The sequence below is a fragment of the Colius striatus genome, chromosome 3, assembly GCF_028858725.1.
Source record: "Colius striatus isolate bColStr4 chromosome 3, bColStr4.1.hap1, whole genome shotgun sequence".
NCBI classification, from domain to species: Eukaryota; Metazoa; Chordata; class Aves; order Coliiformes; family Coliidae; genus Colius; species Colius striatus.
Window position 1 is genome coordinate 27,449,958 of NC_084761.1, and position 72,089 is coordinate 27,522,046.

Sequence of the window (72,089 nt, forward strand, 5' to 3'; positions counted from 1 at the left end):
CCAAAGCCAGAGTACATTTGATTTCATACATACAAGAGCAGAAACTGGAAAGCTATTATGAAATGTATGCTTTTCATGTTTAAATGCTGCAGTATGTTTCTCAAAATATTTAAACAAGTAGAGAAATCAATCTCTCAAGTGGAAAGTTAATAAACATTCACATATGCATTTTGCTCATCTCTGGTGGTAGTTTAGTAATTCCCTTATTTATGCAGTGGGACAAAGACCAGGAAAGATCATCAGTGAAAACTATTTGGCTGTCTGTTAACTTTCTTTACTCCTGGTTGTTTAACATTTATTTTTAAAGTTATAACAAATGGTTCTTTTCTGTTTGGTAGGAAAGTAGAATGACAGATTGTAGGAAGGAAAGTGTGAGCTGTATGGAAAGAAAACAAGAAATGTAGAGTGACTAACTCAACAAATCTGTTAATAGCGAGTGGAGAGTAGAAAACGAAAAAAGGCCTTTCCTGGCCCACTCCACTATCTCATAGTAGTGGAGTCCTATGTAGAATTTCATTCCTAGAAAGTATGACAACAGCAGTGACTCTTCCCACTGCAGGAGAGAAGGTGAATTTGTAACAAATTGTTACAACAAATTGTAACATTCATACAACACAAACGTCCAAGATTAATCTGGAAGGAGAAGTAAACTACCTTTCCAGTCCAAGACATGGGAGCTATGATGCTAGAAATGGAATGAAAGTCACTGGTACCAACTGTAAACTGAGCCATTTAAGGAAAATTTATTTTTAAAAAAATAAATAAATCAGTAAGCTGAGAGTTGGCCATATGGAAAGAGAGGAAGAATTTACCTGGCTGCAGTTAGGGTAGGTCACAGAGAAAGTAAAAGGATGGTTTAAGATCCTGTAGTTCTGCAGATGTAAGAAAGCCAAAATTAAGATGACTATATGGCAGTCATGACAGTGGCTCCCAAATGATATTGGAAAAGATATCTTCAAAGAAAACATTTGATCCTAATAAGTCACCACAGTGTTTTACAATCACTAAAAAGACAAAAGGAAACTGCCAAAAAAAAAAAAAATCAAATAAGTGGTCGACAAGCCTTCACCAAAGATGAGAGATGATGCAGTCACCATAATTAATGACAGACACCTTTATTCTCTCCTTTCACAATTTGGTTTCCTCATAAGCAGCTTACAGTTTGTTATCCTTTAAAATTTAATAAAGCCAGACATTAAAGAGCTTGAAGGTCAGGATAGGAAACAGTTCCTGCATTATACCCAACTATTTCTGCAATGCTACTGAGGTCACCTCATGCTAGGATCGGTGTCTATGTCACTTCCATCATTGCACATAACACTTTCTCCCTACCAAGACTACTGTAGTGAAATTAAAATGTGCTTACCTAGTAAAGGGATCACAGTACTTTCTTTCCCTGCAACTAAAATTAAATGTCTTTTTCCCCACTTGAAGTTCTTGACTCCCAGATTCCATTTATCTCTCAGTGCTTAAAAATGACTGGCGTGGTTTTTAGATTAGATACCCAGTACTATCCATGTTAAGCCAAATCCTGTCCTGATTTAAACCCTAGGAACTCTAAATGAAAAAATACACTGAGTCTCTTTAAAATGCCTCAAAGACATACCTTGCTATATGGCTAGCAGTCCTTGTCCCAGAATCTGAAGTATACTTGGAATGTCCCCAGAGTACACTATACTATCCTCTGGTTTTCTCCCATAAGCCTAGTTTCTTCAGAGAATATTTGCTCTCACCCATTGTACACCACCATCTGATACCACATTCTCTATTTTACTGTTCTGCAATTTTCGTTTGATCTGAAAGGAGAAGAGGTGAAACATTTGCTATTAAAAGATTTCACTTGGAGTAAAATTACGTTTCCCCTTGTTGCTCATATTCATATATGGTGCATTAAAATTGAGTCTCCTAAGTCTTGATTATTCGGGCATTTAATCATATGGAAAATGTGGTAATTTAATTAATGCAAGCAACATAGGTTAGATATCCCAAGGGATATAGACAGAGGAAAAATTATCTAATTCATTGAGTTTCCATTTTGCAAACATATTAATATTAGACCACAAGACCACAGAAAGAAAATAAATAAAAAAGAAGCCCAATTCTCCCAAAAAACTCCACTGCACACTTGCAAAGCAATAATCCAATGCTGAAATGATTTCACTTAGGAAGCCAAAACTTACACTGCTCTGTCTCATGTCTGGAGCAAGAAAGTGTTTGTCAGAACACAATACAATCAGTAATTACTTGCTGTACTGCAGCAAAGCCTGGATGTCTTTTATGAGACAAAGAAAGTGTAAAAAGTGGTTAGTTTAGACATCACCACTAAAGATGGCACCTGTCATAGGTTCAAGAAAGGCTTTCAGTCTTCCTTGCTGTTAAGTGCAAAACTTATGTCATGTACCTGGCACTTGACTTCAAAATGATTTATCAGCCCGGTATTGGGAGGAGGGAGATCAGGGTGGGGTGTGCAGATTCATACACACAGAGGGTTGCTGTTCTCTCTAAAGTCCACGATACACCCACTAAGGCAACCTTTTGTTTCCACATATATAGTGGAATAATAGTAGCTTTCTCTGACTGAACACTCTTTCCCTTTCCCTACTTCTCACATAACCCTTAGACCACAACCCTAAATCCAAAACCTTTATTAATAAAATTTGTCAAAAATACCCTTCAGGAAAACTTCCATCAGATATCAGAACTCTGCAAGGTCTCAGATATCTACATGAAGAAGAACTATTAGGTCTCTTGCCCTGATTTACCTTGTATAACTAAAGTGGTTAGTACATGCACTGTTGACACTACTTATGGCAGCTATGTAGCCACTTTCTCATCCATAATTCTGAACTTTTTCTTATGGGCTTGATCCTACATTTTCTCTCTCACCAAAACTTCTACAGAAATTAGCAAATGATACAAGCCTGTGCAATATAGAGGGTGAGTTCAGTAAGAGTTGCATTTTTCTACACATGATAGAAAAGACAAGTATAGGCATGCTACTCAGCTGGCCTATGTCTGCATAGTTTCAGTGACGTCCCATAGCTTATATGTGGTGTTGTAAAATACATCAACAGACCATATACAAAAATACTCAGCTTCCCACACATTTTCTATAAACATTAAGCAATAATTTATCCCTGTTTTAAATGTCTTTTCAATGCTTTGCATCCCTTCCTTTCCAGCATGTTCATATTTTCCAATCTCTTCAGTTTGTGCAGAACATTAGAAGGAAATTACAAGATAGATATCAAAGAGATTTCATACTAAGTTCTGCATTTAAAAAAAAAAAAAAAAAAGCATTACAGAATGTCCTTTACCCTGGTGCTGCTGCTCTTTTTACTCATAGTGCAATCATCAATAATTGCTTCCTCTGTTAACACAAGATTGCTCATTTCAGTTTGCTGAGAAAATATATATAAGGAGACGGACACATAGAGCACCAGGAGATTCAAAGTCCTGCAATAGCCCACACGGGAACTCAAAATGTCTGAATAGATCCAAGTAGAAAGTTAGATATGCTAAGCCAGTCTGTACACCTGAAGCTTGTCAGGCAGTTGGGTTTTAAAGGACTCCTTCAGCTTCAATTTAAACATAATAAGGAAGGTTGGAAACATTACTAAAATGCAATTGCACTTTATGCTTTTCTTTTAACAGTCTTCATATCTTTTACATGAGGATAAACAGCTAATGAACAACAAACATATACAAGCAACATCAAACTTGCTGGTACCTAGCACATCCAATACTGAAAAAAAAATCTAAAAAGAAGCATTATATCCCCACATTCCTTCTTTAGGGGGAAAAAGCATCTTTTGTTATTCATTACTCATGGCTACATAAAAAGCTAGATCAAAATAGCACTTCGCATCTAATTCTACTCAAGTGAGACTGATTTGTCTTATTCTGTCCAACTCTGTTCAAGTGAGACTCCACTTGCAGAAAAATCCCCAACTCCAGCTCCCACACATTTCCCTCTGCATTTTGCACTGGGAGAACCCAGCTAAGGCTGCAGGATAATAGGTTGCAAGCAGCCTATTCACAATGACATGTGTTTATTTTTTCAGAGAATTTATCATCCAACATTTATCACTAGACAGACGTGTTTTGCCTACCAGTAATCTCATTTTTTAATTTAACATAGTATGAATTATTTTGGCAAGTATCCAATCCATCAAGATAGCAATCATTCATCAGTTGGCCACAAGAGAGGAATTTACCTGACCTGGTGGTCAGGACTTAGAGGAACATTACATGGTATAAATGACCATGTAACACAAGCTAGCACTTATTTATGTGGAAGGACTGGTGCAGAATTTTGCCAAGTTTAACTTATATAAGTTTGAGCTATGTAAGACACCCCTCTGCTTATTTGGATTTGTTATTACTTCTGGTTTAGGATTTCTTTTCCTCTTCAGGTCTTCAGAATTTATGAAACAGAACATGTTATCCTATTTATATACTCTGTTGTATTGCAAAATTCCCAATCAATTGATCATCAGAGAGCTGTTACTCATAACTGACAACTCATACAATTGGTTCCCCATGATTTGTTTTAAAGGTATGCTAAGCTTGCTGTGTGTTCATCTGGAACAATTTTTAAGATAATAAACACAGATAAAGTCTCACTTTTTTCATCTAGAAAATAGCACGTTTTGCCCAAGACAAACTGCTACTCAAGTGTTCAGCCAGAGAGGACTACACATCATAAAAGTTTTAAGTCCTGAAAACTGCTCATGCTCAAGAGTGTTGAAGATGCAGAGAAAGAGGTAAATAATACCACAAATAGTAACACATAATTTAAAGCATCTCATTGCCCAAAATTATCAAACTCTATTAAGCTGATCTATCAACAGGTATTTTTTTAATCTGCTAAATCACAGATATCACAACTATTATATTTATAAAACCATCTGGTTTCACAATAAAGCTCTTTAAGGATGGTGTCTGTGGAAGGAAACCATCTAGCTTTTCCAAAAGGTTCTCATTTTCATTAATTGCTCACATTCCAGCAAGCCTTTTGCATGAAGCTTCAGACACAAATGAGAAGGCAACACCTAAGCAAGCAAACTCCTACAACAAAAAGACAATATAGCAACATACTATTTAACTACACTGCAAAATAATAGCACAAGATCACTTGTACAGTAATCACTGTAGAATTTGCATTCTATGGTTATATGATCCACTTTCTGTCATTCTTACCACCACTTCAGCAGTCACTTCACACACCTGTGTTACACTGAACTGCAGTTACCACACAACTGGGTAGGGAAAATCATTTCAGAGCCTAGCCTACAATGTTTTACAGGCCAAGTTCAAAATATTTCAAGTGGAGGCAGGTAATAAAAGTTGAAAATTTTCAAGGGGAAACAAAAATGTATTTTCTTAGCATCTGAGAATTTTTCATTCTTCGGTATTGGCAGAATCAAAACTGACAGCAGTATGGCCCTCTTTTTCCAGATGACAAAAGAAAAAAAGAAAAAAAAAGAGAAAATAAATAAGAAAGGGAAAGGTAATGTGGCATAACGCAGGGGCAGAGACTAATAAAGGGGTTAAGCAAACATCAAAGTTATGATGCAGCAATCAATCAGAAAACACTTCAGAAATGCAGAATGTTTTTGAAAGAATTGCATTGTCATTGGAATATATCAAGTGTACAATAAAAACATTTCCAAAGAAAAATTATCACACGTTGTGTCACAAAAATATCAATGACAAAAAGCAACCAATAGTCAGAAGTTCCCTCCCTCCTCCTCTCTTGAATACACACACATATGGAACACACACAGTGTCTTTAAAGCTCTGATTCCCTTCCTTTCTGGAAGGTCTTATTTGTCAAGAAGTCCTCTTTCTTCCCTGGAATTCCTGCTCTGAGGTGGGCAAACTCTCAGTTGAGTTCACCAGTGCAGGGCAGTTGAGAATCTGGCCCATGCTCTCTTTCTTTGCCATTCCTCACCACACGCCTCCGGACCTTTTGCTTAGTTCTCCCTCACATTTCCATGCAATGCACACACCATATATAGAGAAGGAAGAAAGCTTCACTATAATCACAAAAACACTGTTTATATCATTGAATGACCACTGCTATCAGGTTCTGCTGAGCATTCCTCCACTCTGCCGTATCACTTTATGTGAAGTGGAAAACTTGCATTTAAAGCCATTTTTTCAAATAATCTCATCTATGTCTTCCAGACCTGGGAGTGTCTTGATCTTTATTGGAAGCACTTCTAAAATGTCACAAGGAAATTTTCTTCCTGGAAGGGGGTTATTTTCTATTTTGTTTAGCATCAAGCTGTTTTGCAAGGGAACTCATGGATCTAAAAAATGCTGCAAAGTTAGAGGTTGTAAGTGTAAAATTGCAGCATGCTTTCATGTAACTAATGTAACAGTTGTAAGACAAAATTCTAATGTATTCTTAAGATGCCATGAAATCTAAAATAAGCAAAAACTTTGCTTCAGAACATGAGGTTGAAATAAAAATTCCCATTTTCAAATTGATCACTTTTCAAAATTCTTCAACACCAAAGAATTCTTGCTGAAGTCCAGCATGCTGCTTGATGTGTGAAGTTATTTAACTTCAGCATAATGGTGCCAATTGAGGTACTGTGCATCCATTTTCATCCCATCATTAATCTTTTTACTGCAATTAAAAAAAAAAAATCAATCCTTTGCAATGCTCTTCCTCACTGAAAGTGTTCTTAGAAAAACAAAAGAGCATTCAGTCATGAGTTATAACTGTGGAAAACATAGACATGATACTAGTTAAATGAGAGAGAAACAAGTTACCTTTAGCTGCTCTAACAAGTGCATTTCAAAGGTAACTTGTAGAACTAGTAAGGAATACAGGATCTATATTTTGCACTTGCAACTTCCTCTAGCAGTTCTTATCAAATTCTAGACCTGATAACACAAAATCAACTTCCACAGCTCTTTGAGCTTTTAATACTGACTGTGACACCACTTTCTACATACATCTATTCATAGTAGAATGTAATATCAGAATGTGTATGATTTCATAGCTGTAGTATCATTCATCCAAAATCTGTAAAGCAAGGCAAAGAAAAGGCAAGTGAGTAGTTCTCCAGGGCAACAAAAGAAATACAGATCTTTAAAGTTTCTCTTAAAACTTATCCAAGTGAATTCAAACTTTTGGTGTCCATTATTTGGTACACTTAAAAATACTCAAAGATATTCATGAAGACTAACAGGAGAAAGCAAGCTTTTGAAAACCCAGACCATTAGTGCATGACTAGGTATCAAGACATGCTGAGATCAGCCAAAATGGAAGCTTTTTAAAACAAATTTCACCATGAGAGAGTCATTCAAAGACAAATAGCAAGGTGAGAGCATTACCAGGACAGATATATCAGATGCTCTATGCACTTCATTACTGGTAGGACTGAAGGTCCAAAAATAATAGGCGGTTTATGCAGTGATATCAAAAAAGATTGATATTTTTTGTAATGGAATTTTGCATTATCTATTTTACAAGTGTGTTTATTCTAGGTATACTGGCAAAGCATCTAATTTATTTTTTAAAATAAGAAAAGGAGGTAGGTCTCCAAACAGCAGCTATCTGCATGTACAGAGTTCCTCCACAAGAACCATTTTCCAATTAGCCCTTGAATACTGCATACCTCCTACTGTTCACTGTCTTTCTATACGGAATTATAGATCTTTTGACTCCAGATTTCTGCAAAATAGATTTGTGTGCCTCTCTAGTGTACAGTACAAAGCTCAAAGCACTTTCGTTTTTCAACAGGAAAAAAATGACTACTGCTTGCAAGTAGTTTAACACTCTATTTTATCTTGCACATCTGAAACAGATCACCCTTTTGTTTCAGAGACATAAACACATTTGTGCTTATACTCTTCTCTTAGACAAAACTGCACCTGGAATGTGTTTGGTGACCTCCTGCGCTTGGAATACTGCTGGGATCTTCTTAACAGAAGAATCAAAAAGGTCAGTATTAAATGATAACATACATATGTGCACACCCACATGCATGAGCTATACAAAGTATGAGATATAATTTTAATAATCAATTATGTAATATATTCAACATATATGTGTAATAAGATATATAGCATGAAAACAAACTTTTTGGAACTGCAAGCTTTATGGTTACTGGAATTTTCTTTTGATGTGATTTATAAGTCACTAAATTGACACTTCTTTTATCTGATTATTCCAACGGAGATAGAAAGCTGTAGTAACCCATAAGAGTAAATCAAACAGGCCTCCTGATATGAGTTATTATGTTATGCATGATATACATAGATAATTTCACAATTGCTATTTGTGGGTCCTGCATCTTTTCATTCCTTCTCACTTTCTGAAGTTGTTGTCTTTCCAATAAAATTTGCATATTGAAATCATTATGGATGTCAAGTTTAAAAAAAATAACAGTAAAAAGACTCTTGTTTATCCATATCATGAAAAATCATACCCTATAAGAAGGTTTCATTCTACCAAGTCTGTCCAACACAGACATTGAAGAAAATAGCATTAAATAATTCTCTGGTACTCAGTACTTTGTTGTGAATGAAGACTCATTATATCTATTCTACCCCTAGTTAGAGCAATTGTCCATATTAGGACACCCTAATGAAACCTGTTATTAGCATGCTGAGCCACTTCAGTAGTTTAGCACTCTTTTTTGTTTTCATTTTGTTATTTGGCATGTAATTTGCATTTCTATAAACCTCTCGGAGCTAAGCCTGCTGAGCTGGCCAGGCTCTGCTCTGTTCCCGGGGCAAACTCCTTGGTATACTGCAGCTCACACTGTCATCTTTCAGATTAGATACTCCAAACAAATATTTAAGTTATTCACATTTATGAGAAGTGATACAAGCAAAAAGTTTATCTTTGAATACCAGTAGTTAAGAAAACAGATTTTCAAGACAAGTTTAGCAGTTTTGGGGGAACGTAAGTCTTGCTGACCAAATCACTTCATTCTAAATTCTTAAGGAACATTCACTTTTCTCATGATTCACCTCAAATGAGCCTCACACAAATGATTTTATATATTGTGCATGGCCATTTCAGTAATGTCACACTAGTGCTACAGAAGAAAAAAATTACAAAGCCTCCTGGATTTTTTAGATAATCTTTTCCAATGGCTGTTTTAAAGCATTTGCTTCAGGGTCACAAAACCATGGCAGGATGATTTTTGTTTTACACTGAGATTTCTGCATATGATACATGTCACCTTCCACCCGCACACACTTTTCCCACGGACCTCAGCACACAGTATTATGTCTGGACAAATGAATGCAACAGAGAGGACCTTTCCACTCCGAAGAAAGAAATGCCAATATTCAGATCACTTCTGGGACTCATCTAAAGGATTGCACCTACATCTTAAAGGGTGTGTGTGGCCAAATTTGTCCCCTCCTCAGTAAAAGAGCATTGTGTTCCAGTTCTGGTTTTATTCTATGCCTAGACAGTATTGTGTGTCCCACTTCTTAGTATTTCCCTCTCTAGTAAGGTTAAAAAAGCCAATATAATACTTTTTAAAATAATTTTCTTCCTACAGAAGGGCACAGAACTTAGACTTTTTTGGCATCTTGAAGCAGAAAACTGTCCTTTAAACAGAATTAAGCAACCAATCAGCTCAGAATAGATCTAAAAAAGACAATGTTTAATGTACACCTTACCACAAAATACTTTCTAAACTTTACCTCCCCAGCTGCTATCATCTATTCAACATGGCTATGGGAGAGAAGAAAATGTTAAAGAACATCAAGAAGTGATCAGAGAATGACACTGATATTTTGAGATGCAATCACTTTTTTTTGCTGAAACCACTTGAATGACAGCTCCGAGTTCACATGGACTTCCATGATTACAAATTCATCTAAAATGTAGTCCTGTTAATCTAGCTAAAATGTTCCAACATATCCTGTGAACTGCCAGCTGGGCTTGTTTAACTTGTATTTTATTAAGAGTTGCTGAACACACTGAAATGACACTTGAAGGACACTATACTCTTGATTCTGGATTTAAAAACCAAGAAGAGCAAGTTAAGAATATGTTAAAGCAAATGTGTTCATGAACTAACTGAAAATACAAGCTAAAATTGTGCCTGTAAGACAGCATATGAAACCTCGCACATGTTGACTATTTGAGGATTAGCAGAGATGATGGATAGAAGATGGCATACATGGAAATCAAAGTAACTTTGATCTAAAACAGATGCCTGGAAGGTCTCTTCCTACCTCTTTATTTTTAAAAATGTATCACGAGAACACCCAGTACACCACTGGGGCAAACACAAGAGCCATTCAAAACAAACAGTAACAAGAGACGGAATAGAGTATGAAAAGTTAGTAAGTTTTACTGGCAGACATCTCTGTTTTCCAACTGATGGCATATATATATGTATAAACACCACATGTACACAGGCATAGAAACTTGAAAATTGATCAAAACAACCACAAAAAAACCAGCAACACTGCAAGTACCAGAAAGCTAGGGTACCACAAATAAAACAGAAAGCAACATCTTCAGCTCTTTCCACATATTCTAAAAGTGGGTTTGAAATTTTCATGGTATTTGAAATCATCATGTTTCTCAGTGCTAGGAAAAATGACCAGGACAGACTCAGAAAATGCTCATTTGTGAAACGCAAATCAGTCTTTGGCCAAAGTATATCAGTTTTCTTTCATCCTGTAATAGTAATTAAGACATCTTACACTCAAATGGTTTACACATCATTCCTGAAAACTCTATTTATCAAAACTGGGTTTTGCTTCTCTGATGGTAAGGTACTGTACTGAAAAGCTAAAGGACACTTATATGTCTGTATGCAGAAAAACAAATCAAAGCCACAAAACTCTTATAAGTACACATGGAATACGGAAAAACTATGCACAAACATTAATTTTATTATGCACTTTTTACCAGCATCTTGTTTGCCCACTAATTTGGCTATTGGGATTAGTTTTAACTTTCCATCTCCTGAAGCAACACTGAACTGCAGTCATTTGGTTCTTACATCAGATTCTGAAATGATTCTTCAAGCTACTCTCACTTCTGGAGTTTCCATTAGGAGAGTACCTGTGTACGATCCAGAGAAGAAAAGCTGTCATAGCCAGCATTTATTCCTTGTCAAGGTTGTTATATTTTATGGTTCACTAATATTTGTATGACTGTCTTTCTAAAACCCAGATAATGTCTCGTTCTGCTGGATATTACATCAGTAACTGATTTTAAAAGTTATTTAAGAGGTATTGCAGGGAGGGGAGCAATGGCCTATCTGTACCCATGTTAGTCACACAAGCCTTGTGTTTTCTTGTGAATTGGATGTTCACAGGAATGTATTAGAAGGCTGGTTCCAAGGAAGGAACTGTAAGCATTGAAATACCATCTGCACTTCTCTGTAATCCAGCACGTGTTGATTCAAATAGAGAGAGAACATTTCCTCAAACCCAAAACTGAAAGGGAGAAGTGATGTTCTTTTTCTGGAGTAGCTGGGAGAAGAGTAATATAGATAAGCTACCTTCGACAGTCTGAGTACTAATTACTAGATATATCATAGAATCATAGAATGGTAGGGTTGGAAGGGACCTTTAGAGATTATGTAGTCCAGCCCCCCTGCAGAAGGACGTCCACCTGGATCAGGTCTCATAGGAACGTGTCAAGGTGGGTCTTGAAGACATCCAAGGAAGGAGACTCCACAACCTCCCTGGGTAGCCTGTTCCACTGCTGCATCACCCCTACAGTGAAATAGTTTTTTTCTTATCCTTAAATGGAACTTTTTGTGTTCCAGCTTCATCCCATTACCCCTTGTGCTGTTCCTAGCTACAACAGAAAAAAGGGATGCCCCAACCTCCTGACACTCACCATTTAGATATTTGAAATATTAACGAGATCCCCTCTCAGTCTTCTCTTCTCTAGACTGAACATCCCCAGTTCCCACAACTTTTCCTCGTATGAAAGATGTTCTATACTCTGTCCCCTCATCCAGGTTGTTGATGAAGATATTGAACAAGACTGGCCCCAGAACCGATCCCTGTGGAACTCCTCTGACCACAGGCCTCCAACTCTACTCCATGCCGTTGATTACCACCCTCTGGGCTCTGTCATTCAGCCATCTCTCGATCCATCTCACTGTCCACTCATCCAAGCCACACTGCCTGAAGTTTCTGATGAGGATGTTATGGGAGACAGTGTCAAAAGCCTTGCTTGAAGTCAAGGTAGATGACATCTGCTGCTCTCCCCTCATCTGCCAGCTGGTTATGCACTCACAGAAGGATATCCGGTTGGTCAAACAGGATTTCCCCTCGGTGAAGCCATGTTGACTTCCCCTGATAACTGTCTTTTCCTTCCTATGTTTAGTGACTACATTCAGAATGAGTTGTTCCATCACTCTTCCAGAGATGGAGATGAGGCTGACCGGCCTGTAGTTTCCTGGGTCGTCCTTCCTGCCCTTTTTGAAGACTGGAGTGACATTGGCCTTTCTCCAGTCCTCAGGCACCTCACTTGTGATTTGATTGTTCAAAAATGATGGAGCGAGGCTTAGCAATCATATCAGCCAGTTCCCTCAGCGCTCTTTGAGATGTATCCCATCAAGACCCATTGACTTATGAGCCTTAAACTTGCCCAACAAGTCTTTAACCTCTTCCTGTTCTACCAAGGGCAAGTCCTTTGTTGTCCAGACCAACCTATTATCCTTGCTGGACTGGGCTTTCCAAGGGTCAGCCTTGGCCATAAAGACTGAAGCAAAGAAGATATTCAGTAGTTCAGCCTTCTCTGCATCCTCAGACACCAGGGCACCCTCAGCATTTAGCAGCGGGCCCACATTACCCCTTCCCATCCTTCTGCTGCTGACGTACTTGAAAAATGCCTTATTGCTGTCCTTAACATCCCTGGATAAATTTAATTCTAGAAGGGCTCTAGCCTTCCTAGTTGCACCTCTGCATGTCCTGGCAATGTTCCTATACTCTTCCCAAGAAGCCAGCCCCTGTTTCCACCTCTCATAGATGGCTGCTTTCTGCCTGAGTTGACCCTGCAGATCTCATGCATGGAGGCCTCCTACCTCCTTTTCCTCCTTTCTTACATTTTGGGATACATTGATCCTGGGCTTGGAGGAAGTAGTGCTTGAAGATTGACCAGATAACACGGTAACATGAGCAGCAAATAACATTGATCACTCAATGGTCCAATAGAGTCACAGGAGCCAGTCCCAGGCAGTTTTCATCCTGCCCTACTACTTTAGGTACAAATCAGAGTATTATCATTATTGCAAGTTAAAATAAGGGTCACACCATGAAATGCGATGAAAATAATTATACTTAATGCACAGGGAAAAAAAACACCCATACTTTTAGAATTTTATGTGAATTTGGGCCTTTGTTCTAATTTAAAAATCTAGTCATAGTACCATCAACTCTGATTCCTAGATAACAGTCTTCCAATTACAAGAATATAATTACAAATGACAGTAAGAGCATGCAACACAGTAGAAACACTGTTTTTTAAATCTTAAACTAACTTTTCAGTGAATCTCAGTTTAGAATACTTAAATCTTGAAAAGTATGCTCACAATTGCAAGTAACTGCCATACCAAAACTTTAAGATTGTAGAATAAACTATAGGAGGAAAAAAAATCACTAGCAACCTACTTTAAGATCAGAGACCAGAATCACAGTTGATTTGTTGTTTGGCTACTTTCCAACAAAAAGTGATTAATAAGGCGAAATAAAGGCAGTCATAGAGAAAAGCAACAAAAAGTCCAAATCTGCATTACTTTATCCTTCCCAAAAACACCTCCTGGAACCCGAAGGACCTTTGAGTCCAAATCCATAATAAAATTTCTGAGTCCAGCTTGATCCTAATTGATATATATCACATTTACAGCACTTAAAGTCTTTGGAAAAACACAGGCAACTACACAAGAACATTTGCCATCTAAATTAAGTATGAGCATGGTTACACTGAAATAGAGTAAGGGTAAGAAAAAGACGGGAAAAGTTGTCAGTTAAAGCAATGTCAAGAAGGTTTTCTATTCTGGAAAATACAGACAACACAGGCTCACAGCTCTTTTCATCTTTAAAACATCATTTAAAAGGAAATGCTCAATTACAAGTGTATTAAGTGACTGAGTCTCTAATTTCATATAGAACTAGTCCATAAGAAAAATCAAGACATGCATCAAAGTAGCTTAGAAGCTTTGAGGTAATAACTACAGAATAATCAGTGTAATCACTTACTGAATTTACACAAAAGAATCTATTTGTTCTAAATGGGAAATTATTTGTACTAGAGCTGTCATAAGTGCCAAAATGCACTCTCTATATACTTCTACAACAGATATTAAATGGGAGCTACCAGTGAGAACAATACACACAAAAAAAAGCACCAAAATCTAGTCTGCTAATTCCATGCTTAGTTTGGCAAGGCTGACTCAGCAAAAACAAGTTGTTGCTCACAAATAAACTAGAATTCATCTAGAAATCATTAAATGCAACTTTACAATGCAAGTTATCCAGTCATTAGCTAATGGAACAAGAAATGAGTTTCAAGACAGCACAAAGAATTGCATTTTTTTAACTTGTTTCTGAACTGTTAGACACTTTGACTATTCCAGTGTTTAGTTTTGCCACAAGGACAGATCATAGCTTGCCATAAGGCTGGCCCAAAAAAGTTAAAGGTCTCTTCACCATCCTTTGAGTTCACTGTACACGTTGCAGGGAAGAAAAGGAGGAGAGAATGGAAAAAACACAAACAAGTAGGCATCACAGGGTTGTTGTACTCCTACTTAGGCAGTCAAAGGCTTGGATGGATGCTTAATTTCCCTCACAAACAGCATCAACATATACCACTACATATTAAACTGTAGAAGCTTATCACTCACCATGAGAGACAGAACCTGAGGTATTTTGTGCTATCTGAAATCGTAGTCTCCCTCCTGGAGGGCCTGGGGACAATTCAAACTACATTTGGCAAGGCTGCAGTCTGGTGATTAAGTCTACAATAGAGCTGCCAAAAGTGTTCATGAATTAATGAATAAACCCCTTCTAACAAATTCACTGCAACGTACGGTCAGTACGATAGGTTAGAGATTTCAGTTCACTTTTAAATACGTTAAATGCATTTTCATGTTCAAACCAAGCAGAAGTCTAAGCAATTACACTGAAGTGCTCTGGAGTAGAGCCAATGTAGCCCAGAAGGTTGCACCATAAGACACCCTCATTACCGAGTGACATTAGCCAAGGCACCATCTGCCTCTGCAAGTACACACAAAGGCTCTTTAAGATCCAAAGCCTGCCAGCACACCTCATACCTTGTTTACCTGACAGACATCAGATGGAACTGAAGAGCTACAAAACCAGTAGTAAGCTGGTACTACATATGTGCAGGCATACAATTTAACTACTTGGCAAGAGATCTTCAAAACTAGCAGGAATGGAGGAAATACCAGTGCAAGCTCCGAAACAGAACCTTATCATTGTTCAGTAGTTAGGGGGAGTAGAAAACCTGAACACAAAGACCATTTGCTCTATTTCTGTAGCAGAGAGACATAAACAAAATGTCAAACAATAAGAAAGGAAACTGGGTATTTGTGGCTCCACTTCCAGAACAAAGCATGAAAGCTTAACTTTCAGCTCCATCTTCAGAGAGGAAGTTCCCTGAAGGATAAAAGAACTGCTTAACAAAGTGAGATGCTGAGCATAGCAGCCCTACTTTGTCGCTCTCATCCTTGCAGCTCACAGAAAAGTAGGGACTTCCGTGCTAGCCCTTGGCATGATGACAAGGAATTGAGTGCAAAGGAGTTGAGCAGGCTGAGGACAAAAGTGGGAGCCTTTAAAGGCAACAGTCAGTTCTGCAGAAGCAAAGCAGCTGGCAGGAGATAGTGACATGGAAGAAATCTGCTTCTGTCTGCTCAGCTGAATGGTAACAGCCTCATCATAAACTACAAACAATAAGGAGAGGGATAGTTATATACAAAGGCAAAGAATATACTCCTATTACTGCTTTCAACAGCCCTATTAATACTCAGAAGCACCCCCAACAAGATGTCTATTCAATTTTCACTCCACATATTCTATCTAATGGGAGCCGTATTATGTTTCACACTAAGGGTAATTACCTCTTGAAAATTTTGTGTACAAGGGGAGTAAAGGCTTTAATTTTCTGCAGGTGTCCTGGACACATTCTTTACAAATGCTTTGACCTAAAATGAGGTGCACATTCCTCTTTTACAGGGCTGCTCTCAAATTAGGACAGTTTATATTTGCAGGCCAAGCTGAAGCCATTTATCCAATGCATTAAGTGGAGACATATAATACATTCTACCATCACCACAACATAAACAATAACTGCTCCAGTGAAACTATATTAATACTGAAAACCTTCTATTACTCGTTACAAGAATGCTGTAAATATTAATGGCTTAGAATTTTACAGCAAGAGAACTGGAGGCTGATTCCTCAGCTCTTCATTTGAGGAGTTCTTGCAAAATTTCCTGAGAAAGTTGTTAAAGCCAAGTGTGTTGCATTCTCATACATTTCTCATCTTACTAATTACAGAATCAAAAGCCCGCTTATACAAAAAATATACATTTATTATACTAAGTTAGATTTTCCAGAAGTAGCAACTCACTGCTTTTGCTACAACTGCCTCAAGTCAGTGTTATGTATAGCCTCTTTTGAGATGTCTCTAGAAAAACAGAAAGACAGACTACTTCAGGGAGCATCATGACTTGTGTAGAAATTCCCCCAGTTGGCATGACAGACCTCAATGGGAAAAAAGAACGATCTTTCTTTTAACTCACTAGAAATCAGGAGTTAACTCATGGGCATGTTTAACCCTATTAATTCAGTTTTATGCACAGTGATTTGCCCCTTGAAAATAAATGCTACAGAGTGCATCCATATGATGCAGACACTGTTGTAACAAGTACATCGGCACGGATAAAATAAAGAAAAAGCTGTAAAAAAAGGAAACACTCATAAAGGCCTGTCAGTCTTCAGGGATATGAAATTTCTCTCAATAGCATATAGCTCCTAATAGAATATTTACATTCTTTCTGGATAATACTGAAGTGCAGGAAAGATACTTTAAGCTTACAGGTTCAGACTGTACACCTTATATCATCAGAAAACAAGTTTCTTTGCAAATTAACTGTACATACTGTCACTCAGGTTGCCAGAGTCCCAGTTGTGAATAGCAGAGAGCTAAAGCTATGCAATGAAGAAAGACCAAAACTACAACTAGTAAAAGATGTACTACACAGCAAACCAAATTTCAAGAACATGTGCATTTCCTCATTATGCAATGAATGAATTAACCTTTCTAGTCTTTCCACATACATTCATAAACAGTCAGTTATTCAAGCTACTCCTCAAGAAGGCTTCTGATGCAGATCACTACTGCTCTTCCATAAAGGAGCTGATCATCTTCAAGCAATTCACTATGCTGAAACCAGACTTCAGTTACTTCTGTTGGAGTTACTCTCTATTATTTACAACAACGACATGTTCTTTAGAAAAATGATTGGAATTTTGTCTTCTATAGCTACAAATCCATGCCCAGAATGGGGCAGGAGGGGGAGAAATCTCATCTGGTTTCCTCCATATGCAAATCTTCCTTTGACTGAAAAAATTTCAGTTGGAACATACTTTGACTCAAAAACATTGGAAAAGCTTTGGCTGTGACAATCCATGTTCTGATCAAGAAAAAAAAAAAAAAAAGAGAGAAACAAAATGCAACCCTATGTGTATTGCACCTTTCTTAAGTATCGGATTATTTTGCTGAAGGATGTAACATGAGGAACATCTCCTTCACCAAGTCATACCTTTACTAAAGATTAGGAAAATATCCAGAAAGACTTGGAGCCATTCTGTTCACTCTCTCTCCACAGGTGTATTTTCCAAGTTTGCCTGCATTTGGTTTATAATTTAACCAGAAATAAACCTATCTCAATCATATTCAGGCACTTCTTTTTAGAATACTTCCCTGCAAAACTAGTTTTCCAACCTCTAATGTTGGACCTGCATTTCCCTTCTCGTACAAGTGATTGAACTAATTTTGCTCAAGCCTTCCAAAAAAGTCTATTCGGCCACAATCCAAAATATAGAACAATCCATCTGCAAAGCTGAAAGTTTCACAAGCCATCTGCAAATAGCGCTTTACAAGAGCAACCACTTTCTTACTTTAGCCACGTAGTAAGAGCAACAGCTATAATATAACATTCAGAAGGAAGGATTACTGCTGTAAAAAATGTTCACAATGAAGTCATAAACTAAACAATGTGACCCTTTTGAATTTCTTTACAAATACAACACTTTTCATAAAACGTTAGCTAAGATTCATACATCTTTAGAGAGAATAAGAGCCAGTTTATGGAATCAACATAAACTCAACATAAAACCCTGTGAAATGAGCTTTTTCTTTTTTTTTTTTTTTTTTTTCCTTTCCCAACTGACCCTGAAACTCAAAATAAAAATCATGGGGTGCAGACCAATATGGATTGAAAGCAAAATTGTTGTGCATATGAAGCCCTGAGAACAAAACACACCATGTTTTGCACAGCTCGTTAGGATGACATTATTAGAGCTGGGACCAGTTAGGAAAATGCATCTAGAAGCCAAGAATTTTCTTAAATAGCGGATGGGAATATATGCTTCAGTTTGCCTGTAAGCCTAAAAGAAGCTTAATTAAAACTTTCAGAAATGTTAAATAATGTTAATTTGTTGCTCTGGCAAACTGCCCACTACAGTTCTATAAATGAATCTGCAGCAACATTACTGGAACCCCTTCCTGAGCTAGTTAAGACTATTGAAGACTTCTGTGGTTGTGGATTTGTGTGTGTGTGTGTGTGTCACTTAAAAAGCCTATGAAGTAAAGCTGTAGACAGAGACGCTATCTCAGGTCTGAAAGGAAGAAAGGGCCACAGACTCCTTCCTGACAGTCTTCCTGATATGAAATTTTGTCAAGAAACAAAGCATCCTGCCTCTCTATAGCAGTATCAAATCCAGATGGCGTTTATAAAAAGTACACAAAATCCTACATGATATGGATGCCTATTCAAGAATTATTTTCAGTTTAATACACATGACAGGACAAGAGGGCATACATGAATATTATAAGAAAAAAACCTGATTTGAAGCAGATGTCAGGAAGCTCTGTTGCATGCAAAAAAAAACCAGAAAAAACATGAATACTTGCAAAAACCAAAGAAGCAGATTTGTGCAGGTACAAATACTGGACTCATTCACAAACAATTGAATAGCGCATTGGGGTGGAATATGGCCAAATAGTCAAAGACAAATGGACAAGTACTTCAACTACATTCAGCGCAGCAGTACAGGGTATTTAATGGTATGCTGCACTGGATATCATAACCAGGATCAACTATGGATAATAGCACTTTAAAAAGATTCCTTTATTAATGGCTGTGGATAGATTTCCAGTTCTAGGATTGTATTTGCAGTTTAAATTAGAGAACTGATTTACTGCAATTTATACACCTCCATCTTTCCTCTCTTTTCCAGTATCTTAACTATACACACACTCATAAGCTGCAACAGTACATTGGAATAAGCCCAAGCAGACTAAAAGATTCTACAAGAAGCAAAATAGGAAAAAAAAGACAATATTGTAACTTCAAAATCACAAAATCTGGACCATACAAAAAACCAAAAGTTTTCATACCTACAGTTTAGGAGACCTAGTAAGGACGGGGAACATTGTGAATCCTTTTCAAATCAGCATCCAGTAGACTGGTAAACACCAACAACATTCACAGTCATAGTTTGCAACTGGAAGAAATTTTATTTCCCATACTCTGTCTCTGATACTTTTTAAACCATTTTGGTAGCACACACTTCCATAAGGCACAGTTCTTTACACACCTACATAAGAACTAGGGGCCATATTCCTCATGTGGCCCAATCAGTCACTTCAAAGCAATGCTGCAAAAAATTGAATGAAGAAGCAGCAGTTTTTCACAGAATTAGTCATATGTAAAGTTAGCTTCAAAGTTTCTGGGAAAGTTTTTTTGCACACAAAAATAACAAGGAACTCTGAAGCTCTCTGTAACAAAATAATATTTCATATGTTTATAATTGAAAGAATTTTCAACAATTAAACTATAACTGAAAATCACCCAAAATAACTTCCTTTTCATCTTCTTTTTCATGAATAATCTGTCATTCACACCAGAAAACTTTCTGAGCTTTTGGAATTTTGAAGGAACTACGATTCTGAGATTATGAGTAATGAATTAGGATTTTAGATCAGCAGCTGAATACTTAAATCTCGTTGTAATTAGAGTAACTGAACACTGACATTTAACCAAATTCACCTGCAGCAGTTCATTTAAAGTGTGAAGAGGAAACCAAAATGAAACCATAATTCACTAAACATTACTTTTCACCCCAGAAATGGGAAAAAACAGACATATGACAGAGGCAGACAGGCATCCAGAAATACCTTTTAAAGAGGAAGTAAAAATAATCTTCACAATACATTAATTTCTCCATGAAGCAGAAGCTCTCAAACTACTGATTAGTGAAGAAAGATTTGGCATTTGCTAGACTTGGATCTCAGCATTTAATGTGCCTATATATTTTTCAAATAGACATAATTCCACATTGTGCTACCTGCAAAAAGTTACATGTACTTTTACTGCTCTGTCTGCATAGAATGACAGATATTTGGGAAGATCAAACCATCTCGCAATCAGACAGTTCTAAGTTCTCCACCCTTCCTTGGACAATGATCTCTTTAGAAATTGTGCTTTAATTGACAGCATAAAGCAAAGTCTCTTGCACCACATAACTGCTTAATATAAAATCTCAGAACACTACCTAAGCGTAATTGACACTATAGCAATTATGACATTTCATGTCATAATTTTGAAACATAGCTGCAGTTAAAAGCAAATTATGCCTGGTATCAGGCATAATAACATATATTAATGCTTAGTACATAGAATCCTAGAATCCCGGAATGGTAGGAGTTGGGAAGGACCTCTACAGATCATCTAGTCCAACGTCCTTGTAAAGCAGGTTTACCTCAATCAGGTCACACAGGTGGTTTTGAAAACTTCCAGAGAATGAGACTCCACAACCTCTCTGTGCATCCTGTGCCAGGGCTCCCTCACAGGGAAGTTACTTCTCATATTCAAGTGGAGAGGAAAGCCACTAATATCACAGTGGATCTTATTTCCAGATACCATTCTAGTAAACACAACTGTCCTGTAAGCATTTGCCTACACCCCCAAGGCAAATAATTGCATCAAGCCACTGGAACACCTTGACTAGTAAAAAACAAAGAGGAAGGTCACCACTACTTGCAAGTAAAGGCACTTTTTTATTTATTTATTTATTGTCATTAAATAACTTTTGCTGGATATGGACAACTACCTAGATGGAGCAGCTTTATACAGAAAACAACTAAGCTAAGATTCTTGTACCTGAAAATGACACAGCTTTGGGAAAAAATGCAATAAAGGACAATAAAAATCATAAGTGAAATGGAAATTGTATACAACAATTCATTATGAAGCCTCTTCAGATAAGAAAATTAGGAGGAGGATCAAAAGAAGTCAGATTCAAAATGAACAAAAGGGAGATTGGAGGAGTTGTTTTTCGGTTTGAGTTTTTTAGTAGGTTGGTTGGTTGAGAATTGGGCTCTTTTTATTCAAGACATATAAGACTGTCTTCCACTTCTTGCTAAAGGATGTTAGAAATTTGCAAGACCTCAAAGAGAGGCCACATGGGCTAATGGATTACATTTGTATTTCAGGTTATTAAATACACCAACACCGCAACTGACAAGGGAAGATCCCTGTACTGAAATAATAACTGGAGCTTGGAAGAGTATTAGTGTACTATATGTGTTTACACAATTGCTTAGGCTTCTGCTTACAGTCAACACTGGAGATAGACAGACCTTTGGTCTGATCCAGTGTTGCCCATACCATTTTTTTTACCATACTGAAATTACATATTAAAATAGAAAATAAAAACCAAAGTTATACTGCTCACGATATGGTTTCCCAAAACATATAAGACTTCTGTCTTTAAACTTACCTGATCAATAACACTATAAGAAGTCTGGTTTAGAACATTAATTTTGGTACCATCCACACTGTATTAAATATAAATTATTAAAATTTTACAAGTACTATTTCTCATCAGTAAGGAAACAAAGGAAAGGAAGGAAGAAAAAAAGTTAATTAATAGACAAGTAGAATTATCTTATTTCCTGCTACTGAAAATTTTGGTTAACACTGTAATAATATTCACAGAATCACAGAATGTTAAGGGTTGGAAGGGATCTCATCTAGTCCAACCCCGTGCCAGAGCAGGACGTCTTAGAGTAGGTCACACAGGAACATGTCTGGGCGGATTTTGAATGTCTCCAAAGAAGGAGACTCCACAACCCATCAGGGCAGCCTGTTCCAGTGCTCCATCACCCTCACAGTGAAGAAGTATTTCCTTATGTTTCTTTGGAACCTCTTTTGCTCCAGATTGTACAGGTAGTCCCTTATCCTATCACTGAGAAGAGTCTGGATCCATCTTCCTGATATCCACCCTTTACATATTGGTAAACACTAATGAGGTCACACCTCAGTCTCCTCTTCTGCAAGCTAAAGAGCCCCAGCTCCCTCAGCCTTTCATCGTAAGGGAGATGCTCCAGTCCATTACCTTTGTGGCCCTGTGCTGAACTCTCTCCAGCAGCTCCCTGTCCCATTTGAACTGAAGGGCCCAGAACTGGACACAATATTCCAGATGTAGTCTCACAAGGGCAGAGTAGAGGGGGAGGAGAATCTCTCTCGACCTACTGCCCACAGCCCTTCTAACACACCCCAGGATGCCATTGGCCTTCTTGGCCATGAGGGCACATTGCTGGCTCATGGTCATCCTGCTGTCCAAAATCCCCAGGTCCCTTTCCCCTACATGACTCTCTAAGAGTTCATTCCCCAACCTCTACTGGTACATTGGGTATTTCTTTCCCAGATGCAAGAGTCTACACTCTCCGTTTCCAGATGCAGAACAAGTTCGATAAGGTTTACGATCTTTAACAGTTGCTAGTGTTGTTTTCAGAAGTGTATGATGTAGGAGCTAAAACACACAAAATATCCAGAATTTCATATTTAAATGTATTCAACAGACTGCATCCAACAGTTCACTGCATACTGCATGATTGATATAATTCCTTCAAAAGTATATGCTTATCTTTTGAAAGTAGGTCAATTTTAATAGAGTAAAACAAGAGGAGATAAAGAACAGAAAACTCAATATGTCATAGAGACTTTCATGTCCAACATCTAAAAAAATACATCTCAAAAAACTACATATTCAGCATCTTGGAGTCTCTGGAGCTACAACAAGAAGGGGTCCCAACTCTGCTGCGCTGAGCAACAACTGTGACTTAACACTCTGTAATACCATGACAGTCAAGGCAGTGACGAAAAGAGGTGAGGAACTTCTTAAGTGACAAAATTACAAACATTGCAAATGCAGTATTTCATTAAGCAACAAAGTATTTTGTATTATGTCTTTATTGATAGTTTCTGTCACAACCTATATGCCAATTCACTCAACAGGAGATCTGTACTTGCTGAAGAAATGTAAGCTGATAGACGAAGGTCATCAGTTCCCCTAGCTAGCTGTCTCCAGTAAGAGAGGAGCTGCTCACTGTGCCACCGTGCCTCCCAGGGCACAGCACAGGGTCCTGCACCTTGACAGTCCGTAAAGGGGTATCTTATACAGAGCAGTGCAACTTCCATTTAGATTTCTTTTAAATGGCTTTCCTCTAAAATACCGATGTGGTGGTGTATCAGCAAGAAGGGATTTGTACTAGAAACCTATATGGATCTATGAACTTGAAAACCACTTCCAGATACTCTAATGTAGATGTAGCCTCTAAGTATGCAACTGTACAAACATCGGAGGATCTGCTTGCTTGGCTTTTTGGGTTTTTTTCCCCTTCATCAAAAGCAACAGAACTTCTTAACACCACTTAAAGTAAACCAAACCCCTACTTCAGGGATCAAGAAGACATTTTTCCACTGGGATAGTTTCAAAACAACAAAAAAGGAAAACAACAAAAGAACACACGACAAACTTTCTTGTATCATCAGTTAAACAGTAGCAGGGAGGTTCACAGATGTAGGGACTTATAGTACACAGTAGTTTATTACTTATTCCACTAATCTAAATCTATCCTTACTATATAAATTTTTCTAATCTAACTTCAGCCGGGATCCAGTATGATTTAAAAAAAAAAAAAACACAAACCATACAATCTTCTCTCAAAAGTAAAGGAGATATAAGATTTTCCTGAGTGACTTTAAGTCTACAGAAGGAATGACATTTAAAGGTTCAGGAAGTCTGAGTTTCATTCTTTCCTACTCTTTATCACATGAGTCTGGAAGGAACTCTAAAGACTGAACTTGCTGATCTGTTGTTCACATTTCAGTAATCTCTGCAATTGATGAGTTCTGGTTCATAAGAGCCAGTGTACAATATTTTTTAAGAGTGCACACCAATCTGTAGGATTTCTAAAGCAAGCATTCAGTTTATTATCAGCTTCCCTAATGGACAGCAACTAGAACAAATATCAAGTTCAGCAAGTACCTTTGAGATTGCAAAAATCAGGCTTCAGAGACCACTTTTTAGAAGACTGTGACTTCTCATCTAGTTAGCCTTTTTATATTATTAATAAAGCATCGGAACCCACAAGTCACATTTTTAATCAACCACTTACAAACATTTTGCCCAAGTAGCCTACCACTATTTAAGTATAATTTAGTTTATTATTCCGTCATATCATCCTCTCGTTTTTACCTAGTAACACATTTTTTTTCAATACATACATACAGAGGTGAAACAAAAATACCATTACCTGAGATTTCCTCATTTGTTACTCTATTTTTCCACTACCTGTACTTTCCACCGAGCCTGCAGTTTAAAGCATAACTTAACTATAACTTTGGTCAGGCAACAAAATTAGGTTTTGTGCTATTTTAGGCCATAATCTTTATGTTCCAGCTTTTGCTCAGGTTACAAGCTAAATCCTGTGGGTATGTTAAAGAAGGCCTATCCTGAGTTATGAGTTATGTGGTAAGAATCCTGTAACACCATGTTGGACCTATCAGAAATATGTCTGGCCTATTAACCTAATAAAATTGTGTGTAAAACCATCCTTTTGTCTGTCTTCCATTACAGGAGTGTCTAGATCAGTGCTTTCTTGTGAATGACCTGCTGTCATATTTCTCACTCACTAATACCATATGCTTTTAGTTTCATCCTATATTTGTCTCCTGTTTTTTTTCTTCTTCTTCTATACACACCTCTGCCTCTCCCTTATGCCTTGCCTTCAGAAGCAAAACTATTTCTCAGCAACACTGTGGTACTAGTGCATGAAGGGTTAGATTTCAGTGTGATTACATGAATGGGACTTCTGTGTGTGCCACGATTTTTCTAGATAAAAATGTAAACAAAATTAGTACAAAAGTACATCTTGTGTACAAGGAAAATCAGCCAAGATTTTAAGATAGTAACTAGAGTACATTCAAGTAAGAGACTGGGCTGAGTTACTGTAATATACAGATTCACTGAATACAGTAGAACAGAGCATATTAACAGCTTCAGAGCGACATGTCACTTCCAGCTAATAAACACAAATGGTATAAAGAACATCCCTACAGGTGGAGAAAAGAATCTGGATGTACTCTGAGATTTCAAGATTGAAAAGAATACAAAACCAAAGAAATAGAGCAGCAAGCTCCATGCAGAGTTCAGGTTGTTTTTTCAGCAAAACCAAGAAACGAACAAACAAAAACACATTTTCTTAAAGCCTTACGACATGCACCTAACTTACTGAGAGTAAGTAACTATTTAATACACACTGGTTAGAACTTGTAAACATTCTTTGAGACATGATAAGTAATGTATCAGTCCATTTTAACATCCTGAACTCTGACTTGCACAGCTTCATCTCCTGTTAGCTAAGGAACCTGACAGAGATCCCATTTTTGCATTTTAAGAAATGTCAATATATAAACATCAGCTACATAATTGTGTCCTTCCAGGCCTTAATTACTCTCCTGAGAGAGCTGCATGCCCAACACCCAAGAACAACCAAACACACCACAGATCTAGAGTCGTCTTGGGATCTGAAACCAGCTGTCTCAGAGGGCTGGTCCCTAATTCAAAATCTCCCCTTTGTAGGAATGTTTCAAAATTTCTATGAACTGCATATCCTGAATTTTGTTCATCTTTCATGCTAGATTCAAGTTCATTAAAGCCTGATCCATGCATGCTTTTCAGACACATCCAGACTTCTACATGAGTAACACCTTGACACTATATTGAAAATCATCTTGATTTGGTTCAGTGGAAATGGAAGATTTATAAGATGACTTTATGAGTCCTTGAGACAATATACATCCTTCATCTCCTGTGCTTTGATGCCTTATGAGCCACCCTCACCATGAAGATGGTAACTAGCTAATTTACACTCTCAATATAAAATCACATTATTTGAAAATTAGATTATGTTATACAGTGTATGTGAAATGTTACTGCTAGTCACACCTTTCTTTCCTCATCTTCTAGTTGTTTTCCTCATACGTACATGATTTCACATCCATATGAGAGACTTGAAAACCTACCCAGGTTTCAGTATTTCAAGTATACCATTAAACTCTAGTTGCTGATGAACAATTCTGAAGAGACAATTCTGAAAAGCTAGCTTGCCAAATCCAGTATGGTAAAGAGAGTCACTGGCACAAAGTTGCATTCAAACTCGAATAATATGGATGAGTCTGGGTTTATATTTCTAAAGTGCAGACAAAATACGGTTTAGGTGGGCCCTACTGTGAACTTGAACACTTAAATAGAATTGTAAAGTAATGAACTATCACTTAGTTCCCACAGGCATAAAAATAAGGTAAATGTCACATAAGATGTAAACACACACACACACACAAAAAGAAATCCCACATTTTCAGTTAGACAAACAAGCCTTTCTTTATAAACACAGTGATAGACACATAAGCTCTCTCATACGCTTAGAGAAGGAATTACTACTGGGTTCATTTAATTACAAGTTTGAAAACAACTGTGTATTTCCAAATGCCAATCAAAAGTTTAAAGCTGCAGCCAATGACCTATTATTGCCTCTTTATACAACAGACAATGTGTCTGCAGTTTCTGTACAACTGGTGGGGCATCCTGGCATCCCGGTGAGATCCCTACGGAAGGAGAAGAGTTGAAGGAATACAGCTGTTGTCACAGGGGAAAAAGTCACTGATTAAGACTTCAGTGCTCTTTTGTTTTATGTTGTACTCCTGAATAAAAATCTCACATATTTAAAGCAGACCAAAGCATTAACTCCCAAACCATTATCACTGCCACTTCCAAAAGTCACATGTCGGGAAATTCAGAGAGCTAAAATAATATTGATTGCACCTTTGTTGTAATCAAAAGCATCAAACTTTTCAGAGCCACAGCAGCTTATGAATGAGAGAAGTTTGAATTCTCTGCCAAGAGCACTTATCAGATATGAAAAAATTGTTAACTTGAATTTGAAAATACAGTGTGATTAATTTTTTTCTCTTTGTATTATGCACTATAGCTGACTGTTCCCATATAATGCTCAACTCTGATAGTGAATGGAAACAGTAAGTAAACTGGAAAATAGATCAAAATTCTTATTCAGATAATACTTGTATTTGGAATCCTAACAATCTAAAACTTTTAAGGAATAGGGAGGCACATACAAAAATGTAAAGTCAGGGAAAATAATTATCTTAGTCTTATTACTCTTCAGTTGAAACAGAAAATCCATGTGCAAGCATTTCCATGGCCTAGTGTTTCCTGCAAAATGGAAAAGTAGATCTCACTTTGAGTAAAAGGGAATTATTTTTGTATTGCATTTGTGGAGTAATCAGACTTTCAAGAAGAGATGCAGCAAGATACAAGCTAGTACTTCAATATTTGGTCTCACTTCCATGCAAACTTCACAACATATAACAATCTTTTCAGAGGCAAAGTTCTCCATCTATTTTTCCCACCAAGAAGGACTTATATATTAATATTTGAAACAGAAATGGCAGACATTAATCTGGTTAACAACAAAATACGTCACTAACATTCTTTGCCCTCAGCTTCTGCACTGAAGGACCAGAACTTATCTCCCCAGCAATAAAAATCTTCAGAAACTTAGAAGGTATATGGTGTGAAAGATACCTGTTGTAAAATATTCATAACTTTTAAACAAGAAGCCTTCTAAACTTCCCTGAACCATTAGAGCAGAAACTTTCAAGTAGCTCCTGTAGGATTTTCTCCTTTGTTTTAAGATATGTACATATCAGGCCAGAACCCAGGTCACAGACATGTAACAGAATTAAGCATGTTACATGGTCATTGGACTGCACAGTGTAAATCTCTTGGAAAAGGCATTCATGATTTATTAAAACACATCGCACATTATTCAAAATAATATAAGTAACAGAAAAACATGTTTACAAAACAATTAGAATCATATTGTCCCTCTATCATGAATAGTTCCCAAGAAGAATTTACTTTCTTTGTAAGTCTTCACTTCTTGTGGCCACAAAGGATTTGTTTCCGTGAAAAGCCTAAACTCACTGCCTTCATCTCTGATAGAACTTGGAAAAGCCTATAGACTTGACTGAATTTCACATAGAGAAATTACTACAAATGTAAACCATGAAAAAGACTTAAATTGATCATCTAGAGACAGACTTCACACTTTTGCGTGAAATAAGAAAAAGATTATACAGTATTAAATGTGATGTATCACAAGCCAGAAATAAAATGCCATGGCATTTGCTGGCTTCATATAACATGGAACACGCTCAAATGAAATTTCAGATCATTTTCTGAACTTAGTAACTTTCAGTTCTGAAGAGGAATACTATGCTGTAGCTTTACAGTCATTACAAAAACTAGTTTTATGGAATTTAACCACTGTTATCAAGGCAAAGGTAATTTGAGCAACCTTCTGGAGTAAAGAGAGCCTTTCCAAATGATGTATCTTTCACACAAATGCCAGACTTTTTCACTTTTACATTTTAAATGTTCTGTGGGTTTTTTTGGTTGGCTAGTTCTTTTAGATTAATGACCCTAAAATACTACAGATACCTTTATTTCTACAGTATAGTAGACAAGGCAATGTTATGATTTAATAACAACAGTATTAAAAATTAGTATAGCTACATGAAATTTTTTAATGGATTTCACATCACAATATTAGTATGCTCAGGGTCACACTATTTGGACTCCAATCACCATTCGAATCTGCAACAGACTCATTTCTGAACCATATTTTTTCCTGTAACACCTAAATCCTGAATTTTCTATCATTCTTCTTGAATATCACAAAATTATCAACAAACAATACAATCAGTTCCATAATAAATTTCTCACTGAATAAAATCTTATGGGTCACCAGCAGAATTATTGGACTGGAAATCAGAAAGACGACACTTTTCCTAGAATGCTCCTTCCTCCGAAGGTTTCAACTATTTTTAACAATCATGAGTTCCTCCAAAACAAAAGATTAGTTATAAATACAGTCTGCAGCACCCTCATCACAGTAGCAAGCATCAGCTTGAATATATTAGGAGACATCTGATTGAATCAATGTAATGATTGAAAATTCTGTGATGTCAGAGCACAGCTATCCATGATGGAGGAGAAATACAGAAGAAATCTCCACATGTATGATGGTGAATCTCTACACTACATACAAAAACTAAAAATATGACTACCCACTATGGCCAGTAAATGGAATACAAGGGTCTAACTTTATAGGAGGAAGGCTTAAGTGCACACAAAATAGCTAAGAAGAACAATATGAGAACTTACTGCCCTGCTTTCAGGAGACATTGAAAACTGCATTGCATGTGTTGCTCTTTATCCATTTCAAAGCAGAAATCAAGTAATTGAGGACTATTCACATTATATTTATTCTGCAGTGCAGCAGGCTAACTTAACCCAAATCCCTGCCTCAGTAGGGATCATACTGCTGTTTTCAGCTACCTAATCAATTCCTATGAAGGAGACGGTGCCAGATTCCTCTTGGAGGTGCCAGAGCAAAAGGATGGGTGGCAACAGACACAAGTTGCAGAAGAAAAAAGTTCTTCACCAAAAACACACCAAACACTGCAGCAAGCTGCCTAGAAAGGTCATGGGTACTCAATCCTTGTGAGATCTTAAAAGTCAACTGGACAAGGTCCTGAACTGAAGCTGCTTTCACTTTGAACAGACAGGGCTTCCAGTCATCCTTTTGGACCTAAATCATTCAATGATTTATATAAGCAGTTAACAGAACTCATTTGACAAGTAAAAAATTCACCTTAATATGGAAATTACGGTGGCAGTGTTCAAGTGAAGCACTAGCACTTTGAACTTCTTGCAATTACTTAAACAAAGTAGCTATCATTGATCGAGGCATTAAAAGTGAAACTGTGTGACCTTTAACAAGGACAGAAAATATTCCAATATGTTTCCATTACTGAATTTCAGTACATACTTCTCTTCCCACCTAAATCCTTCTATATGAAGATGATTTAATTCAGTTAAAGAAACTGTCAGAACATTCCTTCATAATGTAGCAAAAAGAAATGAGAAAGCCAAACATCAGGCTGGTCTTCCATTACCTTCTCAAATGGAATGGCATCATTTTGTAAAATGTAAGTAAAGCGATGTATGAAGGATATACATTCCATTGCTTCCCTAATAAGCATCTAGAAAGTGGAAGAAGTTTATTTCCATTAAATAAGGCTTTCCTTAGCACAGGCTCCACTAGTCTTACCATCACTTTACAAGTAACCTAAGCATGCTTTTGGGACAGAGGCTGTCTCTCATGCACACTGGAGAAAAACAAAGCCAATGCAGGAAGGACTGATGCTAGAAGTGGGGCCCCAGGGACTGTGCACTTCACTCTCTGGAATACAGCTTTGCAGTCATTGCCATCTTCACAGCACTGTATTGAGGAAAGATGAACTTAAGCTATAAAACTCCTAAGTTGATGTCTTAAAAAAAAGAACCAAACCAAAAGTTTTACTCTTAAGATAATGTCTTTCTGCCAAACTTGGATGACAGTTTTCAAAGTTCAATGGTTCAAATAAATTATTTTAAAGTACCAGGTAAGCCTATATTGAACCTAGAGATTTTTCCCTAAGTTTCCCTGAGATTTTAAAAGGCATTTAATATCTGCATGATAACAATCAATAAATAAATAAATAAATAAACATACTTTATACTAATTTTCCTTCTTCCTCATCACCATCCATTTTCTTTACTAAAAGAACCATGTAGACAATTAAAAGAAACCTCATGGGTCATGGGCTGCCTTCCCTGAGCACAAGTAATAGGGACAATCCCTCCTACAGAACAGTGAAGGAGGCAGCCTGGCTACAGTGTGTCTCTGCCTCACTCAGATTGACACATAGTGCAATCAGGTCTGTTGAAGTTCCTTCACTTCCTAAATCAAAGACAGAAATTGTAAACTCCCAGTTTCATTCTAGAGGTAAAAGAATTATATCAACATGTGTTAATTTTGTGTTTTCTTACTGTGCCCAAGAACAAAAAAACTTCTCAAAACAGTAGGGCGAAAGACAATGAGCTCTCCCCCACCCCATGCCAAGGGCTGAGGAAGGAGTGGGGGCTCCCCCAGGCTCCACACTTTGTTTTCTGCAGTAAAAGGGGCCCAGCCTGGCTTCTTGCTGGTCTCAGCTCCAGGTCCCACTTTCTAGTCACAGATTCTTTTATCGCAAGGGAGTTCTGCAAACACTGGGCTGTGGCTCTGACTGTGGTTAGAGTTTTCCCAGCTGCTCATCACAAAGGGCAAAGCCAGGGCAGTTATAATGGCAGAAATGCAATTTGGAGTATTCTCAATCTGCCAGACATCAAGATCCCGGTGACCCATAAGGGTGATCACCCTGTCATTTACTTTAAAAGTCTATCTCTCCATTTCATTCATTGCTGACAGAAGTAAAGGGAAAGCTCAGTCACAAAAAAGAGCTTTTGCAGAAGCATATTAATAAATGTTTTCAGTGTATCGTCTTGAGGAAATCTGGTCTTTATACATGACAACGAAAGGAAAAAAAAAAATAAACAAAAAGAAAGAATATAAGAAAGTTCTTTTGCGTTGTCCACACTGACCACACACCAAATTACACACCTAAAATAAAAATCAGGGCTGAGACTTCACATTTGAGACTTTGGTTGCTAAAGCAAGATATTACACTAAATGCTTGTAACTCTGTACCAAAATACAAAGCATGGAGAAAAATTCTAAAAAGGTTCATTAATTTAAACATCAAATACTTGCTATGTGGGCATTACTGCAAAGGCATGATGAGTATTATGTGCAGGTCATTCAATGAGAGCAGCAAGTCAAATCCTCAGGAATGGCTTATAAGTCCCTGTGTAAAAGCTGTTACAGAGCTCCCCAGAAAACCACATGTGGGCCCTACTGTCTGTAAGCACACAGGTTCTGCCCCAAACAGCCTCCTGGCCACAGGCTCTAAATTGCTGAAGATGGCAAATGGGATTCAAAAGCACACAAGTGAACTGCAAATAAAACTGGGCACCCTTTTGGCATCAGGAAGAATCTGGGCAGTGGTGTCCAAATGAGTTAGTTCCTTGTCACAAATAGCTGAGAGGGAAACTGCTTTAGAGACCATTATTTGAGAACTCCTTAGCTGTCAGCCTGCCCAGGGTGAGGCAAACAGCAGTGTCTGAGAACAGCATGACCAGGAGGTACCAACGAAACCAAAATGAGAGAAACAGACATTCACTTTGCAGATTTTTTTTTTTCTTTCCCCCTAGCTCTTCAACCTAAATTGAACCTGAACAGGAATTTTTACTAAAATCAAATGAAAACTCATCTGGAATTTAGTCGCAGCTAGATTTGAAATAGAAGCCATGCACTGACTATAGATTGTATCTCTCAGGATTGGATCAATCAGAACAGCTTCTTTAAACCTTTGGACTGGTTTGAAGAATGAGTCCTGTACGCTCTCACAGTGTAATTATGACCAAAGCTTGACCATTACAGTAACTGCAACAACAATATTTCACAAAAAAAAAGAGAAACACTAATTTTAAAAGAAGTTTTGTTTTCCAGAGGAGAAGAAAATATGAACAAAAGGAATAGTAGGTTAATTATAACTATCATAAAGATAGTTTAAACTGCCAAAGGTTTTAAGAGTAGTCCACACAGTGTCCTTAGCTACACACATCTGACTGCCAGATATATGGAAGAAAGAAAATGAAAGAGATCATAAAAATAATTCTACCACAACTTCTAAAGCCAAAGTACTAAAAGCTATTTTCTTTCTAAGAAATTAGGGGTAAAAATGCAAACTGGCTGCTGCAGAAGCAAGAAAATATAACATAATTTTATCTATACTCATTTTTATAGTTCATCCAGTTGTGGCAGAAAATTAATACATTTTCCAAGAGTCATTCACAGCTACAATATCTCTTGGGAGAGGAAAAGCTTTGTATATGCCTATAATATACTAGCTACTACTCCAGCTGAGAACACAAAGATCTGGTTGAAATTAGCATATTTTTCTTTGTGGCTACGGAGGCCTCTAAACATCAAAATATTTGAGTATTTCCAAACGCTGTTGGCAAGTTTTGAAAAGTCAGCTTGATTGCTCTCAAAATACTAATGAATTACATTAGTGGCATTTGAAATGCGAAATATGTAATAGAACTAAGTGTTTTGAGATTTGATCATGTTTTTGTTGACTTTAAAATTAACTTTGAGAGACAAGACTATCTACAGACATGACAAAGCCAAAGTTATCACTTGATACTACATTGTATTTAACAAATGTTTCAGCCTTTCTTTCTTTTCTGATGGAACACTTTCTGAATAATAACATATTTCACAGTGCACAGATCCTGCATCGCACAGAATCATTACCACTATAACTTAAAACTATGCTTCAACTACTAAAAGTTATTCCATCAGATTAGGGAAGGATTGAAAAATGTAAACTTTAAAAAAACATTCAAAATTGGTGTACTGGAGAGGAATTGAGTATTCCTTGTAGTCCTTTCACAGTGTATAAAGATGTATTTTCAACACAGTCATAAAACATTTTTAGCTTGTTTCTGATGAAATGCCTTCACTGAAGTAGTCACAAAAAACAATCAACAAGTGACACCAAACTCAACTTAGAAGCATAACATGACAAAATGGAAAATAATCATTTTTCTTTCAGTGTAGGTATTAGTCCTGAAGAATCTCAAATTTTTTTTTACTCAAACTACACCTTAACCTGTCTGCCTGATTCAGTCTTCTCCCCCACTTCCCTGCTTAGCTTTTTTTAGGAAAGCACTTGCTATTGAAGGAATAATATTTGTCGAAAGACTGCAGAAGAAATGCTTCTGTGAGAAGTGTTTGATTTTATAAGGTTTACCATCGTGCACTCTTCAAGAGTTTTGGATTAGAAAGTACTTGACAGTTGTGTCTCCCAATACCAGTTCTCTCAATTTTCCTCTTGTTTTTTAAGATCTGTTTTTCGATTTCTCTGAAATGCAGCTGTGGAAATACTCCTTTTGCAAACATATTTTGGATGGATGAGAAGTGTCTGTCTGAGTTTCAAATTACAAGTAGTCTTATAAGCACTTTTTTGGGTGTATAAAACAATGTACCGAAATATTGCAATTGATTCATGAGTTTTAACTAAGATTACAATAATGTTGATAACATTTGATAAAATTTGATAAAATTACTCTATACTGTGTAAAACTTCTTTAATGTAGACGTTAAAGAACTGTTGCTTATTTTTCAGACGCTTATCTTTACATGTATCCAAAAGAGACAACCGGGAGTTTGGAAGACAGACATGGACAACAGCCTTTAACACAATAATATGATAGGAGTGAAGCTACAGGATAGAGTGTGAACTAAAAGCAACCCAGTAAAGTGCAATGATAGTAACACAGCACAGCCTATAATACATACATGGCTGCTAGCAAGGTTAGCACATAAACAGCTAAAAGCTCTATTGCCAAGTACTAGTTTCATAAGTTCTGTCACGTCTGACCCCAGAGCTCCAAGGCAAGGGCAGAGACCTGACTAAAGTTCCCTAAATCTCCATCCCTTTCCATAGAAACCAGGATATGGAGAAGTAGAAACCGAAACAGAGGAGAATAATGGTACACACACCTTCCCTTGTTCCCCTGGGAAGCTGAGGTGTGATCAGTGTAACTCCAGGTCCCATGGTGACTGCCATGACAGGAGATTCAGGTGAACAGGTATACCCAAGAAAAAGAAAGTCACAAGGATTTTAGTGTTAGTCTAGTATAATTTTAGTCTAATCTAATTCAGATTTCTTGCCTGACTTGCGTTTTGTATACTTGGTGTCTGAATTCTTCTATGTACCCTTTTACACTGCAGCTGCCTTCCCAAGGCCCTATAGGAAGCGATGGTTACCAGAAACATCTGTTCTCTCCTCTGCCAATACTGTCACAGCAAGGGCTGCAACCAGTGACAGAAGGCTCTCTGCACTATAAAACATATTTAAATTAATTTAGTTCGTATGATGCAGGTCACGGCACAGTAGACAAATTCCATGAAGTTGTATCTGAGCAAATGCTCTACAGATGAAGAGGATCATCATGCTACCAATCTATGAGTGAAATACACTGTGATTCGATGTTCTAAATCTCTTTAATAAGCATCTTGTTATGATTAATTTTGTTGTACTGTTTCAAAGATGAAGTTATTCTTGGGACTCATTGCTTAGGTGTAGTTAAGATTCTTACCTATTGTAAGAAAATGGCCATCAGATTTACGTTTTCATCTGAGTGTCCTGTACCATGACTCAGCAACATACTAAGGGTAAATCTAATGAAATGCTATTGTTCTCCACTATTCATATTTACTAATCCTCATTCATTTTTTTTTACTTTCATGGCAGGGGGAAGAATATCTGTGTAAATACAATTCAGGAAACAGTTAAGAAAGTAGCCTACTAAAGTAACCTACAGAGTACATATTATTACGCTTTCTGTAGTGATTTGTTTAAAAAATTACTTGAAACGACAATCTGGAAATAAGCGAGAATTACAGCTACTACACAGGCACTTTACTTCTTGTGACCCTATACAAGTCATATCCTCATGCAGGTTTTGACATCACCTACTTGCATCTGCATTAAATCTCAACTTCAAAACAACTGCACAGGGAAAGCCTTAGAAAGCAGCTGTAAAAATACTAACTGAAGAGACTCTCATGAGATGCAGGTTGAGATATCCTTGAGGTGGCCCTTCCTACCTTCTACACACAATGTGCTCAGTTTTTCTCCATCTTATTTCTCATACAGACCCCTTGCTCCTTCCCATTTTGAACTGATATTTTGATGCAGAGGACTGCCTTTTTGTATTATTTCATTTTAGCCTCAGAAGCTTTGACAAATGATCTTATACCTTCATCTATTTATTATTTTCAATTGTAAAAGGTACTCGTAGAAGGCATGATGTTATCAAGAGAAAGGAATAAAAGGACTGCATATTTGCAATGCTTATTGATATAACGGTGAAAGCTGAAAATTTCATTATCTCCTTGCAGAGGTGAAAAATTACACAGGAGTGCCCCACAGCCCAGAAGGCATCAGCGAACCACAAATTGTGAGATACCTTTGGAGCAGCAAAATTAAGATAGATGAAAGAAGTAGCTTTCAGAAGGACAGGAAATAAACTAGCCTGGTGTCTTGTGTTCTTAACTCCTAGGCACAGAAAGGTGAAGGTGAAGAAGTCAGATGAGAAGTTCAGACACACCAAACAACGAAAACAGGTAACAATATTCAGCCAGAAGTTTGTTCTACTGTAGGTGTCTATTAAATTCCCTTTCGAAATCCCCTATTAAAACTGGAATGCACAGACTTGTTCATTCCAAAATATCTAAAAAACACCAAAAATAAAAAGAGCTTACAGTCTAGTAAAAGTAAGCAAAATGTAACATAGTTGTAATTAAAAAAAAAACAAATTCCATAGTTAATCTGAATTTGAGAATTAATCTGCCCTGAAAGGCAGATTGACTCAGTGACTCAAACAACTGCCTTTTGTAATTTTTATGATTCTGATATCCAAAATTTCTGGTGTGTGTTCAAAGGTGTGGAGTAGAAGACAAACCTATGGTGTATTGCATCATGTACATATGAGGGTAAACAGTCTATGAGGTCGATGAACTGAGTATGTAAGATCCAGATCACAGTCAGTTTAGGAAGTCTGTTTCTTTCTCCTAAGCAGTCTGCTTATTTAGAATATTTTTCTCATTCAAAGACATGACATGGTTTCTAAGAAAGTTTACAACTGAAGGCAACTGAGAAAACACAATAAATCTGTTTGCTATTTTGCTGTTTCTGGAAAGTGAGAGGAGACAGTTACATTGTCAAGGGAAACATATGAAAGTACACAAAAGGAGAGCTGTCACATTGCTTAAAATCCCTATCAGCCTGGGCTTCTCTAGTCTGTCCACATGGCTGCTAAGTAAATCAAAGCTACAGCAATTGTGAGACACACCACAAAAAGCTTCAGAACCCAAAAGGGGTGTTCCCCATCTATGTATGCCTCCTGCTCTGCACAGAAGACAGCAGTCATCGACTGACAGATAATTAGGCCTGTTTATATAACCATATGGAATTCTAAGGGGGCAGGACTAACCTCACTGTAATATCCTCCACTGCTAAAGACTACCTGCTCAGATTTCTTCTGCTCATTTTGAAACGCTAACATTTTGGACTCCTTAGTGTCTGTAAATCTCAGAAGCGTCCCTTCTCATCATCAACGGTTGCAAATATTTATATTAAGAGAAATCACTTTCCCTTTCATTGGCTTGATATTTTATCCAGAATACACTCAGTAATACAACTTCAACAAATTCAACAAGCTTCATGCCTACAGAATACAGAACTTTACATAACTATTTTGGAAAAGCAAAAGCAAGCAATAAAAAAGGGAATTTTTCACTTTGGTGAACAGGTGGAATTTAAATCCACAAAACCATCCCACTAAACTACCGTTTCAGTATCACAAATATTTAAAAACTCATTCATTCATTTTGGGCTGGTCGGTTTGCATTCAAGATTTGGTCAAAAAACATGCAGTGCTCCAATGAGCTCACAGTCTAGTAAAAATAAGCAAAATGTAATACAAAAATCACTGTATGCTACATCTTAAAAGAATTTTCAGCCAAAAATATAAGAGAGTAGATAGTAGAGCTTGGCAATACACTACCCAGCATGCTTAATGACCACAGTGCAGTTTGCAGAACTGGGATTTAATGCAGCCCATTGGTAGGGAATCCTACAGAGATGCATATACACACAGGTCACTAATTCTTTAACCATACTCCACTAACCCTGCCCATTCCCATCCTCACCTCCATGACTTCCTAGCCTGCAGTGAGCACATATGCATGCTAGAGGAATGCCAGGAATTTTCCATAAAGGTTAACAGTAATAATTATTTTTATCTGGCCAAATCACTTTCTAGTGATTGATCTGGTGGATTCTTAGTTTCCTACCATATCTGTATTTCTAATCTTTCCTTATATCCCACTAGATAGATAGTGTCAGTTACACAATTAAGCATACTATTGATGTGACAGCATTTATGCACTAAGTCAGTCACCCCTTCTGGGGCAGACATGATGTTTGTGGGCATTGTACAGTGGTGAGCCACCTGTCTCAAATTCACAAAGTACAAGAATGTTGAAGATATGTGAGATATACCCACAGATAATAGCTCGAAATAATTTCTTTCTGGCATCTTCTATTTGTGCAATGCAGATGTTTAACAGTGACCAAACCTTAAAGTGATCGTGGTTAACAACACAAATTAACATATTCAGACTCAGATGCCTTTAAATATCTTCATGAGGTCCAGACCAGTATCAGACGATGAAATTGCGCTTCTCATGAGAATCTGAAATGCTGTGCATATATAAAACTCATAAGAAGGCAGGAAAAGTATTGTGGAAGTACTTATTTACAGAGTAGTCACAGCAAGAAAAACATACTGCAGTTTGAAATTACTGATGATGACAGGCCTTGATTATCAGTGAACACATTAAGAATTACAGTACCTTATCCCGCCCGAGACATTTTCCTCATTATCTCCCTGAAATAGGAATGACTTTTATCTAAATGCAGATTAAGATTGATTTAAACTAAATTAAGAGATCTAGTAAAGGTTCAGTATGTTCTAACAGGATCAGGCATTAATTCTACAACAGCTTTGTTTGCAGCTGAGCCCTCTGCTCATTTTGTTTTAATAAAATCAAATGGATTGAGCAAAACCTTCTAATGAGGAACACAGCAGCATCAGCTCTCTCTTGAGCCAGCACAGCACCTCAGCTAAACCTCAGCTAAAGCTGCTCAGGCTGAGACTGCCAGTCCTCCAAGGCTGTCTCAGGGGTTAGTGGTGCACTTTATTATATCTGTTGGATCAATAATAAAATGTCTGAGGGTTAGGCTTTGGTATTTTAAGATGGTATTTTGTTGTGGGGTTTTTTTAATCTTCATAAATCCTCAGTCTTTAAACAGGGTTAAGTAGGAAAACAAGCAGTTACTAGAGATAAATCGTATCTTACTTTTATAATCCTGGTTTAAGGTAGGAAAAAAAAAGTTGATGGTGAATCTCTTTTCCCTGAGCATGTCTCAACAGACTTAATAAGCTCCTAAGCCTTGCTAATCAAACTAATTCCAGGCAAAGGTAGATTTATTAGAGTTTATCTTGCCTTTTTTCTTTTTTATTTAGTTCTGGGGTTCAGTCATTTTTTTTAAAACTATATCTCCACATAGTAAGTAGCAAATGGAAGAGTGTTCATTCAAATTAGGTCATGTGGTCTGAGCAATAGCAGAGAGACAAAAAAATAATTTCCCACACAGACTCTCACATACAGTGATGCAAACATTCCACATGTACCTGTTGGGATACAGTTCATGACACTCTTGGTAAATACTATAGTATCTTATAAACAAATAAAAACTCTTAGAAATCCATCAGAAATGCAGTTTTACAAAAATTCCTTTACCCTCAGACAACAGTTATACACTTGAGTCACATGTTGACCTATACTTTCAGATAGTTCTAGTTTGTGCTATTATAAGGCCTGAACTTTTATGCAAACTGCAGATTATTATATAGTAGGCCAATGTAATTAGAATAGTTTAACTGGAATGTCACCAGAAGTTCAGAGAAGGGAACTGAGTTGTTTACTATTAATGAGGTACTTCATCTAAAAATAACAAAATCTGAAAGATAACCTCCTATATTTTTAAATGTTTTTCTAAAGTATAATTTTGGTTTATTAATTTATTTTTTTCTTAGGTACCAGATATAATGTGCCTGAACATAATGAATACAGATTTGAATAAATTAGTTCAAGCCAAGTACTGTGAGCTTCTTTTTTCTGCTCATTTCCTTAAGCAATCTGTGGGTCTCAACAGTTACCGTTGACCAAGCCAGGAACAAAAACAAAAAACAAAAATGCAACACACACACCCCAAAATCAAAACAAAGAGGAAAAACAAAGCTCTGTAGTGAACTTAGAAGTGTAACCTCTGCACCATCTAGTGCTAAGCTGTAACAAGCAATATTAGTAAAAAGAATTACCCAAGATCATGTTAATTCTATTTAATACATAACCTGTGGATAGGTAGCATGGCCTTCCAAGATGTCTTTTTGAGCAGAGAAAAGCTTGCTATTTTCCAAGGTGATAATGAGTAATGTTCTCCTCTACTTCAAAAAAAGGTAATCTTCAATAGAAATAAAAATATTACTTAGGTAATATTTAACAAATATTAATATTAATATTAATTAATATTAATATTAAACAAATGAGGTAGTGTTTGTTTACACTAATTTCTTCAGATCTGCTGACAGAAAACAAACATTTCTGAAAGCAACTGAAACAGAAAATGTTACCTTTGAGAGGTTTGTGCTCCATATTACATCGCATAAGGAACTCAAGGAACAGATTTTCTAATTTAATGAAATATTGTCAATTTCCTCAAGAACAAATTAATGCGCAGACCATCTCTGAAAGAAAAGCCATACACAATGTGACCCTAGAACTTGATTCCAGTATGCAAAGAAGGTTTCTATATTTCTATGTCAGGAGAGAGTCTCATATGTAGAATCTTGAGATCAGGGGTCTTTTTCTTAAGTAAGGCAAATCTCAAAAATCTAGAAAATACTAAAAAATACATACTTGAACTATAATCCATAGCCTTCAGAACTGATTCTTTGTTTTCTTTTTTTCAGGAAAACTATGTTTTAAAATACAGGATGCTTCCAGCTTTGAGTCATTGCTTCTAGCATGCACCTGTGGCATTTATATTACTCCAGAATTTCTAATTATCTGGTTTTCAGATCATTACTCATTAAGAAAGTGAGAGCGAAAGCAGCAAGTCCCCACATAGCAAGCACAGGATGATAACAGTAATGCTCTACTTAGATATGCTTTCCCTAGACTTGGAAGGGTCCCTTTTCATTTCATGGGAACATCCAGTTCTTCTCTCTGTGTTGAAGCCTCTAGTATCAATTGGCAAGAAGAACAAAAAGAAAGGGAAGGCAATAAGTGTTTATGAACTAGTGGAACAAACTGTCAAGGGAAGCAATGGAGGGCTTTGCACCAAGTCTGGATTCCATTTAACCAGCTATAAGTCCTTAGACATAAAATATAAACACTAACTGAAGGTTAGTTGTCTATGAAGAATAGGACTCCCAAAACATCAACCTTTGCCTTGAGCTTGATTGTTTTGATTTATATATATTATAGTATCCAGTCCTCAGGTGAAAACAAAATTCTGCTACTATTCTTCAAGGTGGTTTTCAAAGTTATCAAATAGAAGCCTCAAATACGAAGGTATTTCAATCTCTTTCAGTCATTAAGGTAAAGGACATGAGCCACAGTAATGCAGTTAACCTGCAAACCAGAACACAAGGCAAGAGGAGCATGGATGTCACGTTGAAGCGTAACTAGAAAAACTGATCTCAGCTGGACAAGTTTTACCCTAAATGAGAATATAAACTCCAGGATTCAGAACTCCTCCTCTATCTCCTGAACTCAAGTCCCCTCTCATTTCTCATGTTTTGTTTTATTTTCCCAGAATAAAAAAAAAAAAAAAAAAGCATGAAAATTCTGAAGGTTTTTTCAGCTTTTAAGTGTGAGTTCTATAAAACATATCCAAAATGGTAACAGATACCAAACTACAGGTGTCAATAAAAATGGAAGGAGAGGACAAATATTAGATCTGTAAATAATACAGTAATAGCCACATTCTTTCAAACTCTAAGAGATTACAATTTGCAATGTTAAGTAAATGCAGGGCTTGCTTTCTTTGTAATCTGGTCTCCTGTGTTCTGAAATGGTTGCTTGGAAAAAAAAAAAAAGGTATGTTCCTTTCGACTGAGAAGACAGGAACAAAATACCAAGCTTAAGAACCAATAAAGGAACAGAGTCTACTCATAAAATTCTAGTGAAAATGTTTAATTAATTTATAACTACAAGTTTATAAAAACCTCTGAATTTAATTTGCAACTCAAAACAGAAGTATTTATGTAGCACGTAAGGAAAAAGCAGCAGCAATGGTCCTTGGTACTACAAGAGGACAAGTAGTCCTGGCTTATTTTATGCAGTTAGGTACCTTCAGTCACAATGTGAAGCAAAAACATAAGAGTTTTTTCCTCATTAGCCAGTCCTTAAGAATAAAGACTACTTTAAAAATATACTCCTTTTAACTTTGTAAGATTTACCTAAATGACTTGTAAATGCAAGCCACAATTTCATGATGCCAGTAAGTTTTTCATGACTCTTTCATTCCTGCTTATTCATTTTTAGATAATTATAATAACAACGAACAAAATGACCTAGTAACGTTTCCAGCTGAAAGTCTGGAAAGAAGGAGGAATCTTTGCAAATTGCTTTAGAGAGGGGTCATAGTAGAAATAAACACATAATCCTCATAAAAGCATGCCATGTATTTTTCCACTGTACTTAAGGAGAGCACCAACCAACACAGACCCACATAAAACACTTTAATTTGAGGCAAGCTTGGACAAGTTTTGCACATCTACAGTGTCAGGAAAAGATCTCTCTGGTCTTAGATTATAGAACTGATACATCAGAGTAAACCTAGCCACATTTATCTGATGACAGACCGTGATAATTAGGATCATATTAGGCCACCAGTTGGCCAACATGTCAGTTACAACTCTCATCTCGGTTTATTAGCACCACATTTTAGTACTAAATCAAATGAACTTTCAGTGAGAGCCAAACATCTGTGTGTACACATTCCTTCTGAGGAGCACTCTCTCCCTGAGCTGGCAACAATTCTTCTAACTTTTTAGACAGATACTTCTCAGAACATTTTGAGAGCTGCAGGCCTCATCAGCATCAGTCCCAACTCCATAAAGCACCGAAGGTGCCATCAGTACCAATAACCTTATCCAATAGGATTGCATATACTCACCTTTACATTTTAAAGAGAGCTTGAGAAGGAGGGAGTAACATCCAGGTGGCTGCAAAACTTATATTAAGGCCTGTCTCTCAGATAGTAGCAAGTCCTAGGCAATTTCATTCATTTCTTAACATTCTAGTCATTCACTTCTTAACACTCTATAAACATAAATTAATTTGGACTTTCTAAATACACACTATAGAGATGGTGCCATTGCTAGTAACAACCCCTGTGATATGGACATCAGGCAAAGGAACTGTAGATTCTGTAGGAGCTCAAGAAGTAGGACAAATTATCTCTTGAGATATCCTACTAAACTTCCAAACTAGCATCACCAAAATTTAACTAAAATTCAATAGGGAAACTCAAAAGCTACTAAGGCATTTAAACACATCGCTCCTATTGAGTTAGGGGTCAAAGGAGGAGTCACATGTACCTGGTACCACTGGGAACCTGAATCCCTGCTTATATCCAAGCTTGTAAAATGTACACAGAATGCATACACCAGAAAGTAGCATTGTTGGTGTCTGAGTCCTGATTCATAGTGGCCCAATGCACTTCAATCAACTGTAGCTTTCTTTTCACAATTGGATAATCTTTACTCCATATTGCAGTAGGATAGTTTTAATGCAAATGATTTTCATTGCTTGTCAGGCCAGCAGCTAAACTAACCTGTAACATTGTCACAGCCTCAGAAAATAGGGCAAATGGAAGCAGAACCTAGCACTGCACACCCAATGCCTTTGCTAGCCAAGTATGCAAAATCTAGACAAGTGAATTTTAATGTCTTGGATTTCAGTCATAAAGAACTACAGCCTTAGATAGGGCTGCTCCCCTTGATTAGTCAGGCAGATTAAAAAAGTTTAATTACCTTTGATTAATCAAACACTGGAGTCTGGCTGAAGGCTAATAAATCCTAATTAATAGATATTTGGAGGTAATCTTTGTTAAAGACTAATCTAAGTTATCTTTTGGCCACAGAAGCTAATTTGTCAGTAAAAGCAGTTTTAAATAATGAGATCAGAAGTGATTTGTAGGCAACATATTTTTTAGGAAAATCTTCTTAAAAACTTAACTCTTTCACCTTCAATAGCAAGCTGACCAAAGATAAAACACCATTCATTAGCCACATGGTCTAATACTTTCTAAACAACACTCGAGGATTGCAAACAAATCACTCAATTCGGAAATGTTTCCAAACTCTCAAGCCTGCCATCAGCTCCAATGAGACTAGATTAACCAATGTTTACGTATCTTTTTAAAGACTCTAGTCAAAATATTTAAGAACTCTGACCAGGCAAAAAACCTCAAGGTATATATTATGTAATATACAGATTTTTTTCAATGTATATACGCATACGTAAAATACATATCTATATATGACTGGAATATGTGGTTTATATAAGTACTTCCAGCCATAGTATTAGTGTTAGTTTTTTAGCTTTGCACAAAAAAACAACGTGCTTGTTCCCTTACATTTTCAGTGCTACCAACTGAGCTGTAGAGCTTTCTTCCCTCTAGAACAGGATTAGCCTTCTCTCTTGAAAACAGGAACATCTGTTTTCTCATGACATCTGCTAAAGCAGTGAAGAGAGCAGGATGTAAAGTGCTTAGTCAACTAGTTTAAAGATAATGAAGAAATAATTAATTACAAGGAAAAAAGTAGAAGATTAAGATCTGCATGTAATTAGCTGTACTCAAAATGCCAAAACACTATGCTCAGAAAAATATAATTAACGAGCTCTTGAGAGCTCCTGATGATTCTCACTAACCCAGTGATAAAGGGTGCTGCAATCTGCTCCAAATGTTGAGTGGGCAGGATCACCAGAGCTGAGGTCCCTGCTTACAGCCAGGCATATGCTGGAAGAGTATGTCTTCATGCTGTGCCCAAGTCCCATTAGACTTGGCAGAGCCATAACCTGTGAATCCTGAGGCTTGTGCTCAGCCAAAGACAGCTTTACCAGCACAGCTTGACTTAGTCCAAGTGCAACAGCATGAAAATGTATTATATTTTCGGGCATTTTTAGAGATTTCATTACGAAGAATACATTGGATCTGATCCTTCACAGCCAATAATTTACTATAGGGCTATGGAAGTCACAGAAACACACAGTTCACATTTCTTTAACAAGCAAGAGGAAAGATTATGTCCAGTTACCGTTCTTCCAGTGTAGTGTTTTTAAAACAAATGGACCTAAACTGATAAATAAAAAGATGAATTAAAAATACATGATACATGTTTTTCTGACAGATTTAATGGCAACCTATTTCTATTAGTTTGCTTTGTTCTGCTATTCATGATGGATCCAAAAGGATTTTTTCAATTAACCTACTCGGTTTAAAAATTGGCACTTATTCACCTTTTCTAACCTTACAAGGAAAACCTCTTTCTTGTCTTACTAGCTTTTATCTTCCAGTAGAAGAGCGAAAGTGACCTGCATCACTCCTACCAGGAGTAGCAAACTACAGAAAGGCCCATTTCTTTTGGTGGTAGACTCAAATACCAGTTCCAAGGCACCTCCACAGGCTGATGGCAGAAACGAGCAATTTCACAGCCCCATCACACAGGACTGGTCAGTACAAGGTAGGGCTGAACTGCCAACTTCCACCAGTCTTAAGGACAAGGTAGGACTAAACTGCCAACTTCCACCTGTCTGCCTGACTGGACACTCAAGAACACACCTCTACTCTGAGGTCACAGACCTCCTAAAGGCAGAGCTATTCCCTCCCCAGCAGGGCTGCCTTTTTGTGTGCATGCCACAAGATGGTAGGGGAAGAAAAAAAAACAAACAACAAACCAACAAAAAGATGACAGCAGGGACTACTACTTCCCTATTTCTCATAAGCAACCTTGCCAAGACCAACACTATACAGAATAGTTGGTATCTGAGTGAGCAAAAGTAAACTTCATCGTCTCTTCCCACTCTTTTTTGGTTTTTTTTCCTACTTCAACATATCCTACTACGCTGAAGCAAGGCTAGGAAGGCAATTTCTCTAGTCATCTATTTTGATAGGTCAAAAGAAATCAGTTCGCAGGCAGCACTAGACTTACAGGCTGCCAGTTGGACAATTCAGATAAAGGCTCTTCTCAGACTGTGCATTTAGAGGACAATGACAGGGTGATCAAATTCCTCACTTTCCCTTCTATGTTTGTCTTTCTTTAAAGATATTCAGAAATTCTCAAAATAAACTTTTTTTCCTCCTCAATGGACGAATGCTCATTTGTACAATAAATTTTGACAGAAACTGACATTGTCAAAAACCTTTCAGTGAAAACCAGATACAGAAGAGCACTGAACCCACCCACAGGCGAGCTCCCAAGGGGGAAGTCTTCTTGGCAGACATCCTGAGCTCATTTTTTTAAAGAAAAATTAGTTGGAAACATGAATAGTTCCACAGTATGGATATTCCAGTTCCCAACACAGCTTCCAAGTTAATTGGCTGGTTTTAAGAAAACCAAGTACCTAAGATATAGGCTCATCTTCTCAGGAAATTAATCAAAACAGCAGTTAATAGTAGTCTTCATCACTTATCAGAACACATTCTGCCATTAGCAGAACTCAATGCAGGAAGAAGGTGTAGTAGAGAAGCACTGATTCTTCAAAAGACGGCACAGAGTCAAGTTGGAGGCCTGTGGCAAGTGGAGTTTCACAGGGATCGGTTCTGAGGCCAGTCTTGTTGAACATCTTCATCAACGACCTGGATGAGGGGACTGAGTGTACCCTCAGCAAGTTGGCTGGTGACACCAAACTGGGAGGACTGGCTGATTCCCCAGAAGGCTGTGCTGCCATTCAGTGGGATCTCGACCACCTTGAGATTTGGGCAGAGAGGAACCTCATGAGGTTCATCAGGGACAAGTGCAGAGTTCTGCATCTGGGAAGGAACAACCCAATGCACCAGTACAGCATGCGGGTAGCACTGCTGAAGAGCAGCTCTTCAGAGAGAGACCTGAGAGTCCTGATTTATAATAAACTGACCATGAGCCAGCAACGTGCCCTCGTGGCCAAGAAGGCCAATGGCATCCTGGGATGCATCAAGAACAGTGTGTTCAGCAGGTCAAGGGAGGTGGTTCTTCCCTCTACTCTGCCCTGGTGAGGCCTCATCTGGAGTCCTGTGTCCAGTTGTGGGCTCTTCAGCTCAAGAGGGACAAGGAAGTGCTGGAGAGAGTCCAGCACAGGGCCATCAAGATGATCAGGTAAATGGAACATCTTTCACACAAGGAAAGGCCATGGGAACTGGGGCTGTTGAGTCTTGAGAAGAGGAGACTGTGGGGAGATCTTATTAATATTTACAATATCTAAAGGGTGGGTGTCAGGAGGTTGGAGCATCCCTTTTTTCTATAGTAGCTAGCAACAGGACAAGGGGTAATGGGATGAAGCTGGAAAATAAGAAGTTCCACTTAAATATAAGAAAAAACTATTTTACTGTGAGGGTGAGGGAGCCCTGGCACAGGCTGCCCAGGGAGCGTGTGAGTCTCCTTCCTTGGAGGTTTTCAAGACCCACCTGGACATGTTCCTATGCGACCTGATCTAGGTGAACCTGCTTCTGCAGGGAGGTTGGACTAGATGATCTCTAAAGGTCCCTTCCAACCCCTACCATTCTATGATTCTATGAAAAAACTTGTCTCCACTTTTAACAGGTACTGGAAAAGCTTATATGGGGCTTCTTCCCTTAAGCTCAAGCCTAAAGGGGGAAAAAGACTCCACAATGAGAGATTTGAATTTTACAAAACCAGGTTACCTACTTCAACACACAAAATGCAAATTGATGGAATTCTCGCTTAACATTGGCATAAAATCTCCAGGCATGAATTATTTTTCCTGTAATCTTTATACAGGTACTGTGATCACAATTACTAAAACAATCTCCCTTCAGCTAGCAGTGAAAGCAACAATCACCTAGATGAAAAGATCAAAGATTCTTACCATATGCAAACAAACACCAGGCCATAACCCTTCCTTCTTTTTAAAATTAAAACTGAAATTTTAATATTATCAGAACTTCATGACAGAATTCAGAATTTTTTTACATTTGAAAGCACAGGCTAGAGATGCTTCCAAACTGACAATAATTAAGGAAGTCCACTACTAACTCAAACTAGTTTTTGAACAATTACTTATTTATTTACCTTTTCCCCTTGGAAAACTGTTCCACTTCATACTAAAACTGAGAAAACCGCTTTCTACATATCACTTTCTGCACTGGCCACTAACATATGTTCTGACATACATGTGTGCTGCAGGAACTGGGGCTGTTTAGTCTAGAGGAGACTGATGGGGGATCTTATTAATATTTAGAAATATCTAAATGGTGGGTATCAGGAGGTTGGGACATCCCTTTTTTCAATGATATCTAGCAACAGGAAAAGGGATAATTGGATAAAGCTGGAACACAAAAAGTTACATTTAAATATAAGAAAAAACTATTTCACTGTTCAGGTGAGGGAGCCCTGGCACAGGCTGCCCAGGGAGGTTGTGGAGTCTCCTTCCTTGGAGGTCTTCAACACCCACCTGAACATGTTCCTATGTGATGAGACCTAAGTGAACCTGCTTATGCAGGGCGGGTGGACTAGATGACCTCTAAAGGTCCCTTCCAACCCCTACCATTCTATGATTCTATGATCTTTCCAGTCAGGTGCAAAATTATCTGCCTTGGCTAGGCAAGCCCCCTCCAGGGATCTGAAAGGTGCTCTCCTGCCTAAACAGATGAAATCCAAAACTAAGACCATGCTGGTTTTAAGGCAGAAAGTCACTAGATACTATGAATAACCATGTTGAGCATATGAATTTCAACTACTCTAGGATTTCCAACTGAAAGCCTTCAATAGGGATCCAGCCAAGAGGAATGAGAGAAAGTTGTTACTCCATAGGAAGCCGGTTAGACTAACAAGGGAAGCAGGGCAGGATGCCTCAGAAAGGGAATTCCTTGAGAGGTACACAAAAATGGGATCTGTTCATTTTGGATTCAAATCTTAGTGACATTTTTTGTTCTAATTGGACTGCTTTATTTTCCACCTGTTTATTAAAACTACTCCCCACCACAAATGTCTGTTTGCCCAATCTGGGAAGTCGAGATCTAGCTGCAAATGGATTTTAGACTATCTATCCCTCCTGCAGTATGGCCACAGACATTACAAAGTGTGCCCTCTGATAAATATCACTACCTTCAAGACCTAGGTAGAATGGCAAACCTACTTAGACCTAAATAGCAACAGTAGCAGACAAAATAGAATCATTCTTTATTTTCTACACAATTTCATGTGAATAGAATAAAATATTCTCACCATACAGATGTCACAATTCTATGTATTTGATGTAACTTAAAAATAAGTTCGGACTTGACAGGTTCTAAGTATACACAGCTGTTCAGAAGTCACCAAATTAAAGACATTCTTGCATTGAGGAAAACAAGAACCAAAATCTCAGAAATTTTCTTTTGAAATATTTGATTATTGTAATAGTTTGACTTTTTGTAATAATCCAGAGAGCCAAAACAGGTGCATTCCAAAATGTGTTGGATGGTTCAAGACTGCCTTTTGTATCTCCAATTTCTCTATGTTTTCAGGTAAAAAACATGAAGTGAATATCAATCTTTTGAACTGCATATTAAACAAATGCCAAGTTTTTAATTAAAAAACCTTCTTCTTAGACAGTAAGGTCTTGACAGTCAAGCCTGGTATGTTTAGATCCTTCTACACTTCTACACACATTAGTAAATATTTTTAATTGTGCAACTTCTGTTGCATGCTGACAGGGATAAGGTTCCAGAACAGGAACTTAATGAACTCATTACAAAGCTGGAATAAAGCTTTCTGATTACATGGGTATACAAGGACAAAGAGAAAGAGTGAGGATGACCAAGAAAAAGCATTGACTAGCATCTGACTGAAGCTAGCGTCTTGGCTATAACCAGGGAAACGATCAGCCATACTTCAAGTTGCACATTAGAGAACTTCTTTTCCCCCATGCCTGTGCTCACCCTTGCCAGAATCATTTCAGTCCTATAGCCTCCAAAAACACTCCAACCACTGTACTCTGAATATTTGTGGCATCTCTCGATACTACTCCTAATTGCTGCCTCTGATTTGGCATCCAAATAAGAACTCCATTTGTCTATATATACAAAAAACATTTGTTTCAAATGCTGCTACATGCTAGAGAAAGTAAGTTACACAAAGAAAAAAAAAACATGGCAGCACTGTCACTTTGAGAAGCCATATGACAGTATGTTGCTGTCTTCTTCAAAGTAAGGAAATATTTTTTTCTGCCATCGAGTGAGTGTTATTTGATGAAAGAAAAACTTTACTAGCTAATGGGTAATGAAGCGTTTTCAGCAATGTCTCTCATCCACAGCCAAATGGACGACAAGTAAAAGCAAATTGCTTCTTCAGTTAAAAAAAAAAAAAAAACCCCGCATTTTTATGTGTTCTATTACAATCCCTGGTCTTTTTCACACTCACGATCATGTGAGCAGAAACAATATTGTAGCTTTCTGGCTTACCTGCTACTTAATCACAAATCATTCCAGGAAAAAAGTATTACCTTCATTTAAAATAATTCCAAGAAACACCTTCAATTTTGGCCTAACAAATAAACACACCAGCTTCTCTCTACCCCAACTGTTTTAAAGTAATAACATTTAATGGCTTTGGTGAAATAGCTTGACAGTTCTAATGCTGCTGCGTTTGATGAAAGTCAATGTGTAGTTTGGTACTAAATGCAAGACAGGAATTCTAAGAAAACAAGATAGACCTTTGAGACAATACTCCCTTTTCCACCACTTTAAAGCAGAAGTATATTGACTGGGTTGAGTAGGAGCTCCCCTTTTCAAGGCCTATGCTCTACAAACTACATCGAGAAGTAAAGGCCTTTGATCTTCACTAAGAGGCCATCAACTTCAGTATCTAAGAAATTATGACTTGCAGTCTAATAAGTCTGATTTCCACACTATATATATGGAAACTGTAATAAAGAATAAAAAACAATGAATAAATGGGATACATTGTGGAATATGTAAGATAAAATTTACCAGTTTTTCAAGGATATATGAGTATGTGTGTAAGGGCCATAAAATTTTTAATTTCCAGGAAGTTTTGTTTGGTGGGTTTCAGGGTGATTTTTTGGTTGCTGAGTTTTTTTAGGTTTGGTTTAGGTCTTTTGTTTGTTTGATTTTGCTTTGCTTTGTTAGGATGTTTTGGGCTTTAGGGAGTTTTTGTTTATTTGCTGCTTTTTTTTTTTTCCAAACATTACACCAAAGACAATGGCATAAGAGAAAACATATTCCTTCAGAACAATTCCTAATAAAACATTCAGGATAAACAATAGGTTTAAATGCTAAGATTTCTTAAGTAGATATAGACTATAGGACTTCCTCATGATAGCACTTGGGACTTTACTCAATATGGTATCAATGAGGGGCAAAACAGTGAGATTTGTACATTATAGATAAGTATACTAATAAAATAAACATTTTTGAGAATTAAATCTAACTGATAATAGTTACAGGGAAAAGCTCACAATCCTGAGGTACTTGGCAGAGGAGTGCCAATTATTGCACATAAATTTAAAAAAAGTAACATAAATGGTATGCTTCTAATAATAGGCTCTACATTAGACACTCCTAATCAAGAAGTAGAATTTGGAGCCACTTTGATTACTTTGTCTAGTATAAAAAGCATAGAAAACTGTAGCCTTGTGAATAAGAGGTAGGAAATGGCTTCTCCATCAGAGGAGCTAAAAGAGAGACTATAGGAGAGACTATAAAAGATAAAGACTCATCCATGTGGCATACAGATAGCTCTTTGCTGGATCTTATTACAAGTCTGTAAAAATGGTGTAGAGAAAGTCATAGAGTGAAATTATTCACTTTCTTTTCATAAAATCAGAACTAGGGGGCACTTGATTCAATTAGCACATATCTAGTTTAAAACAAACAAAAGAAAGCACTTTTCAGAAAACACAAACTGCAGAACTCACTATCACAGGATGATGGAAAAACCGAACACAGATTCAACAGAGAGAAAAGAAATTTTGAGAATTGGTCTGTCAGTTCGTATGAAATAAACAAATGGGATCCCTAACTCAGTAAGTCTTTAAACACAAAACTGTTGGAAGCTGGGTGGGTAGGGACAGAATTTATTTTTCCTTTGGTTAAATGCACAGAAATGCCAGTCAGGGACAGCACAGTAGGTGAGTAAACTCTTGGGCTGACCGAGCATCCCCAGTCACATGAGGAGAAGCACCTTCATTGAATGAGACAGCTGAGACAAGAGAATTGTCAGTTTCCACCACTGACATAGATAATGACTACCACATTGACCATGTTACTTTCTGTCACTATGTACACATCAGCTGAAGGTCTCTAGAAATTTGCAACTTGCTTTGAACTTTGCTGAAGAAAAGGGCTGTAGGTACAAAACAGACCAGGGTAGAGAAATAGCCTTTATTTGCATACTATTTGCCTTTATAGCTGAGATATTGATTAAATCTAAATTTTTCTGAATCTGGATTTTGATCCTAGACTATTATTGGTTATATAGGAACACTACAGGAAATGGAACAGATCTAAGGTACAGGAAAGCAGAGGAACAATTACTAGGCACAAGAAAGCAGGATTGACTCTTTAGGACTCCAACTACATTTAGTTCAGGATAGCAGTACTAGCTCAGCATTAAAGCTATTGGAAACAGAGAAAAATCAATTTATCATAGACTATAGACACCCAAGAAGAGGCTACAGTTACAGCACTTCCACTAGAAATGTTTAAAACACATTGTGTCTTTGACTCTTCTATACTTCTATGATTGAACTTTGCCAAGTATCTCCCCTCAGTCTTGGTAAAACAACATATAAAGAAAAACCAAAAATCATATACCAGTCAACCCCTTTCAGGAATGTGATTCCCTGTATTTTATCAAAGAGTCAAACATGACTAAAGAAGTCTGAGGGTTAGCCTGACAAAGCTGCTTTTTTCCACCCAATGTCAAAATAAGAAAAAGTCGTGGAAAAAAAGTGTCAGCCAACTGTACAAAGTTCATTCTGAAAGGCTTTTTATTTATGCTTGATCATTTGATGCTACAAATACAACTGTACAGAAACCAGTGTCACAATATACCAACTGTTATTACTATTCTGACATAATCAAAACATCTACCATGTTTGAGCTCAATTGTTATTCAAAGAGGGCAATATGTCTAAGACTGACAGTTCGAAAGCATTAACCATAAAGAAGCAAGGCAACACAAAAGAAATCAAGGTAACCAGACCTGTCTCAGCAAACACAGGCTAGCTGACTGCTTCTGCTACAAGACAGAGAGGACAGCCCTTCCTATCTGTCACTAAGAGGAACTTCACTCTAGTTTCACCAATATTGTCATTTTAAAAAGCTTTCTGAAAATTATCTACAGTATTGGAATTACTACATAGTCTTTAACTAGTTTCTGATGCAACAAAGGATTTGCTTTTACACAGCATTTCAGTACATTCTTTTCCACTACTGTTTACTTTTTTTTTAAATACTGGTGCCCTACCCCATTGCTAATTGTTTACTTTCCCCTTCCTCCCCCATGGAATTTTGTTTGGCCAAGAGCATCTTCTTTTTCAGGGAAGTCCTAGTGGGAGGTAGGAATTGCAGAGCCACAGTAATTAATTCTAAACAGATGCTATTTACAGATTAGTCTGAGCATCCCACTGACAGACAAAAACAGAGTTCATTTTAAAAGTTTGTAATATCTGGAAATATCTTTCCACCTCCTCCACGTTCCTCCTGCTAGCATTTGTGGGATAGATTTGTTTGGTTGGATTTTTGGTTCAGTTGGTGGAGGGGGGAGGGGTGTTAAGCTTCTGTTGGTACACAAGAAATTTTAAATGCTGTGTCTTGTTTCTGTACTCCTTCACATTTACAAAACACTTTTTTGTAAACATCTGAGGAATTTAAGTTAATGTATTTTGTCCTCTTATGGCATCTTATGATACTACTTTAACTTTAAAAGCACAGTGCAGATGAGAAAACTGTCTATGTTCTCAGGGTTTTGTATATTAGGAGAATCCTTAACTTGCCACCTATGCTAGATAAGACAAATCATCAAAAACATTGGCACCATGTAAAATTAGGAGTAGGTAATATTAAAAAATGAAATTGTATTTAGTTGTACAATTAAGCTCCAATTTTTAAACAAGGGAAAAGATATTACAGGATGATGTATAGGCTCAGGATTTTGGTATTAGTGTGAACAAAGACTAGTGAAGTCAAGAAAAAAATCTAGGCAAGTGACCTGCACCTCAGTAAAAGCAAAACATAAAAGGCAGATAAGAGCATAAATGTGGTCAAATCATGACATGTGCAGATCATTTAAGTAATGTGGAGGTGATGCTAGATGGTTTTCCTGAAACACAAAGTTGGAAAAAAAAAAGTCAGATATAAAACTTTCTTAGCTCACTCAGTCACCTCCTCAGAAGCTCAGAGTAGCCAACATCCACACCACTCTGGCTGCTTGTTGCAGGGATGGAAAGGTTTTCATTCAATACCCACTCTGCATCAGAGAGGAGCTGGAACACATGTTGTTTTTGAAAGCACTAAACTACAATATATTGGTAACAGCTCTGAGCATCTGTTGGCAGCAGTGGGCAATAGGCACTGTCACAGAGTATACTACAGTGACTTCTCTAGGCTTAGGACAGGCTGCCTGTCTCACTGCCTTGAGATAAGTAATCTCTCTGCAATAAGCAATGGCAATATCATTGATACACAGTTATTTAATGCAAGTCTCATTTTGAAAATGTTTTTCTTCATTTTATCTCACACTATACTGTCAAAGTCCAGTGGTTAATTCACTGTACAGTACAATTCCCATTGCAAAATCAAGGTGAAGATGCTGAAAAAATCCCTCCTCTTCATCTTAGTGTGTTGCTTCTTGTAGTTACATCAACCAAAAAAATACATTTATCTGAAGGTATACATTGTGCCTACAGAAACAGGTTATAATGCAAGTCTAATATGTTTCCCATTTTTCATGGGATAAGATAGGATAAACAGGAAAGTGACACAAAAAGTGAACATTTTTTAATCTACTGCAGCTATACCAACAAGTAGCAAGAACTCATTCCCACAAGATATAAATGAAAGTAAGTAAATAACATCTGACTCTTCTCTACACCTATGCAACACAGTGAATTCATAGAAAGGGTATTAAATCAGAAGAGCAGCATTTACACTATTTTGAATGACATACAGTGAAAGGCAAGGAGGAGGAAGGCCCATAGAGGAAACATGGTTTGCACAAGGTCACACATCAAGTCAATCACAGAAGTGAGATAAGTTCCTGACCCTTCACAAACTGACAGACCATGCTCCTTTGTGGCTTCTCCCTTCCAAGACCTTCCATCTGAACATTTTTCCCTGCACAAATGAAAAGGCCAAAAATAAAGAAATCGGCTGCAAGAAACAGACAGAGGTATTTTTGTGATCACTAGCCCAGTACCTGGAGCCTTGTTTACACTGTCACTTTTTACCCTTCAAAGGAAATAAAGCAAGTATGTTTGTCTTTAGCAAATACCTAATAACTTCCTGGGACATACATTATACAGCACATGAACTGAGAAAAGCTTTTGATCTTTATCTTGGGAGCTACAAAGCACAAAGAACTGAAAGTTTATGCTCACGAGATTTGTTTCCTGACACAACAGCTACAAGAATTCAGCATCTATTCACTGGGAAAATCATGAAAGGTGGAAAGTGTATAAGCATATGATTCCTATAACTTTTATTACATGCATATACAGCATCTATTTTTCATTTATCAGACTGTACAATGCAAAGAGAAAACTCATTTTCTAAATGTCTCACACTGAAAAGGTATTATACGTACAATTCAAAGACTTCAGTTAATCTAGGATAAAAGATCAAGTTAACAAGCGTTAAGAGCCACTCTACAGGCTAGATACAAACCTTCCTAATTTGGTTATTTGTATTCTTAAACTGCTTAAAGATACAGACAGAAACTTGGATGAAGTGGCTGTTCTCAGTTCATTCTTACCTCTCCTGTGCCATCTACTGCTTACAAGTTGTTACTGACATTATAACGCTTCGCTCAAGATTCTGCTGACCATTGCTTTCCTGCTCGTTTAAAGCTGGGTAAGAGAAGATAAGCTTTCAAATTTGAGCTTCAGCGAGGTAAGGACTGAAAACAAAGAAATGTATATACATAAATATGATGTCTTCTTAAAAGCTTTACATGTCATGTAAATCCCCATGTTGGAATGTAGCAGAGCTTGTGAAAACACTGTCTCCTAGTAGTCATGGGCAATTGCAATACAAAAGTAGCACGCAAATTCCTGCATCTCAAAGAATCAGAATGGTAGGGGTTGGAAGGGATCTCTAAAGATCATCGAGTCCAATTCCCCTGCTAAAGCAGGTCCTACAAATCTCGGTAGGGAAAAAGACATAGGGGTAATAAAACAGAATAAACTTCTCATACACAGTTCCTTGCTTCTGCCCACTTAGTGGTTTGGCCTCTGTATTGTATCTTGTCACAAGAGTCACTAATAGCAGGGTTTGCAACAGCTACCACATACTTTTTACCTCAACTTAAGCCTTTATTCTGCTGTGCACTCTACTTATCATTTGTTATGCTGAAAGCAGGCACCATCTCTATAGTATACAGCAAAACGGTACTCCCTTCTATCAAGTTAAAAGTTGCTTAAGGCTTCATATTGCTGAAATTGACTGCTGATGTTGTGGTTGAAAGTGCTGACCTCAAACAATGGACCCACAGCTGTCCTACATGCAAGAGTTCCTGGCAAATATAGTTATTCTTTCTGGAAGGTCCAGTATTGTTCAAGTATGCGACAATACCATTTGTCTTCATGGTGATGACAGAGGAGTAGAAGGTCTGTCAAAAACTATAAAAGCATGGAGAAAATACTTGGTAAGTTAACCATCCCTTGACTAAAACTCAGAAATCTTTTAATGTTCACAAGCTATCAGTGAATTCTGGAAGAATTCACCAGTTGTGAACAGAAACACAGATACTGTGCTGCCAAATCCTCACTGTGTCCCTATGAAAGAAGCAGAGTAGCAGTTTGAATTCTCACTTGCCCTGGCTGGGTAAATTGCAAGTAAAGGACCCCATGTCTGTGGTCCCCTAAACTCTGAGAAGAAAGATCATAGGGGCAATTTCCAAACTACAGTCCCTCAAGCCACCAAATTTATATCAGATCAAGTCAAACCATTTTTATTGGTTCAACCTAAACATTTAATTCTGATTCATGTCTTAGTCTAAGACAAAATAATTATTTTACAACTAAAAGTCAGGGGAGAAAAAGAAACTTTTTAATGGGAAATTTCTATCTTTCATGATTTTTTTTTCCAAATAAAGTAGGCCTTTAATCAACATGACTTGATGAATGCACAAAGGAATGCACAATTTAAAAAGTTTTAACAACATATAGGGAAGAAGATGGCGTACAGGATTGGAGAAAAAAATCTTGGTATACTGAGCAACACAAGAATAGACTATTTGTAAAAGAAGTAACAAAGGAGGCAAGAAGTGTCACAATTACCTATGCATGAAGGTGAGTGTGCACATGACTAGCAATCATTATTGCTCCGACTTGGTCAGACTGGGCTCACAAGCACACAGGAGATCAAGGTGCTCCAGGGTCACTGCTAACATTACAGTGGGAAGTAACAGCAAAACTGCTAAAAAAAAAGAAATTAAAAATTACTAGATGATTCATTTTAGCCTGTGTGTGAAATTAGGTGGTAATATAGCAGCACAGAGGTAGTGCAAGACTGGAACAAAGATGCTGCAAATAGAACTGCATGTTACGTGACTACTTGTCTTCTTTTCAGGGTGAAGGGTTTTGATTTGGACACAGGGAAGAAGTTATTTCTTTCAAAGTACAGTCCTGATGTAGCTATCAAAAATCACTTCACACCACAGCCTTCCATTACTGCATAGTCAACATAACTATTCTTGGTTATGAAGGCTGTTCAGCCCTAAGTGTGACATCATCTAAATAGTATAAGAAACTGTATAAATCAATCATTATACTAACAACATATTTTCCAAATGCCTACTGTCTCAGAAAAGTCCATTCTGAGAATGGACTACAAGAAAATCATAAAATGAAAGGAATTCCAAAAAAAGAACTGTGCCAAGCTATCGAAGTTTTTAAAGTTCAATTTGAACAACAATTGTTGTCATCTTCACTAGAGAAAACATCTTTTCACAATTAAAATGTTAGGTTCCCAGTAGCAGAAGTAATATTTCTAATGAAATCTGATGTCACAGTATTTGTCCAGTCTCCCAAAATGCAGAGGATTTTGGTGGTTTGATGGGTTTCTTTCATGCCACCCACCAGCACTTCTCTCCAATATGCAGGCCTGCATGCCCACACCCAGCTCAAGACTTTTTCTCTCTACTGATACCATACAGAAATGACAATTTTCCCAAGAGAAAATGAGCTGTCTCACTTGGGTCCATGTTCACTGGAACTCCCAGTGACAAAACTGGCAGAAAATTCTGTTTGCATAAGTGGGACTGTGATGTCTACATAGTTTCAGTCAGTATCTTCCCCTCTGCCAGAGAGGTCTAAAAAAACATTGGCAACCAGATCCAGAATCACAGCAAACAGCAGGATCTGTAAGTGTACTGAATATACCCAGACCTAAATAAATTTAAATTGTGGTAACTTCTGCTACAGGCATTAGGTGTGGAGACACAACACAGTAGACAACTGCACAGGGATCAAGGGCTCTGGTCAAGATGTAGCCATGAGAAAAAAGTCTGAAAGCTGGAATTTTCCTGCTCTGGTATGTCAGTGGTCACTCTGAGCAAGGCAAAACCTGTAAAACTGTTCTAGAGATGGGACTCCTTAGGAATCTTCTCTCTGGTGTAAAGAGAATTATTTTACCTGCCCAGGGTAATAACAGATGACAGAAGTGAGAACAGGTAAGGATAAGCTCCACTAGGCATTACTAAGGTACAAGTGACTTTAGTGCTCAGACACGTTCACACTTGATGCATGAATATGGATGTGGACAAGCTACCATAAAAGTCTCACATAAGCCCACCATGAAAACTGTCAATCACAATATACTGTTTTTCAGCCTAAAATAACACAAGGATAAAAATAAATAAATATATGCAAAACCAATCTCTCCCTCAAATTAAAAAAAAAAAAAAGGAGGGGACACACAAGGGAACAGAGTTTAGTCTTGAAAAAACAGAATGGGTTGATGAGAAATGAGCAGTGCCAATGAGCTCACCACATAATTTTTAAGTGAGGCCTGGCAAATCAAGAAAAGCTGAAATTCAAATGTTTTAGCAGCTCTCTGAATGTATACCAAAGGGAATAAAATGTACATTTTGGAAAGCTAAAAAATGAACAAGGAAAATAAATATTAAACTGCAATTCTTTCTTGGCATTATTCAGGAAGCTGAGTTCCATCACAACTAAAACACTACCTGAACACCTAAGTTGCACCTCACTGCAAACATGCAAGGAACCCGTCTAGTCCGAGTATATCTGTTCAGCTTGAATCTGTAGGGTATTTATATATTTCATTTAAAGGGGAATCCAGTGTAAAGAGATAATCTGCAGAGAGATAAGTGTAAAGCAAAAGTTTCTCAAATTATATGGATTCAATTAAATCAAAATATCACTTGCTGAGATTTGTCAGTTATCTAGGCAAGTTCCAAGCTTGCACTCCTTTGTTTTACTTAAATTACAACTTTCAAGCCAAAAACAACTAGTCTTGTTTTAAGTTTCTCTCAATTTCTACTTCTGAGATCCTTTTTGTTTTCTCCCAAGTGAATAGTATTTCTCCTCTAACCCCACTAAGATATGATTAATCAGGCTATTTTGGAAAATACTATATAATTTATTTACAATATAATAAAATCCTGAAAACTAAAATCCTCACAAGGCTTTTTCCTTGATGCAACAACTTCATGGACAGCAACTATGAATGTAACTGCTATGCAGAAAAGTATGTCATCAGGACTGGACTACTTAAATTATAATTAGGCCTTAGAATGGGGTTTGGCTATTCGGCTATAGATCACAAATCTTGGTATTTTTGTACTAAAAGCTAAGTTTCATCTGAGATCATTAACCTTTATCTCTGGTGCTGGACAAAAGGCTCAAATCTTTTTAATTCGCTGATCATCTAGGACATGATGTTCATAAGTTAGGGCAGAAATGGGAGAAGGTAGAACTGTCCTGCAATATCCCTGTGGTGCAATGAAGTGCAAGGTTCCACTGCCTCAGGTTCCATGCAAGAAGCTAAAAACAGAATTGCTAATCATTGCAATTTCCAGAGAACCTTTAAGACAAGTGACAACACACAGGAACATCCACGAAGTCATGCAGGAAAGAAAGGTGAGCACAGTCAATATCTGACAAAAGTAAGAAGACAGTACATAAAGTTCCCAACATATAGCAGAGCAAGCACCATTCTGCCATAGCAAAGAGCTGCCATGGTCCAGGGAAAGTAGAGATTTGTGCTTCTTTCTTCATTCACTAATTAACTTTTATTTCTCTTTTCTTTCTATCCTTCTGTTAGCATCAGCTGCACAAAGGAACAAAGACATAATCTCCAGTGATTTCAAGAAAAGTATTACGTCTAAATAGTTTTGCACAGCTAGCTCAAGTTCCAAGTCTTCCATTTGGGCAATTCCATAGCAACAACAGTCCATTGGCATTTATAATGGTTATGTCAAGGTACCTACCAAAAATTCTCAGTACAGCAAACTACCACCTTCCAAAAAGTCAATCCAAATGAAGGTTTTCACCCAGAGTAGCTAAATAAACAGCACTACTTTTCTCTGCAGTCCTCAAAAGAAAAGTCAGTTGTGTAAGAGCAACTCTCAGTGCAAAGGTTGAGGCAACAATGGTAAAAAGGCAGAGTGGAATCTGTTTCGCAAGAATGAATAATCTAATCATCTTGTATCTTTAATTATTTAAATATATTCTATATGCCAATGTTACAATATCTACAGCTCTAAATATCACATATTCTATTTATGAGGTTATGGCCTATTTGCTCCTGGAAGAAAAATGAAGGCATCTTTCAGGCCCATTTCCCAGGCTTTTATATAATCAGGTTAAATTATAAATTTGAAATGGAAATGATGGCAGTTATCTCTCACTGTAGGAGTGATAGGAAAGTGCCTACTCACCAAATATTAGTAATCATCTGCATTTATGTGTGTATATGTATGTACACACATAGAGCAGTAATTTTTTAACAGGCATGCTTATGTTCTTTCAGTACTCATTAAAAGGATTTCCTTTCTCTGGTTTTCTGTGTTTCACCCTGCTAATTCAAACCAAGAAAACATTGCAACCTGTGCTTCCTCAGCAAGTCCCTATTTCCACTTCCTTTTTGGAAGGATATTATGTTTTTAATAACTTCAATATCTAAGCAGACACACAGATGTTTGCTGAGGATATGAAGGCTGACATCTAGTTATTTGTATAACATCAGCATAATACCACACATTAGTACTGTTGTTCAAAAACATTTCACTGACAGAAGTGTATGAAATATTATGACAACATCTGGCGTTTTCCTAAAAATCATGGAGTTCATTTTCTTATCCCCTAAGTAGACTTGATGAGATGTAGCAGTTCCTGGAGTATCTAATACATACACACTCAAAATCATAGCATCTCCAGTTTCTTCAGTATTGAATATTTTTCAAACCTATTGCCAGCTTCTGCCACATTCTGATGTGGCTTACGCTGGAAGCATCCTAACTAAAATCAATAGGATTTACTGCACTCAAGTCAAAGCAGAATTCAGCCCAGAGGTTCTGACAAGGAAAAATTATGTTAGGCTTCCAAGCCTCACAGAAGCTTATTTTTCATGGCTTGCTCTCCTGCCCCTGTGGATGTCTAACGTATTCCTTGGCTGAAAGAAATCTAAAAACCTCAGGTCTTTTTTTGTTCGACTGAAACCACAGAAGTTTGGAGAATCTCACATAAACAGACACATGAGAGCTTTCAGTAAAACTGCAGACAACATTTCTAATTTTTTGTTACACTAGAAAAATAAGCTTAGCTTGTTTTCCTAACTGTTCCCTCTTCTCTTATAAACTCAGCCACCCAAGCTCTTTACAAATAGAGGAGAAGTTAAAGCATGGGAATAAATTTTTCCCATAGGGATGCTAAAGGGGAGCATATGGATAGTCATCTGACAATAGAATTTTTATCCCCAAAGCAAAATTTATGAAGCCACTAATTCCCTGTATATTCCTCAGATTGCTTTTCCACAGACTTTTGCCAAGAGAAGTTAACCTTCATGGTTGTTTAAGTCAATTAGAACTTGCTCTGATGGCTCTAGAAAAATACTCTTCCTTATCACAACTATAAAAGCCTGCATCTTTCTTCTACAGGGATGTTTGTTAACTGAATAAAGTAGAAACATAATTAAATGTCATTTGAATTACTATTCTAATATGGTTGCCATCATGATGTATCCATGCAATGAGCACACAGAAAATCAAAACAAAGTTTACTGAATTGATTAGGAAAGAGAACTACATGTATTTTAGCATAACAAGGTTAAAGCATTTATAGTTAAGACTTTAAGATCAATACGCATTAATCCATTTACTTTCACTCCAGAACATAGCAGCAATCTCTAATCCACAGATTGCAGTAAGTGATGAATGATGCTTTTGCAAACAGAAAGCTTCATCCTCACATGCTACTTAACAGAACCTCTTATTAACTCCAGTGGAAATATTACTTGGCTTAGGGGAAGCAGGTTCAAGTCATTCATTTCATATGATGAACAGAAAACTCTTCAAACTCTATTAAATCTCGAAGGGAAAAAAATAATAACTACAATAAAAAATCTGAAACTGTTGCTCATTGTAACCTCAAACCAATCTTATGTTTTGTGGTGTATAAAATCCAACTTGCAACAGGGTAATTGCAGAGAGCTCACTCCAAAGAGGTGCAGACTACATCAGGTAGAAGCTCTGCATGCCTCACCATGCATGTAGTAATCAATAGTTCATGTTAACACATTACTCAAACTGCAGACATTGTGGGCAATGGAATTAGAACCCATGAGATCAAAGAATCAGTAATGTCAGTCTCCTGAAATGCAAAAAGAAAAAGCCCAAAACTTTCCTGCATATCAGAATTCAATAACAGGAATACCACATGCAAGGCATGAAAAATGTCCTATTCTGCTCAGTTTCCCAGTGTTTATCCCTCTGTATCTTTTAGCTTCATTCATAAGATGATGAAACAAATGATGAGAAAACAGACATCCCATATGCAACACAAGGGGCTAGATTACTCTATTTAAAGTTCCTGGCATGCCTATTTTAAATCATGAGCATTTCCACTGTTCAAACCAAAGTATCAACAGAGCAGATTAGCATTAGGATTTCCTACTACATTAAACAGTGAAAGTATGGATGAAGACTCATAGAATGGTAGGGGTTGGACGGGACCTTTAGAGATCATCTAGTCCAATCCCCCTGCAGAAGCAGGTTACACTCAGATCTTAAATTCTGTCCTCTCCCCCAACACTCCTAATCATCATGCCACCTTCAGTCAGCTCTGAATCAGAGTCCAGTCAGAATGGAGGTTAACAAACAAACCTACCCAGTGTAGAGTACATGGCATAGTTTTTTGGAGTAAGAGCTTTCAAAAAAAAAAAATACCACTTTCAATTACCTGAATAAGGATTACAGTCTTTTAGGATGAGCTACCCTTCTGATTTCCTAATTTGAGGAGTTGCCCAATTGAGTTCATACAGCAGCTCTTAGTAACTGCTGCCAAGATGTAAGCAATGCCTTTCAAAGAATGAGGATGGAGAGCAACATTCTACTATAGTCAGAGCTGTGCCATCATGAGCTGAACTTTGATGTGCAAGACCTAAATCTAATCCAACACTCACAGGGATGACATTCTGCTGTGTGATACTACCTGTGATCTACAGCATGTCTCTTATAGAAATCCTCCTACACTTCAGAGACATTCACTCTCCCACAGATCCTTCAGGCAATCATCAACTGATTGCCTATTACACTACAACAACTCCTGTGATATCTCTGTAATTTTCTGCTACTAGTCCATAACCAGAGCTCATGTTAGACTGTGGGACCTCTGACGAGCCACTAAGCCATAGACCCTCTTCTTTCTTCCACTCACCCACCGCCACTCTTGCACTAGTTTAGTCTAATTCTCCTCAGATTGGGACCATAAGCAGTCACTTCAGTTTCTGACTTTCTGTCACTCCCATCCCACACAGACAAGTGTAAGAATACTTCCTGTCCTACAACACAATGCAGAACAGCAGGCCAGGCACCATCTGAAGTGAAGAACTTGAGATGCTCCCAGCTCTATCTTGGAAATCCTGGACAAGCTTCAGTACATCATTTCACCTTCTTTCTCTATTTTTCTCCATACTTCATTTCAGGTGGAGAGTTTTGTGGGCAGGGACCTTCTTAATAGCTGTTCACTGCAGAGTTCACTGATCTACCTGAGGCCCCCCTAATGCTACCAACAGCATTTGTATTTTCTATCTAGGAGAGAGCACAGGGGAGAAGATGGCATGGCCACAGAGACATCAGTAGGGACCAGATCTTTCTTTCAGTAGGATAGTCTTCTGGAAGGTGCTCAAATCCCAAGTCCTTAGACCAGGGTATAGACCTCTTAGCTGTTCTGTTAAGTAGGAGCCCTTGGCTAAGAAGCTTGCTGTTCCTTCCTCTTCCCCCCGCCTTTTTTTTTTATTATTTTTCAAGGACCATGATCATTAACTTCTCGCAAGTCTTCTAAAATTTCCAAGATCTTTCATACCTTTTGGATGTTTCTCTGTTCTTCTAGCTTTAACACATAATTTTTTTGGCTGCATGAGCTTCTTTGCTATTCCCTGTTCTCCTTATGAACTGAGCTAGTCAAAAATCATCATACAAAAAGAAAAGCACATTCATGTGCAGCAGAGGGGAGATCTTACTTGTAAGACCATTCAGTTATTTACATGGGAGATTCCTGATCTCTGCTATGCAGCTATGCATTTACCTTGAAAGAAACTTATTTGAAATATAAATCTCAGTAGATAAAGTGTGGTTCCTAAAATTTCCACCTTAAAATTGAATAAATCAAGGGAAAAAAAATAGTGAGGGGTTCCAAGCAACTTGACTGTACCTTCTATCAACGTATAGCTCAGTTTTCCTGCCAACATGCTGACTACTCCAAAAAATATTCCAGAAAATACTGTTCATAGACTGATTGCATGAAAAGAAGAATTACACGCTGGCCCCAATCACCCCATAACAGCCTTTAAATCACCTAACTGTTCTTTATCTGGCATCTTTTCCTTCCATCATTGAAGTATATGAGAATCTTCTAGCAATTCTCTACACAATATGGCAAGCACCTGCTATATCAAGTCTCATCCCTTATACCAAAACAATCTGTTTTATTCCTAACACTATGTTTTATTTGTCTTAGAGCAAGAAATGGATCATCTGGAGAATTTCACAGGTCTTGGCCCTGCCCCTGGGAAATTGTCCTCCATTTCCTACATGAAAAGTGTTTGCCCCTGGACAATACAATTCCAGTACTAGAGGAATGGAGATGAGAAACAGTTGTCAGCACAATGAGGTTACAGATCTTGAAAGTAAGGGCAGGATTTGCCTCCTTCCTAACCTGTCAAGACCACTCTACCTATTTGCTCCAATGATATGCGAAACAGAAAACAGTTACGGTTTTGGTCACTGCTAAATCATTCTGGATTAAATCAGATGAGTTCTATTAACAATGCATCACTCTACATTGCAAAAAGATTGCAGAATTCCGTGCCATAACCAATAATAATGACTCTAGTCTTACACTAAGTAAACACGACCCAATACATTGTGATGGAAACAAAATCACAGTTAGGATTTCATTTTTGAAGTGATGACTGAAAGTCTGGGATGTAAACCTGTTGCATTTGTCCCTGGAGTTTCATAGCAGACTTTAAGATATACACCCTCTAGGTAAATGATACACATTAAATTATTTTGGTTCTTTTGAAAGTTTTGCAAGTTTCGAAAGTTCAAATCAAATTTTGCTCAACTGCTATGAATTTTTTTCTTTGTTACAATAGGCTTCAGAGACCACACATTGGAAGGAGAGGAATTTACGCAAAACAGAGCTATCAAAGATGAAAGGACACAGCAGTGGAAGCAACATTTTGCTCCTTGGGAGGTGCTTCTGGATCACCCACAGTCCCCAGGCTTGACACCACACAGTTTGGGCTTCCCAAACCAAAAGGCTCCAGTCTTCTACAGAAGAGTACTCCCATGGAGATCCTGGAGGTCTTGAGAACAGCTTTGAGAAGAGATATAACATCTATCCCACATTTTATTCAATAAAGAGGATTTACAAAAATTTAGTCTGGCACCACCTCACAACCCTTCTTGAAATATTAGCCTGAAATAACAGCGAAGCATCTTACCACATGTTTTCCTTTTAAGGTAAGGGCTGTTTAAGTACAGTCAGTCACTACACCACTACACTTGACAAGCTAACAAGACTACCTTTTTTTTTTTTTTTAAGTGGAGCTTTGAGTATAATTATTATTACATGATAATATGCATTGCCAATGTCAAGCTGGCTTCAGTAGACACCTTTCTCTTCCACTGAATGAAAGCAGGATCTCAGTTTACACAGTTCCTAATTTACCAATCCTGTTAGTGGTATGTGTGTCTAACGGGGATTTTGACAGTAAAACAGTCTCATTAATAGCTCATGATTTATTACATTATTCACCACTTCCTTAAATCTTTTTTATTTCAGAAAAAAAAAAGATATTTTACAGTTGAGTTGTATTTTCCTTGGCTCTCCACCAGCATTACTAGACTATACCTAACCATCTTCAGAGGCAACTACAAATGATATAAGCAGAAGAAAAGCGTGATGAGGAATCTATAAAACAAAATAATATTTGAGTCATATAAGAGACAAAAATTAAATAATAGCACAAATAGGACAGACAAGAAAATCTCAATTTCTTACTGAGGATAAAATTATTTACACAGGATGCTTCCTTGTACAGTCAAACTCCAACTCTTATAACAAGGATTGCAAGTAACCCTTGCAGGAGGGACTGCAATATTCAAGAGCACCTAGAAACTCTAGACAAGCAACTCAACATGACTTTAGTGACATGGCAAAAAGAATTAGTGAGATATCTTACAAGAACAGTAAAAAGAAAGAAGAATAATATGTACATGACACCAATAAGGAAACTACACAAAATACACATCCCTATCTATATTACAGCTACGTCCATCCACATCAAACAAGGATACATTTAGAGAAACACAGAAAGCTATAGCATTAGATCCTAACCACTCCCACAAAACAGGGCCCTGAACAGTAAAGGAAACACCACAAAAACACACACACAAGATTTCTGAAGTGATTCCCTTAAACATCATTGTTCATGATTTCGTGTGCATTATTCTCCCCTTCCAGAACAATCAGTTCCAGCATCCCATACCATATGTTGTCAACACTGTTTCTATACTGTGAATCTTTTGCTATATTTTTTTCTTTCTTATTTTTCCTTTCTTCACAACCCTTTCCTTCCATCCTCCTCATCTCCAAGGTCTGTTTCTTCCATCTCTCTAAACATATCTGCCAAATCCCACCTTTAATTTCCTTTTTATAATTTTTTTCTTCATTCCTTTCTGCTTCTTTGTTATTTACCCCTACTCACATAAACATCTTGGATCATCAATCAAAATCTTCCCACCTAAAGTCTTCTCATCTTCTTAAAGTTAAAGCAAGAGTGTCACTGGATCATCTTTAAAAACACACTTTTTACTGTAGCCTAGCACAGATTTTTTTTTACAAATTATTTTGGTGTGTAAAAAATATTTTGAGACAAAAGAGAACTGTAGAAGCTCTGTAGCAAAAATATCACTTTGGGCCCAATCCTTCATGGCCTTAAGTGTAGGCAGACTGCCTGCCTGTGGAGAACACATTCCAGTTCCCTGTAACTGATGGGAATTTATAATAGCAAAAGCAGAGCTAGTCTCATATATCACTGTCTCATCTATCCACAAGATACAATGAGCACTGAGATTCTTCTTCCTCCTTTTTTTCTTTTCCAGAGGACATGACTGATGTCTAGAAAATAGTTCAGAGCATTTAATGCCCTGGAACTTCACATGGGTGAAGCACTCTGCTTGCTCAGTTACACATTACAAAATTAAGATCTATGACTGCAAGTTACTACATTTCAGTTTTGAGCCTACCTTTTCCTATGTGATGTCAGTAACAGACCTAGAATTAAAAGCCCAGTGACTCAAGTCTTCCTTTTACCCACACACTGCAAGCAGCTGTTTCAGCTCCTCACTAGTGCAGCATGTTTCAACCCACATCCAAGCTGTGAAAAGACATTTGAGCATGTTTCTTCTTTCAAAATGCACAGGCATTGGATGAGCCTGTGCTACTTGACACGGTAAAAGTAATTTAACAATATTTAAAATAAACAAAGCGGCAACTTCAGAACAGTATTTCAATTTTTTCTTTGCCAATCGTAATAGAAGACCTGTGAGGACAGGTAACTGGTAATGTCAAATTATGATGATGTTATTGACAGATGTTTGGGTACATGCTTCTCCTTGTATATTGGTGCCAGAGGAGTATATGATGAACTACACCACCGATGTAACAGTTGTCATGTAAAATGACTTCAGTGACATCTGCACGATCCTGAACGCAGAAAGCACCTTGATGGGTCATAGCAACCGGTCCTATATTCTCAGCACCTCCACTGCAAAATTTCCATTGGAAGACAAGGCAGCACTGTCTGAGTTTGAAGACATTCAATCACCAGATTGTACCTTCTCTCTTTGAACTGGGTGCACTACTGAAATCCTCCAAAAGAATGCAAAATGGATGTATTATATCACATTATGAGAGTTCAAAAAAGTCAGAAGGTCTGTACATCATCCTTTCCCTTTCAGTTTCATATTTAGGTACCACTTAATTGTAAATGCACTGTTCAGTATTATTTCACTCACTCTGAAGTTATAGCTAGAGGCCTATGACCAAGGCACTGATGCCTAACTTCACTTTGGTACTTTTTACTTTTGTATTGTCAATATTTCTTTAAATCTTTCTCACAGCTGTCACAACTGCTACTGTAACTAGTAGCATGTCCCCATTAGGTTAAAGCCACCTATGTGCATTTGATTAATTCACAGTGCATTTGTTTTCTGCACATCATGGGTAAGATTCAGCAATTCTGAATGTGTACCTCAGTATAGCTGTTATTGCCTGCTACATACAAGGGACATCCAAGAATAGAGCTCTTCTGAATAGATTTACACTTGTTATTTTTTAAGGTCATTTGTTGCACAGCTGTAATTCTGGAGCAGGAAAACTGGAAAAAAGTGCACTGCAACAAGATCTGCAGTGTTAAGAATAAGGTTTTGATTCTTTGATGCCAGCAACTTCTGCACTTGATTACCGCACACTGTCCGAAGTTAGACAAAACAAATAACTAAAGATAACCCTTTAGAAACTAGTAGAAACTGGGAAAAAAAAGTGTTATATAATTGCTCATATAGTTAACTGGAAAAATATTCCTTTATAAGCTTATCACATATTCCATTATTTCTATTTTTAAAACATAGTAATTTAAAACTATAACTCTTTCAGTGTACCTTCTCAATTGTGCTTATATTTTACAGTTCGATGATTCAGATTGAATTGTCAAAATCAGATGCAAGAATCACACTTCTCCAAATATAAATTTAAAATAATAAACATCACAAGATTAACATTCCTATGCAAGTATCAACTCAGAACAGCAATTTTTCTTTGTGTAGAAGCTGAATTTCTGCACACAACAAAACTTTCAAAGTAATGGATAGTTTGAAGAAAAATGTTGCAAGCAAAATAGGCAGGCAGCTTTTGTCAATCTTAAACAATCCATTTAGGAAACACTGAATAAGAAAAAGACCACAATTTCAGACAAAGAACTCATTTAAAAAAGCAAATAACTCTCCTTTGGACTGTTTAAGTTTTTTCCCAGACCTGCACTGGTGGTACAGCAGTTGGCTGTATCAGTTTCTAGTATGGGGAACTGTTCTGGCTAACAGGCAGATGGGACTCATCTGGCCACAAAAGCAAAGTATTTTGCACTGTGAAGCATCACCCTTTGCAGCAGAGCTGCTTAGAATAAAGTCAGCATTTACTTTATTATAACAGCAAAACCCCATGTAGGAAAAATAAAGTAAATCAACTTTCAGTTCTTGAATTTTTGTCAATTTATACAAGTTCTGGAGGTGCAAGAGTAAATCAGAACTATCGTAACTTGTGACCAGAGAAAGCTCATGGGGAGATACAATACCAAGGAACAAGTGCTTGCGAAAAAAAGATGCACCCATAACTTAAGGAACCAACTGATAGACCTCTGCAAAGAAGCTTCTTGGTGCTCACAAGCAATTTCACTATCTGCTACTTTTCAAGGATGTCAACATCATCTGATTGTCTGCCAGCCATAGATGGAGCTGAAGAAAAGAAGTATAACGTAAAACAGAAATGAAGCCACCTCAGCTAAGAGTAAATACCATAAGCAGCAAAAGCTTGCACTCTTACATCATATTTCCTTTGTAAAAAAAATCACAAAACGCTTGGGGAAGAGAAATGGGAGAGACTGGCAGCTATCTCTTCAGACAAACAACCACAGATCACAGTGATATTCAAAGCAAAAATCTCTCTCATAAAGCCAAATCCCTAATTCCCTTTTATCACCAGCTGATTAGCCCTCCTACCACACCAGCATGGATTAATGGATCCCTCCTCTGTTGTCAGCCCCCTATTCAGACATCACCTCCCAGGTCATTACAGTTGAGCCCCCTCTCTTTCTGATCATTCAACCCCTCCTCCTCAATACGGCACAATTCTTCCACAGGAAAATTTCATCACAAAGGCTTGAAACTAAAGAGACAGAAAGTTTGAGCGTCCCAAATACCACATTTTCCAGGCATTTCCTTGACCATTCCCCTTCATTTTGGTATTTTGCCCAGCACAGGCACAGCGATGGCATGAGTACTTTGGCAAAGGATGAAACAAATCTGTGATTTTAGATGCATCAACTGTCTTTGAAATACTTAACAGTGAATTAGCCTTGACAAGCTTTAGAAAGTCTGATCTGAACTTCATTTTCATTAATATAATCGTTTCTAAACAGAGGTAATATTAAACAACTGTTCTTCTGCTTGTGAAGCTCTCAGGATGCTTCTCAGGGCTGTAATACTATAATCTCCTACTCTCCATGTTGTCCTTATGTTGTCCATAAAGTTACATGGGAATGTGGCGAATGAGGCAGGCAAAGTTGTCATGTTAATGTTAAAATATTTAATTTCATATCTGTATTCATATCTACATATCCACATACATGTATTTTTTTTAGCCCCAGAAAAACACTGAAAAACTCAGGCCTCATTTACATCCCATGTAGGACTACAGGCCAGGAAGTAGATTATAGAAGAGCATGCCCTCTAATCTGCTCTCTACAGATTCCCAGTGTCAAAAAAGCAGAGTTTCTACTTGTCCT